This window comes from Sinocyclocheilus grahami, unplaced genomic scaffold (assembly GCF_001515645.1).
Source record: "Sinocyclocheilus grahami isolate Dianchi unplaced genomic scaffold, SAMN03320097.WGS_v1.1 scaffold126.1, whole genome shotgun sequence".
Taxonomy (NCBI): domain Eukaryota; kingdom Metazoa; phylum Chordata; class Actinopteri; order Cypriniformes; family Cyprinidae; genus Sinocyclocheilus; species Sinocyclocheilus grahami.
Genome location: NW_015505305.1, coordinates 2,971,983 through 3,025,698, shown reverse-complemented (window position 1 = coordinate 3,025,698; position 53,716 = coordinate 2,971,983). Strand labels below are relative to the sequence as shown.

Sequence of the window (53,716 nt, the reverse complement as noted above, 5' to 3'; positions counted from 1 at the left end):
AGAAGTGAAAGCATAGTTTTTGTTTGTTTATTTGTTTGTTTGTTTGTTTCAATAAGGAAGCAGTTAAATGTTGACAGTTTTCATGAGTTTTCAGCTGATCATTCCACCAGCAAGGAACAGTGAATGAAAATGTTCTAGAAAGTGATTTTATGCCTCTCTGTGATGGTACCATGAGGTGTCGCTCACTTACAGATTTCAGGTTTCTGGAGGGGATGTAAACTCATAAGAGCGAGTGGAAGTATGAGGGTGCTGAACCCATGGCTGTTCTATATGCAAGCATCATTGTCCTGAAGTTGATGCGAGCCTCAACTGGACACTAGTGAACAGAAATAAAGAGAGGTGTGACGTGGGCCATTTTGGGTTTGTTGAAGACCAGTCGTGCTGCTGCATTCTGAGGTTTTAGTGTCAGTATACGCTCCTTCCAGAACCTTGAGATCAGAAAAACAACACCTTCTCTGTGTGTTATTAAGACCAAATACAAATATATGGGTTATAGAGCTTTTTACAGAGCCGGTCCAAAATTGTGAAATTACCTCCCCTTCGCTATTAGATCTACTAAATCACTACCCGTGTTTAAAGCCATGCTGAAATCACATCTTTTAACCAAGAGATTTTATGAGCAGGTCTTGATTCCTACTTGGTGTATACTATGTGAAAGAAAGAAAGAAAGAAAGAAAGAAAGAAAGAAAGAAAGAAAGAAAGAAAGAAAGAAAGAAAGAAAGAAAGAAAGGTTTTACTGCAGATGATGAAGGTCAGCTGTTCATCAAAGATTATGCCAAATTTTCTGACTGAGCTTGATGGCGTAATTGTTGATGAACCAAGCTGGATGATGAAATTGTGATGTATTACTGAGGGAGGGGAGAAAGGGTGATGATGCCAATCTGTAGATACAGTATGGGGATGATTAGGAGGCCAGTGGCCATATTTGGCCAGGATGCCGGTGTTACACTCTGTTCAAAGAACATTTTTCATGACCACAGACAGTCAGGACATCAGTTTAAGGTCTCATCTGAAGGATGGTGCTTCTTAACAGTAGAGTGTCCCCAAGACTATACTGAGGTGCTAGGAGCCAGACAGACCACCAGGTGAACACCCCCTGCTGGCCTCACTAGCACCTCTTCCAGCAGCAACCTAGTTTTCCCAGGAGGTCTCCCATCCAGGTACTGACCAGGTTCAACCCTGCTATGCTTCAGTGGGAAACCATGTGAGAGCTGCCGAGTGATAGCTGCTGGTAATGGCATCATTATGATGTTGCATTGGCTGCTATGATATGCAACCATTATCCCAGACCACAAAAACCTGACCTAGCTTTCATTTACCTCACTGACTTTTTCTCTTGTTTTAAATTAGAAATTCAGACAAGGCCCACTCATTTTATCTGACATACGAACATTTCTGTTGATCCATGGGATAAACTGCTAGCCATAATGTAAATGCAGTAGTCAGTAGGCTCAACATCTAAATGCAACTAAGCTCTACTGATTTTTACATATAGTACACCAGAGACATGAGCTTGACTTTATGGAAAACACATTGCCCACCAACCTATACTTTAAGCACCCACATTTACTCACAAAACCCACCCTGTGATCTACTCCACCTCCTCTCAAACCATCATGTGTGCATGGAATTTAATGCATCAAGCAAAAGGTACGGGGGTTTCAGCGTGCACAACTGCAGTTCTTCACATGCACACATGCATTGTCTAACTGTTTTTCATATGCAAATACAATATTGGAAAAAAATTGATATTGTACACGAGTCAGACTGCTATAGTTTGAGTGACATATTAGTACAGTGAAAGGGGAAATCCCACAGAACAATGTGGATTAGAGTATCTAAACCCACACAAGGGTTAACAGTGTGTGTGTGTGAGTGTGTGTGTGTGTGTGTGTGTGTGTGTGTGTGTGTGTGAACACTTCACTATGTTCTACCCACTGACACACTCGCAATCACATTTCACGCACACAAAGGTCCAAATTACTTCAGAATGAATTTATATAGACAGGTTTGTGGCTTTCCTAATCAAGTCCAATCAGTATAATCAAACACAGCTGGACTCAAGTGAAGGTGTAGAACCATCTCAAGGATGATCAGAAGAAATGGACAGCACCTGAGTTAAATATATGAGTGTCACAGCAAGAATACTTAGGACCATGTGATATTTCAGTTTTTCTTTTTTTAATAAATCTGCAAAAATGTCAACAATTCTGTGTTTTTCTGTCAATATGGGGTGCTGTGTGCACATTAATGAGGAAAAAAAATTAACTTAAATGATTTTAGCAAATGGCTGCAATATAATAAAGAGTGAAAAATTTAAGGAGGTCTGAATACTTTCCGTACCCACTGTATATTTATTATAAACTATTATTACACAGCTCTGTGGAATACTTGATTCTGATTGGTCAGTCGCGACATTCCGAGGTATGTTATCCCTCGATAACAACCGGTAAAAGCTAATAAAACAGGTTCATCCGGGTAACAGCAGTCGGCGCTGTACTCTTGCTTGAACAATTTTTTCTTGGTGGAAGCTTTGCATTTGTTTAGCTAATAAAATATTCAAACTTGATTCAAAATGGTGTACAATTATTTAATTATGTTATCCTGGTATTGCGGACTCGCTCTCGTTTCATACAAATGCAGCTGCTGCCATTTTGCTACGATTGTTTTGTACGCTGCAATGGATTATAAGAGAACTAACAAACTGGTAAGGTTTTAAAACATTTTCGTCTTAATTCTTTTATTGCCTTAATTATTTTTGTGGTGAAATGTTGTGTAATAAGTGGTTTGACTGCACCGTTTCCCTTAACACTTAAACTCCGCAGACCCGGATACGGGTCCAAAATCGCAAATGTTTATGCTTCATTTACATAGCCTTCTTTATATGGTATCAGCCCATATATGGGTTCATTTGAAAGCTTGGAGTGTCTTCTTTACAAAGAATAAATCTTGGTTTTAGGATTCATAAAGCAGTTAAATTAAGCTTAGAGATGTATTCGTCCCACACACGAATTTCCGCCTAACGATTGCAAATAATTATTTTCGAAGAATGTGTATTTTATATATTTTTCACAAAACACTCAAGTCATATATCACAAGAAAGCTCGCATTCTCATGAATTTGACTCTGTAGATTATTTCATTGTGTGACAATCACAGATCGAATTATCTTCAATAGAATCGCGATGTGAAATTTCTCACCTCTAAGCAAATTTTCGTATGGGTTACATTCCTACTCGTAGCACTGCTTCAGTCACCCGCAAACAGCCACAAATATCTATATACTCTATATTATCTTTTAGATTAGGATCTCTTCTTTCAAACAAGATCCTTTTTTACGTTTCTGCGTGCTTCCATCGGTGAGATATATAGCGTTTTGTCCAGATGCGCACCAGAAAAAACATGCACACTTTCTGCCATAGACACGCTCTCCAAATAATAAACTCTAATGCCAGGCAAGTCGAATCTTTTACAACTCTGATGAGTCTGTCGATTGCAATTGGTCAGGTTTTATGACACACACACACACACACAGCAGACCAGTCAGAGTTGTGAAATTTGACACCTCTGTGTCAACAGCGGGGGAGGGTGGTCGAGGGGGCAGACAGTATCCGGATCCGGGATAGTGCTCCTTGCAGCTTGTGTTGTTGTTTGGGACTTGTAGTTTCGGACTGGTTTGAAAGCAAAACGGCCACATGGAAAAGCAAATGCGGCTCTGAGAATATCAATCTTTGATAATCATATTACAAGTTGTATATGATGAAGAACGTTCAGCGGCGCCGTGGAGAGGAATGAACGCGCGTCTGGTGAGGCTTTATCAGCCTGTTTTCTCCGTTTGTGATCTTTGAATCAGCTGATGAGGTGAAATGCTCTGATTCAGTATATACTGATGTGGATTCTATTTTAGATTGTGATAGACCAGATTTATTTTATAATGTATTCAGTCTTCTGTATCCTGAAAGAATAAAACTGATTGTAGAAAACACAAAATGTGAAATTTGGTCCAATTCACTTATGCCATTTTGTATATTACTACTTAGAAAAACATAAAAATTAAGCACAATTCAATCAATAATCAAGAAAAGTGCTTATGGCACATAGTAAAATAGAATTCTGGGGGTAATGTGTTTTATAAAGCCTGTTTTTGCAAAGGAAACTCAAAATGACACATGTATATGCAAAAAAGGACAATTATACTCGCTTCACTTATAATGCAATAACTCCTGTTTAGAAGCTGTTATTTGAAAGATTTTTTCTGGTACATTTGGCATCTAATGGCATCAAACAAAGTAAATTGCAAAGAGCTGGACCTAATAGAACCTGAATTACATACTTTCAAAAAAATATATATTTTTTAAAAATCAAAAAGCGCCTATGTTTTTTTTTTTGTGTTTATTGTAATATTTGAAAATTACATAATGTTATTTATAAAGAATTACACTCATATTTTGAAGTTCAAATGGTTTTCTTTACAATGAAACCATTTTTTTTTTTCATTTCCTCCATTGTATGTGTGTAGGGTAAACATTTGAATTTGAGTATGTCAAATTTAGGTGAAAATACCAAAAAACGCATCTGAGCTTATGTCCGTCTAGTTTGAATTTGCCGCTTGCTCGCAACTGCTGTCTTCACGGAAGCTTAGCCTTCAAATATTTAAACTCAAATCAATATTTCGCGTCTAATTATTTACTTATGTGGCAAGTAGCCGTGTAATAAGCGGGATAATGTACATCCAGCTGGTTGTTATCTCAGAATAAACCCCTTCAGGCTGATACAAGACCTGACCTGATCCTGATCACCCTGTCGGGGTTTATTCTGAGATAACAACCGGCTGGATGTGCATTATCCCTTACATATTTTATATAATTTCTCTAGCAAAAAAAAATAACATTGTAAACACTGTGAAATTGCTCTTCATGAGTTCTTTCTGACTTGGTAATATTGAGAGTTAGTGTTGGTTTCCTGTAGTCTGCAGGTGTGGTTAGAGTTTAGAAGGGGATGCTTTGACAAAGTCTCTGTGGTCATTCACCGAACTCGGGGGGAAATACGCATTTAACATATGTACAGCCTTTTTCCAAGTACAGAGGAAACTATTTCTAATAATCAAACCGGTTAATTTTTTTTATCATAGGTGAGTGTTTCATCTGGAAATAATCAATGTGATGTTGTTCCTCAAAAAAATTTATATTGAACCAAATAATCTTTTCCAGTGACCAAATACTGTGTTTGGTTTTGAAGGCCATAAACGTATTTACTATTGGGTAACGCTTTATTTTACAGTGTCCTTGTTACACGTTACATATACTTAGTAATAACGGAAAAATTATGCATAATTTCAAGAAACTAACCCTAACCTTACTCCTAACCCAGGGGTAGGCAAGTTGGGTCCTGCAGAGTTCAGCTCCAACCCTAATCAAACACACCTGAACAAGCTAATCAATGTCTTCAGGATTTCTAAGGCTATAGGCAGGTGAGTTTTGTTTTCAGGGTTGGAACTGAACTCTGCAGAACTGCGGCTCTCTAGGACCGAACTTGCCTACCCCTGTCCTAACCCTAAAGTAAGTACATGTTAATTATTATTACTCAGTACTTAAATTACACTGTAACAAGAATACCTTTAAAATAAAGTGTAACCAAATATTGTTTAATATTTAGACTAATTTGCAGAAAGCAAAGATGGTGAGGATAATGAGCGGGCATCTTTTGACGTGCATCTACAGATGTGTCTGACAGACTAGGGAAAGACATTGTGGTGCAACATCATGTGACATTAGCGTGTTCTATGTAAAGATCCTATGAGGCTTGGCAGGGACTGCAAGTGGCCCACAAAACTTTTCCTTCCTCACTAAACCTTAATTTGACTCCAAGACACACTCATCTCTAGAGACACAGCAATAAACAAATAAACACAGATGCACAGATTGTGCTGTCTCTGAATGCAAGCGTATGTCATGTGATTTCCGGGGGGCTAGATTGATTGATTGACTGACTGATAGATAAACCTTTTCACACACCTGACAGGAAATTTCTTTGCAGCAACACCCAAGCATGGACCAGACGATATGCACTCTGACAAGCAATGTAAAAGCTACAGTATGCAAAACAGCAAACTACAGATTGTGGGGTAACATTTGAGGGCGCATGAAGCCATGAAAATGATTGGATTCTACAATGGAGGATGTTTCATTATATATAACTGGCAACAGCCAGATATGATACTTTTTAAAACCCAATCTTGATGCCTAAGCTATAAATGTCATGTGACTAATCACTATGGAGACCCAGGAAAATGGCAGTGACACCGCAAAAGCGCATGTACTGTAATATAATATCATTCTTGCCGTTTATGTTGCTTGAAAATTGTATTATTTAATCAGGATACATTTCTACTTTCTAATGGCCATCAGTGGAGAAACATGCTTTTTACCTGCATAATGGTGTAGTTACGACATCTACCAGCAGGGGCTTGTTGATGGAACAGGAACTGTTGGTCTGGGCCATAATTCACACCTGAATAATGAAACTATTAAAGAATGTTAATAGTCATTGAATTGAAAATGCCCATATGAGAGTTAAAATATAATTATGTAGACCTGTTTATTGCACCTGACTAGTTAGAAACAATCTCCAGGCCTCTTATTCTCAAATCAGACAGGCAGGTTAAAATCAAAGAACATCCTGGTTATTTTGTCTGTTTTTTAAAGATGTTCTGTGAAGCATGATGAACATGAGTCTTCACACCTATATGTACCAGTATGCAGACAGCAACAGGTACAGGTGGTGTGTTAGTTGCCTGAGATGTTGCTTTTGAAGGGGTTGAATAATGTGCAATATGAAGAAGAATATGAAGTGTGAAAATGCAACAGAACCGATATTTACCTAAAAACTCATCAAAAAAAAAAAGTGAGGAAATGCATGAGAAAATATGTTTTCAACATTCAAACAGACATGAGCACTCAGCAGATGGCAGCATGTAACAAAAAAAGAAAAATGAACGAAATAAAGAAAGAAGTCCATCACTAGGGGGCACTACTTGCATCATAAATGTTTATCTACTTACACAAATTATAAATCATGGATTTTAAAATGTACTTCAGACAACAAATTAGGTGTGAAATACTGTATGTTCTTGTCTCAATTAAAATACATGGTGAATAAATATTCACATAAACAGCATCAGTATTACTTTAGTTATTTTAAAATGTTCTGACTTGACTTAGTTTAGCTTAACAGAGATAGTTTCATATTTATTTATTGAAAGAAAGAATTGTGTAAACGTAGCTATGTTTCGTATTATTCCGGGTTACACCCTTACAGAAATTTGCCATGGTAACCATAGGTACCAAAGTGATATTGCTGTGTATTACTTACCAGTTTCACAAAATAAATCAAATTAAATAAATGAAAAAGATTCTGAAAGTGTATAGTGTTGAAAAACATTTACAATTCACTGTACTGTGGTAACTTATTTTGGTGGAAACTGTTACCATAATAAATGTTTGTAAATCAAACCATGACTCAGTTAAACTCCATTTTACTCCCACAAAACAAGTGATGGTGTATATTGATTAGTCATTGGTCTGGTGTTTGCTCTCACACAGTTGTCACAAGGGCACTATCTCAGTCATTATAATGTTTTGACTCAAATGTCCAGTTACACAAATGTGTGTTTCTCTATCAGTGTTTTTTTATATCAAAGTTTAGGAGAAATGTTTTTATCTTCCACAAAGAGAACTCACCTATTGTTTAGTTCAATTGAACCATGTATCTAACAGTACATGAAGACTCAGTAATCAATACCGTATTTGCTGTTCAAGGTTCTCTAAAACATTAAGACTCTCCAAAAAAAACAAAAAACATCCATATTGACTTAAGACTATGGTAGAATCGAGTATTTTTCAAGAGACATACTGCATGTGATGCAGTCTGCAAGTTCACACTTTTCATGTTTGAATATTTCCTTTTTCCTGTTATCAGCGCTCATCTGTGGTTTGGCTAAATGCGAACCGCTAATAAAAAAAAAACATTTTTGCTAAGTTAGCACAGCACAGAAAGGCTAAGGCTACAAGCCAGAGATGTTAAGTGCCTTAATGAAAGCAAAGAACCTCTATTATACCATGTTTACTATGTTATACTATTAATAATATGCCATAATAATAAGTAGTTTAACAGAAGTTTGATTCTGACTAGTAAATTCACTGACACAGCTTTCGACTTTGTTTCCATTGTGCAAAACCACATTTAGAAATATATGAGTTTAAATGTTGTGTGGGCCACCATGATAGTGCACATACCATACACATGTAGTGTTATTAATATCTGTCTCAGTGACGTGAGATTATTTCATCTTGACTTGAGCAACATGCCGAGCTGTGGTTTCTTGCCTTGCTTTGCTATCTTTGCATGCATCACCTATACTACACTTGAGCTTTCCTTAGAAACACTATGACACAAATCAACCCAAGGGTCACTGAGACTTTTTGTTTCATTTTTACAAATCTTTACAAACATTTAAAAACACTTTTTAAAAAATCCACGTGACAGTATCAATCCCGCCCCCAGGACTTGTATGAAGTGAGATCTAGGAAGCAGGTTGACAAGATAACCAATGACCCCTTCAAAACCTTTCTTAATGCTTCATCCAGCTCCTAAAATTATCATTGTGTCAAAAAACTAAATGAATACCTACTGCCTTACAAAGGTAAATAACAATGTCAGCACTGGAACTGAGAAAAACAGCATCAAATGTTTTTGGAATTTTGATTTGAGAGGCACCGATATTAAAATTCTGGCAGATATGATTATTATTCATGTTATGATTTAACATTAGCCAATAAATGACCAAAACTCTATACTATTTTTTTTCTAAATAAAAGAAAAAGAAAAATATATAAATGCTACAAATGAGTTTAGTCATCACTGCATATAATATACAGAATGAAAAATAGATATTCACTTTGAGAGTTGCTATAGATTACATGTATATTTGTACATATACATTTACATTATTAGTATTTTTGGTAATACTTTAGATTAGGGAGCACTATTCACTTTTAACTAGTTGCTTATTAGCATGCATATTACTAGCATATTGGCTGTTTATTAGTACTTATTAAGCACATATTAATGCCTTATTCTGCATGTCCATATTCTAGATTCCTTAACCCTTCCCTATACCTAAACATAACTACAACTACCTTATTTACTATTAATAAGCAGTAAATTAGGATTTTACTGAGGGAAAACTCTTAGTTAATAGTGAATGTGTTCCCTAATATAAAGTGTTACTTTATTTTTAAAAATGAACTTTATACCTCTAAAGGCACATGTAATGGGGTGATGGGAAAAAAATTAGATGAAAGAAAAAATAATATTTTCCTCTATTCCTCTAATATTTGTCTCTTTCTCTTGCAAATTTTTTGTGTGTGCAAAAAATGTGTGATGGAAATAAAGAGGTCGGAGGAAGAAATATTTGCGTTTGTGAGAGAGCACAATAATAATAATAATTTGAAAGGTTATTTAATGTTTAATAAAATCAAATTTCATAGCCTATCAGATGATGACCAATATGGTACCGATATATCATGCATTCCATGTCAAATTCTGATTTATTTGATATTCATTTTCACTCTCCTTTTTTATGAATCTGATCATAGTTGAGGCATTTTGTACTTTCTGTGTATATATTTTAATGTCATCTATCATACATGTATATTGTGTATTGATATATCATCATGTGTACATAATATGGCATGTTTACTGTCACAACCCAGCTAATGCTTTGTAAGTGTAACTTTATAAACCAACAAATGGGATTCTGAATTATTATTATTATTATTTCATTTATTTATTTTGTATTTTTCAGTAGTTAGTTTGAGAATGAGTCTGAGACTGAGACTGAGCAGACAGAACTTTTAAATTCCATGGCCATTAATCACAAGTTCCTCAATCTCCTCTGGGTTTGTAAAGCAGCACAAGAAAAAAAATGCATGTTGGCACTGTGGCTAATCTGTGAGCTGCACAAAGTCAATGGGGGAAAAAATAGCCTCTCATGTTTCGAAACTTGTTGAAGCTGTCATGTTACCAAAATGATGCAGAGGAAAGCTCTAAGGACAGACAATCCATGACTCTGCTGTCTGTGCCTGTGGGGATTTCCTGTCCTGACTGTGACTAAAGCCTCAAACTTGCTTGGACTATAACTGTCCACCACACATTAAAATAACTCCTCTTGGTTGGAATTTATTGCACATATTGCTAATTTTGTATGTGGTATATTCCCTTGCTACATATATATAAAAGGGAAGGAGGGTGTGAGAAGTGACATTCACAGACCAGCATTTATGGTCCAAATAAGGCAATTATGTATACTGAACACTGGTGTTAGTTGTCATATGGGAAGGCTTTTTCTCAGTAACTATAAGGTTTAGAGTCACAAGTCCATTACACAGGGGAAGTTGTGGCCTAATGGTTAGAGAGTCGGACTCGTAACCCAAAGGTTGCGGGTTTGAGTCTCGTACCGGCACGGATTGTATATGGGGGGAGTGAATGTACAGCACTCTCTCCCACCTTCAATACCACGACTGAGGTGCCCTTGAGCAAGGCACCGAACCTCCAATTGCTCGCCGCAGCAAAAATGGCTGCCCATTGCTCCGGGTGTGTGTGTGTTTACTACTGTGTGTGTGCACTTTGGATGGGATAAATGCAGAGCACTAATTTCAAGTATCGGTCACCATACTTGGTCACATCACTTAACAATTTTAAATTAATTTTCAATTATGCAAAAATAAATAAATACATATTTATTTTATGAATGATAGATACCTACACCAATACCTTCAATATTCTGCATTTATTGTATTTTATTTTATGATTTACATTATTAATGATTTAATTATGGTCATACTGTCAAATGTCTTGCTCACTAATGGATCCTGTGCAGTAAATGGGTGCCGTCAGAATGAGAGTTCAAACTGCTTAATTTGTTTCTTGCAAGCACAGCTTTTTGCTTCACAGGATTAACTGATGGACTGGAGTGGTGTGGATTACTTGTGGATTATTGTGATGTTTTATCAGATGTTTGAACTCTCATTCTGATGGCACCCATTCACTGCAGAGGATCTATTGGTGAGCAAGTGATGTAATGCAAAATTTCTCCAAATCTGTTCCGATGAAGAAACAAACTCATCCACATCTTGAATGGCCTGAGGGTGAATACATTTTCAGCAAATTTTCATATTCGAGTTAACTGTTCCTTTAAAGTGGTAATTCAGCACAGATATAGCACTTTCTGTAACAGACTACTAGTTCTGAGTAAACAAAGAAAAAGTCATAAACCCCCAAAAAATATTATTAATTAATATTCTGGTTAGCTAAAAGAATGATTTTGTATATTACCCACCACATTTTTGCATGCACCACTTTTTTCCATTTGAACATTTTGCACGAAGGAAACACGCTGTGGTTTGTTTTCACACAAGCTGCTAACTAAGCAGTTAAATTGCTATTGGTTTCACTTTCTTTCACTTATATCCTAGCTGCATGAATTATTTCATTTAAATGTGTTATTTATGTTAAATCATATAATGTACACTGAACAAAATTATGGAAAAATGGGGGCAAAAACAAAAGTGTTGCATTTATAATTTTGTTCAGTGTAATACAGTTGTCGAGAGTGCTGATCTGTTGTAGCACGGTTACTTAATTCTCAATGTTTTGCCCTGATTAAATCATTCTTACAAAATTAAAGAACAGTGACAGAGCATCATCATCAGATGTTCCATTATTCAGTCCTGTATTTTATACTCCTTTCACATCAATATTGTCCAATGATTTTCTAGATTGTCCAATGATGCTCCTTTCATATGTCCAGATTGTTCAATGACAAATTTCAGAGAAACCCTACACATGACGATACCCTCAAATCATTCCTGTCATCCTCGACTTGTCATATCAAATAATGAGATCATTTAGCTAATCTCTCTGTGAAGCAACAACTCGGATAACTGTAAATGTTCATCTTTAAGAAGTAACCTCAATAGCTCTACAACAGCGTAATGCTGCAGAATGATTAGTAATGGCGTAAGTTATTCCGTTCGCTTTATTCATATGAAGCATGAAGAAAGACAATACTTCCCTTTTTCTGAGGACATAAAAAGCAAAAAGCCACCCAAGAGCAGCAAACCATTTTTGGAGTCTGACAGCACACAGGATCCCTCAGCAAACATGTACCTGTCCACAGCATCTCATCAGCTGATCTGTTTGTTTTCTTTGGTTATATTTCTGAGTGCTTTTACATCAGGAGGTGAGTATCCTTCAACTATTGCACACAAATTGACATTTGCACTTAAAACTTACAGAAAATTATTGAATTTAATTAAAAAATTTTATTTTTCTTATCAAATTGGGGGAAAAAATAGTTTTCAAGCATAAACCTCATGAAATTAGGATTACGCTTAAGCAAAAAAAGAATGGATTGATGGGTTAAGAAAAATATACTTAAGATCAAGTTTGCTTCAAGTAAATTTATCATGTTAAGGATTCTTACATATTTTAATGGAAAAGACACTTTTTTGCGGTCTTACTTTGAACTTCGAGGACATTTGCAGAGTGTTTTTATACAACTGAAGGCCATTTAGAATTCAGAGCTTCTGAAATCAACCTAAAATGGGAAAAACTTTTATTTAAGGATGTTTTTTCTGTCTGCTTGCAGTGATCTCTCATGACCCTAAAAAGCCAACCTGCTGCGATATGGAGACGCTCACGAATATAGAACCATTGAGAAAAATCACAAGTTGTTACATCCTTCCAGCAACACGCAAATGTCTTGCAGCAGTAGTGTAAGTCAGTTGAGTAACATTAAAAGAAATCACCTATATGTGAACTCTCTTTGTTAAAGAGCATTTTAATTTGTCTATATATGCGGTCTAAATGCATTTTCTCCTTTCATCTTTACAGGTTCATTGATAAAGATGATCAGTTGCACTGCATTGATCCAAAAGCTCCATGGCTCAGTAGAAGGATAAAACGACTACAAAAGGTTAGAATTTACAGATTACAATTTTGAAAAAATATTTAGAGTGAGTAAGGAGTAATACAGAACAGCTAAACTGAATAAAACATGACAACCTCTGCAGGGTTTATACCAACACATTGTGTATATTGGCATATATATCATGTAAAGGGCCACTTCCTAACCTGTTTTTCTTCTGTTCTAATTCAACAGAATGGTATAATATGTGACAATAAGACTAAATCTTAAGAGACACACATGGGGACTAAACATATGTGAACTTCACCCAGAACTTGGTCTTCAGCAGCCACACCAGCAAGAATCCTTTTCCATCCCTGTTTGTCAAGCTATACACAATTCTGCTCTAAACCCTAAACACACACGGCTCTTCTACGCTGGAAAAATATGTTGAACATATTGCACAAAGGAAACAATCTGCGGTTCACTTTCACACTTAGCTGCTATGCAGTCTAAGTATGGTTATCCCTTTGTCTTTTTATTTATTTTTCAAATATTGATGTTCTAGTTTTATTTATAATGCTTAATTTATAAATCTTTATTTTCTTTTTAGAATTAAATGTATTAAACATTTGCAAACTGTTTTTTGTTTGTTTAATATATTTAATTTGTTTCTAATTTAACAGAGTATATATTTATTTTCCTATTATGACTTATGTAATATTATTTCTCATTTTTTTCTAACTAATGACAAACATCAGTTAAATTTCTTAAAGTGCTTAAAAAAGTTTATTGGATGCAGTATGTATGTAAACAATGAGAAACATTAATAAACACTTTACTAAATATTGGTCTTTGACTATAAAAAATAATGTGGAATCTGATCACACCCTATGACTGTGTGATGAAACAGCAGTGTCATACGTTCCGTTTCTCTATACAACACTCTAATGATGGGAACTGTGCATCATCTTCCTCCAGACTAATAACTGTCAAACATGTGTAAGAATTTGCTCATTTAGGAAATGTTTAGTCTAAAGCTGTGAGCACTGATCTCAGACAAGTCTGACTTGTAAGCAATCAGCACCATGTTAGAAATGAATAATAAAAAAAGAAGGTGACTGTGAAAATAAATGTTTATCCTTTTGATCTTTTATTCAAGAAAAATCTAACCTTTCATTGAAGTAAAACAAATGAAGGAGGATCTCATTATGAAATAAATGTGTTTCTCCTATTCATGGTGGCCATAGTTATTGGCCCCCTTTTACTGAATACTATTTGCAATCTTCATTTGCCAAGATAACAAGTCTTCTTGTATAATGCCAGATGAGGTTGGAGAATGCCTAACAAGAGTTTGGAGACCATTCTTCCATACAGAATCTCTCCAGGTCCATGTTGATGCTTCTCTTCAGTTCAAACCTCTCATTTTCTATAGGCTTCAGGTCAGGGGACTGGGATGGCCATGGCAGAACCTTCATTTTGTGCTCTGTGACCCATTTTTGTGTTGATTTTAATGTTTGCTTTTGGTTTATTGTCCTTGTTGACTCGTACAGAATGAATAAACTGGCAAAGACTGCTTCTTCATTATATGTGGTTTTATTGACCACGCACACACATCATACGGCCGTGATACATACACTGTAAAATCCAATAGTATACCTTACTTAGATTTAGTTAGTTATCTTTACTTAGTTGTTATACTTACTAGGTTTTATTAAGTTACAGCTACTTTCAAGGCAAATAAAACAATTTACTTACTGTTTTGAGTGACACTTACTTAAAATATTCAAGTAGCCACAAAGGAACCAATGACATTAATAAACCAATGAGAGGCAGCAGTGCACTAATATGTTGCTAATGTGCAACATAACAACAGCAGAAGAAGAAAAGAAAACGAGTCTTAATAGACTTTTCACTCATTTCCTCCATGTCTGCAATTATCTTTCAGTAGTTGCATTCACTCGTTTCCCAAAGTCATCTTGAATGTTGAATTCTCAATACAACTGAAATATTTGAAAGAACATCACATAAGCTAACTTCATAAATTGATGTTGATTTTGCTAAAATGTGTTTTTTTTAATTTCCCATTATAGTGATTAGCAGTCCCTTTGGTTGGGCACTTTGAACTTGGTTTACGTTACTATAATTATCTTCCTGTTGATGTAGTAATGCATTATGAAGTCAGAGTTATTTGATTTCAAAGGAAGAAAAGTAATAAATAGGTTGCTTTTAGAAAGTAACTTATCTTCTGATTAAAGCATTAGTGCATTAATTGTGTGTGTGTTCATTAATCAACTTTATCAAAATCTTTTTCATAAAGACCCTGATATGCTTTTTTTTGGGTTTATATAATTCTTAAATTGTGTGTGCTAACATGCTAAAGTCACACACAGACTTAAACATTCAGCACGTGAACCACAACAATGGTAACAATTCAATTTAATTTATTTTCATTACTTGTAACAATAGCCATTTTATTTGCTCTTTTTGTTGTGCTGCTATTGACACAAGACAGCAAATAAAATTGTCAAATAAAATCAACAACTATAAAACAAAGCAACTGTATAATTTATTCATACCGCAATGCACTCTGGGAGTCAGTGAGTAGCTATACTAAGTCATGAGTAAACCTAAATGAAAGGATCAAGTACCCTCTACAGTTCTTTTTTAGTTACTAGAACTCTCGTGTAAGTAAGCTATACTAACTAAGCATCTGTCAGTACAACACACTATTCCTATTTCACTTTACTTAGTTTTTTCAAGGCAATCGGTTTGCATGCTTTTTTTAAGTAAGCCCAACTAATTAGATTTTACAGTGTACTTAACATACGACTACCACACCGAGAGGGTGGCGGGGCCAGATAGAGAGAGGCCACGCAATCACACATAATTAGTGATGTCACACACATCGATGCACTACAGTCCTGTTGGAGGATCCAACCAATGCTTATAAGATTTCTAGCCGAATCAGTCAGGTTTAGATTTTTTATCTGTTGGCATTTGATAGAATCCATGATACCATGTATCTAAACAGAAAAATGCAGACAACATTAACTATTCAGTAGTATATTTAACTGTAGGTGTGGGGTACTTTTTTTTACCCTTGTGTTTCCCTTAAACCCATCTTGTGTGTGCCAAAAAGCACTTTGGTAACACTTTATTTTGATGGTCCCTTTTGAACATTCTGTTGACAATAAGTAATGTTGCACGTACTGTGCATGTCTACTAACTCTCATCAGAGTATTAGTAGACTGTTTGCTTAACATCTGCTAACTCTTTATTGTCATGGTCTACCAACAGACATTCTACTGACTATAAGTAACTTTGCAAGTACATGTCAACTAATTCTAACCCTGACCCTACCAGTCTATTAATACTCTACTAATACTCTATGAGAGGTAGTAGACATGTAGGTGCAATGTTACTTATAGTCAACAGAATATGTTCAAGTCAAGTCAAGTCTGCTTTATTGTCAATTCTTCCACATGTACAGCACATACACGCAGAGAATTGAAATTGTGTTACTCTCAGACCCTTAGTGCATACAGATAACACTAACAGTAGAACATAAATACAGATAGATACAGATTACATATAAAATACAACTATACAAATATACAAATGTAAAAATATATATATAAAGCAGCAGAAGGCACATGGCAGATAGAGTGCAAACCAGTGAAGTAAACAACAGTGTAGATATAATGATTTGTAGTGCAAAAAATAGCTTATTTAGACTGATTAAAGTGACAGTGTGTGTGTGTATTTGGGAGGGGGGTGCATACAGATAACAGATAACATACAGTGCATACAGATAGTGTATGGTGGGAGAGTCCGTCAGAGGGTCAGAGTTCAGTGGTGCGTGGGGCAAAAGAGGGGAGGGGGGGCAAGGTCGGGAGGGAGTTCAGCTTCCTGACAGCCTGATGGATGAAGCTGTCCTTCAGTCTGCTGGTCCTGGCCTGGAGACTCCGCAGTCTCCTCCCTGATGGCAGCAGACTGAAGAAGCTGTGTGTCGGGGGGGTGAGATCACCTGCAATGCAGAGGGCTTTGGGGGAGACGGGTGTTGTAAATGTCCTGGAGGGAGGGGAGAGAGGCACCAACAATCTTCTCAGCTGCTCTCACTATGCGTAACTGTCTTGCGGCAGGACGCGTTGCAGGCACCATACCACACAGTGATGCAGCTCGACAGAATGCTCTCGATGGTGCCTCTGTAGAAGGTGCACATGATGGGGGCCGGGGCTCTGGCTCTTCTTAGTTTGCGGAGGAAGTAGAGACGCTGCTGTGCTTTTTTGTTAAAGGGACCATCAAAATAAAGTGAAACTAGCACTAGGACCATCAAAATAAAGTGAAACTAGCTAAAATAAAGTGAAACTAGCACTAGGACCATCAAAATAAAGTGAAACTAGCACTTTTTTTAGTTTCATCTGACCATAGAACCATGTCCAGTTTTAAGTTCCAGTAGTGTCTGGCAACTGAATATATGCTGGAGTTTGTTTTTGGATGAGAGCAGAGGATTTGTTTTCTCTTAAAAAAAAACTCCCAAACAGCATGTGGTGAAGTTGATGTGATGGTCTTTATTGATTGATTGATTGGTTGAGGCTTTTTGACTCCAAGACTCAACTAATATCTGCAGTTCTCCAGCTGTGATCCTTAGAGTCTTTGGCCACTCAAACTCTCCTCCTCATTGCGCATTAGGATGATACAGACACACATCTTCTTTCAGGCAGATTTGGAACATCTCCAGTTGATTGGAACGTCTTAATTCTTGCCCTAATGGTGGAAATGGTTATTTTCAATGCTGTATATCTTTTCTTACTGCCACTTTCTATTTAGTGAAGCTCAACAATCTTGTTCTGCACATCAGAACTATATTCTGTTGTGGTGGATGATTAATGGAATTTGGCTTGGTATTAACTCATATTTATACTCCCATGAAACAGGAAGTCATGACTGGACAATTTCATGTTCGTAGTCACCCTGGTGTGCTAATCTGTGGAATGCAAAATAAGATATTTTTGAACAATGGAAAAAATACTGAGACTTTTCTTATTAGCTTTTTAGCTTTGTGTGTGTGTGTGTGTGTGTGTGTGTGTGTGTATGTGAATAATGACCATCTTTTTTGGGTGAACTACTTTTTGCTCTGTCTATATTTCATTCATTTTATTATATATATTTAAAGGTGCCATAAAATGGAAAACTGCATTTACCTTGGAATAGTTGAATAATAACAGTTCTGTACATGGAAATGACATAGCGTGAGCCTCAAACACCATAGACCACTGAAAAATAGGCAGATCAGAACATAACACTGACTGTGACGTTACAGTCGGGATCACTAATAGTTACGCCCCCAATATTTGCAGATACCTGCCCATGTTCTGTGCCAGCCGTCAGCCGAACCTGCACAGCTGAATCATCAGACGTTCTGCATATATTGTGAAGAAACAAGCGAGGATAATAGCGAAAATGGCAGATCATGGAAATAAATTATGTTATGTACCAGGCTGTGCAGGGGATGTGATTTGTAGGGATGGGTTGGTGTTTGTATTCAGAAAGGCATGGAAAACAAATAACGCGCATTCTAATAAAATAACACGAGCCACTAAAGGGACATGGTTAGCTGCTTGCTAGCGGTAGCCTGTTACATTACAGTATATACGATTTCACTTACCACATAAACAAAGTAAGGAGAGATGACTGAGGATGATGGCAAATGATTTACAGATCCTGAGCACCACTGACAAGCATCTGATCTTGTAAAATGTGTCGTAAGTACTGCCGCTGTAGTTTACACAGATCACGTGCTATCACAAATCTTAAAAAAAAAGTAAAAAGCGATCGTGCATTCGAAAGCAGTTTCAATGCCCCGCATATTAATAGCGGCTCCCTGATGCCCACATTTTATATACAGTATAATTACCCAGCGATATAACTGCGAGAGACAGTATTGAAATATATATTTTCCCTGTGTTTCCTTCCTGCTGTGTGAGCTACTGAAATGAGCCACACTGTGAAACAGCCAATACGAGCAGAGCTCAACATTATTATTCATGGCCCTTCCAAATAAGGTAAAAACAGACCATTTCATTCTAGGGACAAATCCTAGGGTTTTAAATGGACATGTAAAACCGTTTCTGGAGATTGTTTGCCCTTACCTAAGCCACATACCTTCTATGTAGATATCAGAGAACAATTAAAAATATTGTATCAATGCATTCTATGGCACCTTTATTATATTAATTTAGTTTTGATATATCCATTTTCAAAATATAATAGACTTGCAGTCGTGGATGTGTTCCAATCTGTCAGTAAAGGATGCCGTCATGAAGAGAAACTGAAACCGTGTCTTGCAGTTCAGAAGAATCTGACAGTATGGAGCATATGAGTGTGACAATATTGTGAAATGGAAAAAGTTGACCCATGCTATCACACCACCAAGCCAAACTCCCCAACAAACCTCTTAGGTGAAGTAACAGTAGGATGTCAGCTCTTCCTTCCTATTTTGATTCATTTGACAACTGGTCAACATTACAAGATATATTTGAATTGCTGAATTAAAAAAAAAAAAAACTATTGATAGACTGACTTGTCCTATTGGCATATTAAAAATAAAACACTTTTTTCAGCATACACTGAATTCATATCAATTAAATGACTGACAGCAAGGTCAGAAATTAAATATAATGCAAGAAGGTTTTGAAACAGAGATTCCCCCATCTATTTTTACATATATTAATTTAGCACATGACATTTACACCTACTGTCACAAATGAGTGATCAAACAGGAAAATTATGAAATCATTCACAAAAATAAATGCAGCTGCAATGGATTGGATGCAGCCCATGCAGTTTAAGTTCCGCTTTATTGACTATTTAAGGCGAACTAGTAAGAATCTTGAATATATTCTCTCTGACACAAGAAGTGAGAGCTGAAGATCGACTGTGACAATGAAGACACGAAGGATCCTCATGAGGAGTTTAGCAGTTGCGGTGGTCATTGCATCTGTGATCTGGACTACAACAGGTAACAGCTTTAACTGTTCATACATTATTCTATCTGATGGAAGGATGCCGAATATTGAGGCTTACTTGGTTCTTCTATCTTAGCGCAACATAAGGTGAAATCATGCTGTACTAAAGTCTCCAAAGCAAAGGTGACCGATCGCATCATCAGTTTCAGAAGGCAAAATGAAAGTCTTCCATGTGTGAAGGCCGTCATGTAAGAATCATAGCCCCTTTCTAAAGAAAACATGACACTATTAGAGATCAACAGCATCTGATGTTACATTTATGCTTTTTCAATGTTTCTCTTTGACAGCTTTAAGACTAAACAGGGAGAGTTCTGCTGTGATCCTAGACAACGATGGGTGAAGAAGAAAGTTGAGCAGTTAGATAAAGCCAAAAAGTATGGTGTAACATCACAGTATTTGTAACAAAATAAAAAGCTTATAAACCGTATTGTGATGCATTTAGTATTGTATTCTTGTATTCACGTTTTTTTTTTTTACAGGAGAGTTTAAAGAAACAAACACCTGACTTCCACGCCACCACCAGCGTCATCTATTAGTGACCAAACTCGAGTGGGAGGATCTACACAAGCAACTGACAGCTCACCAGTCATGAACATCAAAAAATAAACTCATAATGAGAACACATTTCTAAGTAGTTATGCATTTTAAAACTAGATTTAAAGTTTAAGAGATTTTGCAGTTCTATTTTGAAAATTTTTGTAAATTATGCATATTTAAATTGAATATTTAAAATACTATATGATGTCAAATACATGTAGGGCAATTTGACAGTGACAGTTCTTAATTTATTCAGAAACTGAATTACAGTAAAACTGTTTTAGAATAAATGTGGTTTGAAATATTAAGCATATATTTCACATTGAAATATATTTCACTCAATGTGCTGGTTATGAACTTGTGTCATTAACATTAATGTGTCAAGAAGGCTAACGCAAGTCTGAGTGAATTTTAGACTGAGTTGCATAAGAACAAACCTGGAATTTTTTTTCATTTGAAGATGCAAATGAACAACTGCAATCTGAAACTACAAATAAACTGTGATCAGCATCTACTGGTTTTGTTTGTGGTTGATGTTTCTGAATGTGTGCAAGAGGTCCTTCCTCAGACATGAAGACATCTTTTCTCTTTAGCCTCTTTATTCTTTTCTTCATGGCTGGTAGCTGGCTAAGCACTATTAACTGTAATTTGTACTATTGATCATGTACATTTCATCCATAAACAAATGTTACGCACTGTAGCATGAGTAAGTTGGTACAGTATAAACTTGAGTGCTGACAATGAGAAAGTATTTTTTCCACATATTCATGTATGTTTGACTTCTCAGCTTAATTAAGGTCAATACCAAAATATCATCATAAAACACTTTAGATATTAAAAACACAATAGTTAAATCTTCCTTCAACTTCATGCACTTTTATGTCCCAGGGGTTGTCCCACCTTATATGAAGGTGACATTTAAACTGTATGGAAACGTTTAATTATGCCCTCATTTATAAATGATCCTTTTTTTTAAATGTCTTTTATTTAAACATTCAAAGTCTGTAAAATATGGTCCAATGAACATTTTCTGTATTGATTTGTCACAGGTGTTTTCCCAACATTTTGAATTACGCATTGCAGTGTGTTGCGTTTTAGGGTTAAAGAAAATGACAATAAACATTAAATTACCAACCTTGAAATTATCATCCTTGACTCATCCTTTCAATCATCAAAAATGAAAAAATATGAGTAACAAACAAGTGTGTATTTAGGATACACACAATTCTCGCTATATATTAACTATATGTAAGACAAAGCAGCTGGCCAATTCATTCCAAAATTGGTTTAATTTTTACCACCATAATTTATTCCACAAAATGATAATAAAAACACAATACATACTGTAAAATGTTGAAATGAAAATGTGGTTGAAATGTTTTTCAGAAAAAGAAAAAAAAAAACTACAATCCACAGAACCAAAAGTGCTCATAGCTGAAGAAACACCCAGTTAAAAGATGGGATGTAAATATAAAAGTTTTTTTTTTCTAAGATAAAGAACATCCAATTACATCCAAATCAGAAACTCGACACTCCAACTTAAGACGTACGTTTTCAGTTAAAGTTATTAGCCCGTAAACTCATTTAACCACTTAACTCATTTCATGTATTGGGGCCTGTTTTGCATTTTCTTTCTAAGGGGCATATAGTTTCTCATAAATTATGTTGATGGGTAAACTGACTGTATTGTGGGTGAGAGGTGTGAATGCTTCGATGATCACTTGAGGCAATGATTTCAAAAGTGTGGTGGTAAGTTTGTGACGCATTATTTCCTTCTGACTGCTACTGTACATCACTTAAAAGACCTCCGCAGAATAACTTACCTACATAATCAACACCGGCTAACTGACCAACACCCAAATTACCTTTGATTTGATTTGGATATCAAGAGCTATGGCATGGACTTCTAAATTAATTACCGTTGCTGTTCTGATCGCACTCATGGGATGTTTCACTGGCGCACTAGGCAACTGTAAGTAACTAAACATGCAGCACTCGATATTTCAATACCAAAGTCACTGTCACTGTCTCTTCATGTGCTGCTGATAATGAGAAACCTTAAGAAGAGCACTATATTTGCAGGATCTCATACTGCTGTGATCATAAATTTGACTTTTGTCACATGGGGTCTGCAGGCTACTCTTACTGGTTAGAGATTAGAGAGGAAGTGAATATCCTGTCTTCAAAAATACTATATAAAAAGACCTGAGTCTAGTTAGCATCTTCAAAACAGAAGCTAGCTTGCAAACATCTTCCTCGTCTGGTTATCTGAATATTTTACAACATCATGCAGCTCTGCTGGAAATTAGCTCTGATGATGATGGTGCTTATGTGTGTTACTGCACAGCAAGTCAACTGTAAGTTTTATGATTTGCTATTACTGGATTTGCATTTATACAATGCCTTTTGTTTTGATTATTATGGATCCTTTGATTTTTAATTAACTTTTTTTTCAATTTACACTCAGATTTTGCATGTTTTATTCATTTAATTCAAACCAACATGTTTTCAGACTAGTATTGCTGTTTAAAGGCATAATCTACCCAAAAAAATGCTAATTTGATTATCGTTTACTCATCCTCATGTCGTTACTAACTTGTATGACTTTATTTCATCTGTGGAAGACAAAAGAAGATATTTTGAAGAATTCTGGTAGCTAAACAGTTTCCGTTCCCATTGTCTTCCATTATATGGACCAAAAATATAACAACATTCAATGAGAACCGAGAATATCTTAATTTGTGTTTAGCAGAAGAAAGAAAAGAATACAAGTTTGGAAAGACATGAGAGTGAGTAAATGATGACAGAATTTACATTTTTTATGTGGATGATCCTTTTAATGATGGTGAATCCATTACTATATATTGCATTAACGGTACCACAGTTTTGTTTTCTTTGATGAAGCCCTTATCAAGATCACGATCATCTCGTTTTCACACATACACGCAATATAAGTACTGTATGCACACAATGTAAGTAAAGTGGAGATTTCAATCTCTGTCTCTCTTTCAGATCGTCGTCCCACTCGTGTTGGAGTGAGCTGCTGTAAGGATGTGTCGAAAGCAAGAATACCTCCTGCAACTAAACTGATTGGATACAAGCAACAGAATGCTCTGAGTCCATGTGTGGATGCGATAATGTAAGCTCTCTCTACAGTCTTATTTCACAGACGTTAATATGCATGATACTGTGTTCATTTCATTTCATCTGTCCTGCAGATTCTACACAGAGAAGGAAAAGTACTGCTCTGATCCAAAAGCGCGCTGGATTCAAGACCGTCTGAAAGGTACAACCCTAACATTAATATAACAGTTTAATATGATGCTTATGTACTGATGAAAAAACTCATAACATGATCATCTTTCCCCCAGATTTGGATGAGATAATGGACTGAATCAATGGAGGCCTAGAAGATGCTGCAGATCTATCTTTTATATCATTATGTATGATTATTTAAGCAAAAAAAAAAAAAAACATATATTAGATCCTCTAGCTTATGTGAGTGTTAAAAGCTGTTTAATCGCTTTGTTTTATCTGCTTTAAAAATAAAATGCAATTTTTGAAAAATAACCATTCAAGCTGCTTACTTTCACTCAAACATCCAGCCTTTTCTCTGTAACAGTTTGGACTGTATTTAATCATATTTATGCTGAATCATTAAAGAAATAGTTCACACAAAAAAGTGGAAATTCATATAATTCCCAATCCGTATGACTATCTCTCTTATAATAATAATATAATGTTACTTTATAATGTTGTTCTTTTTGAGGCATCAAAGATTTAATCCACCTGTAACTGAATGGAAATAAATAATATTGGGTGAAATATTCCTCTGCCTACTAACTATATTGTGTTACATTAATTGTAAGTCTCCATCTAGTGACGAATATCACCTAATAAATGCACAGAGTAGGTCATAATGCAATTTATCAGCCACATAGAGTGTCAACCCCAGAGTACAACTAAACAAATAATACATTTTATGGGATTCATAAACAAATAAACATATAAACAAATAAACATTAACCATAATAACAAATAACATCCCCCCCCCCCCCAAGACGTTCAAAAACAAAAACAAATACAAATTTGAATATTTGTTTTTTCCTGCTGCTAAGAGGACAGATGCCAACATATATGCTGCAAAGGTTTAGAAATGATTCACGTATAAATGCCGGAATCACTCTCAAATTTGCAGTGATTGACATTCTGATGACCACAGCAATGGACGGGACAAAAATATGATACGTCAAACATGGGAATTAAGCAATATAAATGCAGACTAATAGATTAATAGAAAAACATTCACATTTTCGGTTCAAAATATTTTTGAAATGCTAATGCCATTATTTGTAAAAGTAATGACTTGTAGATCTTGTGAATCTTACTAACAGATATAGGATTTTTTTTTACCTTTAGATAAATGGCTGCCCACTGCTCCGGGTGTGTGTTCACGGTGTGTGTGTGCCCACTGCTCCGGGTGTGTGTTCACGGTGTGTGTGTGTTCACTACTGTGTGTGTGCACTTTGGATGGGTTAAATGCAGAGCACTAATTCCTAGTATGGGTCACCATACTTGGCCACATGTCACTTCACTTTAAAAAGTTTGGACTTTATATTTAAAAATTACCTCACGTTAGCAGCAGGTAGCTAGTTAGCTAGCCAGTTAGCATCAGCTAACAATATTTTTCAAATAGGCTATTATAATTTAGTAATTCATAATTATTGATTATATTGATTATAATTATTTGGTGTAAATGTATAAAAAATTTGCTTTGTCAGACTGGGGCCATTTTACCCCACCTGTGGGGGTAAACACCCCTTGGTACAAATTACATTTTTCATTCTTTGTTTATAATGTATGTAATTGTAACTAAAACTATGATAACTTTTCTGGACACATTTAACTTTTGTTTCACAGAAAAAAAATTACTCAGTCCCTGAACTCTCAGACCATCCAAGATGTAGGTGCCTTCTTTCTTCAGTAGAATATTAAGACGATTTTAGCTGGAACCATGGTCATAGGCTGTGGATTACATGGTAATAATGTTGTAAATAATGCTCAGTTTCATGCACAGACCAATCATTTCACTTCATAAGACTTTACTATATCATAAGGAGCCACAGGTATTAATTTTGTGTTCCTTGATATGCTTTTTGCTGTTCTCAGAAACGGGCAGCTGCTGACTTGCAATTTATAAATCACCAAGACCCACGGTTTCAGCTAAAATTCTTCTTTACTGTTCCACTCAAGAAAAAAAAGTCACCTACATCTGTGATGGTCTGAGGGTGAGTAAATTAACAGAGAACTCTTCCTTTAAGACAGTCACTTGCTTCATTCCTGAATCATCAATTATTCTATCAATTGCTTCATGAATCAGCCATTTGAACAGATTGATTGAAGGAATGATTCTGTGGCAAAGGCAACTTGTCACCACCTACTGGCAGTTTTATTTTAATTTTGTAGTGCAAATATGTATTTTGTTGACACTGATTTAATTTGATTTGCAATTCATTCTTCCTGATTGTCTTTATTATTATACTTGAATTAATTTTTTAATTAAAAAAACTGGAAAAGTTTATAAATATAAATTAAGAATTTGACATAAAAGATGACACATACATTTAATAAAAAATGGCCTTACGAAGATTTTAAAAATTGCCCCTGGAAATCAGTTTAAGGAGTGAAATATAAATGGGAGGGTTACTTTCTGTCATTGACCAGAAAGTGCTCCTAAGAAGAAATGTAATCATAGAGCCATGATTAACTAACGTTAAAGGTACATTATGTAACTCTTTTCCTTTCTACTTAAAAAAACTAAATTGCATGCATTTTGAGCAATTGAATAGCGATAGCAAGCGGGAGTCCTAATTACTCTGGACTCATCATATTTAGGCATTTTCATTCCATTCTTTGCAGCACAGTCTTTCACTTGGTTGATCTTTTCTGCCACTGTGCTGTCAACTCTCAAGGCCTTTAGTCTCTCCATCAGAAGATTCACACACACTGTGGCTCCAAGAGCGTTCGTCTTTTTACACTGCAGGCTCTTTGCCACTGCCTCACATGGCTCAAATAGTGCTTAACAGCAAAGAAGACTGAAGAGAGATTTGCCTTTTAGTGCTTGCTTGTGAAGTCCATGTATTTTGACTCTTGTATCTCCTCTTAATCCTTTGACCTCCTTCAAAGTTTCGAGTGTAGTCAGTATAATAAACAACACATGATAAACAACAGCCCTGAATCATTTTAGTTCACATGCACCATCACGTTGGGCATAAGCCTGTCATAAGCTTTAATCCAGCAAGTACTCTGACAATGTCTTTGTAAATATCAATTTTTTCATGCAAAGTAAATTTTGATGTGGCTTTCCACAAAAAGCCTATCTGTCTGCCCTTGCTCGGATACGATATGTTTTTGCTCTACAGCTTGGCAGCATGCGAAGCAAAACACGCAGTCCATCTTTACATCTATAGCCACCTCTACTTATCAAACCACTGTGACTGAAAAGAACAGGAAAATGTTTCATCTCCAAAACTTTTGCTTGGAAAATCTTAATTATGTGGTTGACAGCGCTGTGTTAATGTTCCTACCCCTCCTGATTTTGTTGCGGTGGTACTGAGATTATCAGAGGGCCCAGGCTCAGGTATTGGGACAGTCCCGCTGCTGTTAACATGGATATCCCGCTCATTTTCTGATCTGTGCTGCTGGGAGTGAGACCATCATCAACAGTTCTTCTGTTATCAGACTCAGATTCTTTTTCAGATTTGCTTTTTTTAGATTCTGGTGAATTTTTAAAGAAATTAGACATTCTTTTTTTGACTAGCCATAGTTAGCTGACTAACATAGTTATAATTGATAATTAATTAATAATTTTTTTCCACAGAAATTGTATTTATTTTATTAAGATGATGATTTTAAAAGTATGAATTGCAATTATGGAAATTATGACGTTTTATTAAAAATAATATTTAAAAGTTTGTCATTTAAAACAAATATTTAAAAATTGTAAATATTGTTTTTACAACAGTTTAGGCCCCCTCTGAGGGCCCTGACGGTTCCCCACTGCTATTTACAGATATGAAAACAGCGCCATCAGGTGGTTTGTAAAAAATAAAACAGCCAAAAACATGCTAGCGACCCCTAGAGGACGCAGTTCGAAGTTCCCATGAAAGGGAAGCTTCGTCGAAGGAAGAGCCACCACACATTCCATAGATAATTTATGTTACGTGCACAAATTAAAGGCTAAAATCTGGGTAGATTTTTACATTAATTTTAATATATTTATTCATGAATTTTTGAAAAGGTCCTTCCAGTAGTGGATGTGTTCCAATCTGTCAGTAAAGGATGCTGTCATTATGACAAACTGAAAAGGCATTTCAGAAGAATCTGATAGTATGGAGCAGCTACAGTAAGTGTGACAGCATTGTGAAAGTCTAGCAAAACTACCCAACAAACCATTTCAGTCAGCTCTTCCTTCCTATGTTGCTACATTTGACAACAAGATATAATATATTTGAATTACTGAATAAAAATCACTCTATTGATAAGTTGAATGGTCCTATTGGCATATTAAAAATAAATAGTTTTAAGCACACACTGAATGTATATCAGTTAAATGACTGACAGCCAGGTTAGAAATTAAATATCATGCAAGAATATTTCCCTATCAAACAGAGATTCCCACATCTACATTTACATTTATTAATTTAGCCCATTTTGACATTTAATTTGAGATTTACACCTACTATCACAAATGAGAAGATCACTCCCAATCTAATCTACACGGAAAGCCAGATGATGAAACAGAGAGATCATCTATAAAAATAAATGTGGCCACAATGGAAAGGATGCAGCCCATGCAGTTAAGTTCCACTTTATTGACTATTTAAAGGGGTCATATGATGCTATTTTATGATAAGCATATAAGTTTTAAAGGCTTTTATTGGCAAAAAATATGAGTCAGTATTTACAGTGACTCTTTTGCTTCATAACCTCTGCAATATGCTCTAGCATGCTGGATATTAGCTTCTGGGCCAACTCCTGATTGATGGCGATTTTTGCCTTAGTTCTCAGAGTTGATCACAATTTGTGGGCTTCTGCTTGTCCACTCGTCTTTTGAGGACTGACCACAGGTTCTCTAGGGATTGAGATCCTTGGAGTTGCCTGGCCACGGATCCAAAATTTAAATGTAATGATATTCGAGCCACTTTATCACTCTTGCTTTGTGACATGGTGCTCCATCATGCTGGAAAATGCACAGATCATCACCAAATTGCTCATGGATCGTTAAAAGAAGTCGCTCTTGCAGGACGTTTTGATACCATTCTTTATCCATGGCAGTGCTTTTGGGCAGAATTATGAGAGTGCCCACTCCCTCCCTTGAAAAGCAACCCCACACATGGGTGGTCTCAGGATGCTTCACTGTTGGCACAACACAGGACTCATGGTAGCGTTCACCTTTTCTTCTCCGAACAATCAATTTTCCAGATGTCCCAAACAGTCGGAAGGGAGCTTCATCAGAGAAAATAACTTTGCACCAGTCTTCTGCTGTCCAATCCTTGTACTTCCTGCAGAATTTCGGTCTGTCCTTGACTTTTTCTTGGAGAAAAGTGGCTTCTTTGCTGCCCTTCTTGACACCAGGTCGTTGTCCAAAAGTTTTGGCCTCACTGTGCGTGCAGATGCTCTCACACCAACCTGCTGCCACGATCCCGCAGCTGACTCCTCAGGAGGAGATGGTCCTGGTGCTTGCTGGACACTCTGGGACGTCCTGAAGACTTCTTCACTGCAGTCGAACCTCTCTCCTTGAAGTTATGATCCTGTAAATGGTTCTTTCAGGTGCAATATTCTTTGTAGCAATTTCCTTGCATGTGAGGCCATTTTGATGTGAAGCGATGATGACTGCATGTGTTTCTTTGGAGGTAACCATTGCTAACAAGAACACAATTATTGGAAGCGCTTCTTCCCTCATTTTATAGCAATCAGTCTGCTCTTACAATCTAATTAGTATGACAGTGATTTTACCTGACTAGTACTCATTCACACTTTCACATGTGCTGCTGATATGATTAGTCAATTAATGTTAGTTGGTCATTTTGTGTCAGGATCAAAAAGTAGTGAAATTTGTTTTTTGTGAAAAGTTCATTTTTTGGCCAATGAAGCTTTTAACAATTATTTAAAAAGCACCTGATCACTCTACACAATAATCTAGAAACAATGTGAATGAACACCACAACAGCTTAAGCTGCAAACTTTTGCAAAACACAAAATTTATGTCACTGCCAAAACTTTTGGCCATAACTGTAATGCCCTTTTAAAGAAATATCATTTAACAATGTATCAAAGACTACCAAGCAGATATAAACCTCATTTACATTCTGAGTGGTGTGACCATATTTCCATCCATTGTTCTCTGAAATTATTAGTCTCTCTGGACCTGCTCTGGTCAGATACCACAGCACATTTCACCTATTAGTGGCTCATTGTGCTAAAGTGCTATATGTGGTTATAAATAATCATCATGACTGGTAGCAGTGAAAAACAGGATGTGGTTAACAGCCACTGAACAGAATATATGTCTAACATAAAACGTTTAGGACATGTTCACCAAATTCATTGCTTCAGATCCCTACAAGAAAATTCATCCAAAAAAGCTTCTTAATTCTTTATTTCAGTTCTGCTTGTATCACTTTATTAGAAGAATGTCTCTGTTCAATGTGTGTGAGATGTCTTGCTTTTTTTAACTGCTGGCTCAAGAGCTACATTTCAATCACAAACAGGAAACAACACTGTTAAAAGGCTGTTGTGAGAGAGGAGCTTTTTCATGCTGTATAATCACAACAAAATACAACATACAGGCCATTGTAAGTATTGTCATTATTCATTTGCACAAGTTAGACATTTTAAGTTTCAGAAAATGTCATACAGCATTGACAAACAGTTAAAGGGTTACTCCACCCCAAAATGAAAATGTTGTCATTAATCACTTACCTTAACTGCGTAAACTCTTCTGCTCTTCACAGAATAGCGTGCGCTGCTTGCGTTCAGCGCATATTCTCCAAAATGGCACTACGTTGATGCGGAAAGACACAGAGGAGATTAATTGTTGAATAAAGTCGTTCTTTTTGTTTTCTTCGCATACAAAAGGTATTCTCGTCGCTTCATAACATTACGGTTGAACCACTGATGGCAGATGGACTATTTTGATGATGTCTTTCATACTTTTCTGGGCCTCGACAGTGTAATTTACTAGGCAGTCAATGGGACAGTCTCAACTTAGCCTCCCGGTTTTCATCCAAAATATCTTAAATTGTGTTCCGAAGATGAACAAAGCTTTTATGGGTTTGGAACGACATGGGGTAAGTGATTAATGACAAAATTTTCATTTTGGGGTGGAGAAACCCTTTATGTGTTCAAAACTCAATTCACAACAATCTAATATAAGCACATCTGAAAAAAAGGGGTCATAAAAAATACTTCTGATTACCACAGAGACACTGACGCTTACAAATTGTATTAAAGACAAAAGATAAAGTTAAGTGTATAAAAGAATTTTGTAATAATGAATTAAGGTATTGGTGTATACAAAACTTCAGCCAGTGTCCAATCACTTTGTCCCATTTTACCCTGGAAATCCAGAAAAAAAAGAGAGAATGTGATAGTTTTATGCGGTAATTACAAACTACTAACAAACAAACTATATTTAATGAGAGATTCTGACCTGAACAATATGAATCCAGTCCTGGTTCAGGTTATTAGTTCTTCCACAACCTTTAAATAAGAAAGGAATTATACCAAAACATATTATTAAACAAAATCTTGGTAGAAATGCTCTAGTAAAATCCACCTTTCCACAGTCCTGTTCCTCTCCAACACACATAGACACTTGACACCAGTAAGAGTAGCAGAAGCAAGCAGACGACAGGCAGCCACGGGATGACACTGATGATCACTGGATCATTACTGCTAGTATCTGTAGCCTGATCGACATCTTCAGTGCTCACTTCTACACACAACAACAACACAGAACAATACAGATTTCTACTTTAGTATTAGTTTTAGGTCAAAAATAACAATTAAATGACAATTAAATAAAAAAATTAATTAGGAATGTATTTAATAGAAGAAAATGAAAACAAAACCTACCTTCATAGTCCAGTTTTGTGCAGTGAGTTTGCTCTAACATGCATTCAGTGCAGCAGTAGAGCATGAGATCAGTGTCAGTGATGTTCATCAGAAGCAGAGAGTGAGTGTTTGTGGATGAACTGAGAGCTCTTATTCGACCTGCATAACTGGGGTGAATATTGGAGGGCTCTGGTTTAGATTCTGGACCATAACCATATTCTAGTCTCAGAATTCTGACAAATGTTTGGTTTCCATTTGTAATGATCCAGGTAATCTCTTTATCATTTTTAATGCTGCAGGGAAGTGTTGTGTTTCCTCCTGGATGAACTTTCACTGATGATCCTTCAGTGGCAATAATTAAGACACTGAAACCTGAAGATGAAACAATACAATTGTTTGATTTATATGGAAAATATGAATCCAAGAAAAACTTACTTGGCAGTGATCATTTGACAATCTGGATCTTGGTGGCATTGGCATTTAATCATGTAGCAGAAATTTTTATCGAAATTTATTTACAAACAAGTAAAATCACAAGTTATTCATCAAACAATATCTATAGCATCACTGAAATTAGAGCATTTGATAACTTGACATACTCACATATAAACTGTTTCAGAATCATTCTCTCTCTCTCTCTCTCTCTCTCTCTCTCGCTCTCTCTCTTTGGGGTTTGTTGCCATTTACATCACAGTTTGTGATTTTTGTCAACTGCTGTAAGGATGAGTCAAAGGCACAAATCCCTTCTTAAAGAATACATAGTCCATGTGTGGATGCTATAATGTAAAATATCTGTACACAGTCTAATCTCATAGACTTTTATACCCATGACATTACTGAATGTGTTCATTTCCTAGATGTTCCTTTAGCTATGTGAACGCTGGTCAGGATGTTTCACTTAACTGCTTCGTTTTCTCTGCTTGAAATTTTCAGAGGAATAGAACAACCATCGAAACCGTGTCCAGTCTTTAATCATATTTAAAACAATTCAATTAAAGAATCCAGTTTCTTTAAACCATTTTGAACATTTGATCAGACTAAAACCCAAAGCGTACTTTGCCATCCGTGACATAATTTTAGTCATTAGCACTGATTTGGTCATTAGTCCTCTGATGTCCATACAGACTGTTTGTGTGCAGCCCAAAATTTCTAGCTAACTATAAATAAAATGTCCTAAATTACAGTGAGGTTACAAAAATGTCAACTAGGTATTCCTAAAAGAGAGTTTTAGGATTTTATTTAATTATTATTACTAATTGTTTAATTTAAACAGTGTTACACTGCTAACTTTACTCCTAATATAACCCAACCCTTACCCCAAAACTCTAACCGTTAATCATAACCTCTAAACTACCATACCTCAGATTTATTGGCAGTAAATGTGTTAATTTTCCAGAACAACATGTAGTTACACATAAATTCATGGTCTTGTAGGTGATTAATGTTAGAACATAGTAGTTCAGGCCACATAATATAAAGTGTGATCAATAATTTTACAGCTAATGATTGTCAGTAAACAGATGGGTTTACTGAGTATACTTCCAAACTAAACTATGCAGATATCCAGATTTGTAGCCCATGCAATTTCCTCTTTCCTTTTCTGGTCATTACTGCTTAAGGTGGACTAGCAAGAACCTTGAGTATATTCTCTCAGATAAATAAAGTGAAAGTTGGAGGTCGGCTGTGAAAATGGAGACACAAAGGATCCTCATGAGGAGTTTGGCTTTTGTGGTCATTACATCTGTGATCTGGACTATATATACACAGGTACTCTCAGATAAATAAAGTGAAAGTTGGAGGTCGGCTGTGAAAATGGAGACACAAAGGATCCTCATGAGGAGTTTGGCTTTTGTGGTCATTACATCTGTGATCTGGACTATATATTCACAGGTAAAGTGCTTCTAACTGTTTGTACAGTATTCTATCTGATGTAACTTTATATATAACACAAATATTGTGGATAACTGTGCTTTCGTTTTGGTCTGTAGCAGATGCTGAAGAGATGAAATCTTGCTGTACTGAAGTCTCCACAGAGCAGTGATGTGAAAAAAGTGATGTCATGTGGCCAAGTATGGTGTCCCATACTTGGAATTTGTGTATTTATCCCATCCAAGTGCACACACACAGCAGTGAGTAGTGGACACACACCCAGAGAGACACACATCTTTTTTTTGCTGTGGCGCCCAGGGAGCAGTTGGGGGTTCAATGCCTTGCTCAATGGCACCTCAGTCGTGGTTTTGAAAGTGTAAGAGAACGCTGTACATTCACTCCCCCCACCTACAATCCCTGCCATAATAATTGATCATCTTCAGTACTCACTTCTACACACAACAACAACACAGAAAAATAGATTTCTACTTTAGCATTAGTGTTGATTCATATGAAGCAAAATAAAGATAGTGTAACATTTTTCCTCTTGTTTTAGCTCAAAAATAACAATTAAATGGCATTTAAATAAAAAAATTAATTAGGAATGAATTTAATAGAAGAATATGACAAAACGACCATTGTCCAGCTTTGTGCAGTGAGTTTGCTGAATCCTATAGTCAATGCAGCAGTAGAGCATGAGATCAGTGTCAGTGATGTTCATCAGAAGCAGAGAGTGAGTGTTTGTGGATGAACTGAGAGCTCTTATTCGACCTGCATAACTGGGGTGAATATCGGAGGGCTTATTGGTTTAGAGTCTGGACCATAACCATATTCTAGTCTCAGAATTCTAACAAATGTTTGGTTTCCGTTTGTAATGATCCAGGTAATCTCTTGATCATCTTTAATGCTACAGGGAAGTGTTGTGTTTCCTCCTGGATGAACTTTAACTGAGGCTCCTTCAATGAGAATCATCAATACAACAGTGAAACCTAAACAAAGTAATACAACAAAAAAACATTGCAACGTAAATTTGCAAACGATGCATATATTTGAACATGACCATCTACTCTAATCTATTATAATATTAATATCATAAAATATACACTGTAAACAATGCACTTCATGTGGTAACATTCAAATTAAAAATATTATTTAATTTGACTGAATCAGCCTGACTAGATTACACTCTTAAAAATAAAGGTGCTTCACGATGCCATAGAATAACCTTTTTGTCTAAATGGTTCCATAAAGAACCTTCAACATCTGAAGAACCTTTCTGTTTGACAAAATGTTCTTTGTGGCGAAAGAAGGTTCTTCAGATTATAAAAAGGTAAGAAAGAGATGGTTCTTTAAAGAACCTTTGACTGAATGGTTCTTTGTGGAACCAAAAATGGTTCTTCTATGGCATCGCTTGAAGAACCTTTTGAAGCACCTTTATTTTTAAGAGTGTACATTAACAAAACTCAGGTTAGATCAAGTAGAAATAACTTCTTACCATAACAAATTGTATCCCTATACAGCATACTTACATATTAAAACGTTGATCATTGTTTTTTCTTGATGTTTCTTTTTCCATCTCAAATGGATACTAGGGCCAGGGGATGCTGTGGCTGCCCTGCTACTGCTGTCTAGAGGAAGTGTTTCGTTGAGGCGGTGCTCAGCAGAGTTCAGCAAAAAGTTCATTGCTTCACGTTACCTATGTTATCAAATTCTGATTTATTAAAAGCTAAATAAAACAATACAATAGAATTTAAACTGTGCAAACTTGATCAGTTATTTACATACTAATTTAATTATGAACTGTATTTTTTGAATCTGTATTTATTATGAACTGTAGATGTCAGAACTGTAATATTTTAAGCTAAAATGTCAAATGTGGCATCTAGCTCAACAGTAGCTGTCACAATACTGCACGTGTTGTAGCAGGACTTTCATACAGGACACTGGTTTTGATGACACAACTTGTGTTTAACAATTCCAGCAGGGGCGCTGAGTAAACTGACATGCGGATATGTACAGTAATAAGTTTACGTTATATATTACTCCTGTGAGGGCCAAAAGAGGGAGACAGAGAACAGAGTATAAGGTCATAGACAAGCATTTTCCTAAACTGAGAGAGAAAAGTGGAGGCTCCTTGTGAGCATCTTGCTGTCCTCCATTGCTTTTCTTCCTTAGATCAGCAGCTTAAAAAATATGTTCCAAAAACAGAACGATAACTATTTCTTCTGGCTTGAGTAAGTCTCGTCTCCTGAATTTTTATACCATTCATGTCTGCCTCTCGTGCCTTGAAGAATAATTGAGATAGCTAATTACACAACAGTGGCCATAAGCCAGGAATTTAATAAATAAATAAAATGTCCTTGTTGTGTCATTAATCTATGTGGTGAAATAGAGGGTTGTTTTTCTTAGCACTGTAGAATTACAAACCATCACTTATGGATTATTACATCCTCAAATCCAATATAATCTTTCAATTTCATTGCTCTAGTTCATGTGCGTGCACCAAAGATCCTAATCCATGTTGAGTGCACAGTGTTGAGCATTTAAGGAACATCAACAGCCCATTTACTCTGTACCACATGGATATTTTGGACCTGTCCCTGGAGACGGAGCTCAGTGTTCTTTTTTCCTGGTCAGAAAATTCATTTTTCAACATGTGTAAACCCTCCATCTGCTGCCTGCCTGGCTTAAACACTGCTCAGTCCATCTGAGCCAGTGGAAATGTTTGACTCCATCACCTCACTGTAGCAGTGCCACAAACATCTGACACATACATAAATTCAGCATCACCTGGTGTTGTTCTGATATTTCTCCCTCCAAAGGCATCAAGACTGGGTAACAGTTCTGATATATACATTAAAAACATGGCGTTATCTTGATACATAACCAAAACACACAGTATTAACATGGTAAATATCCCCAAAAAACATGGCATTACCTTGATTCATATTCAAAAACTATGGTCAATAGCACATGTACAATAAAAGAAAAGAAAAAAAGCAATATAACCAAGAAACCAAGTCAAAAATACATTATATTGCCTTGGTACGGGTCCAAAAATATGGTAATACTTTGCTTTGCTTCCATAAATGTATCTCAGATAACTCAGATATTCTCTTGTAAATTAAAAAGTAATGCGTTACTTTACTAGTTACTTGAAAAAAGTAATCTGATTACGTAACTCGCAAAGCGTACTTTGCCATCCGTGACATAATTTTAGTCATTAGCACTGATTTGGTCATTAGTCCTCTGATGTCCATACAGACTGTTTGTGTGCAGCCCAAAATTTCTAGCTAACTATAAATAAAATGTCCTAAATTACAGTGAGGTTACAAAAATGTCAACTAGGTATTCCTAAAAGAGAGTTTTAGGATTTTATTTAATTATTATTACTAATTGTTTAATTTAAACAGTGTTACACTGCTAACTTTACTCCTAATATAACCCAACCCTTACCCCAAAACTCTAACCGTTAATCATAACCTCTAAACTACCATACCTCAGATTTATTGGCAGTAAATGTGTTAATTTTCCAGAACAACATGTAGTTACACATAAATTCATGGTCTTGTAGGTGATTAATGTTAGAACATAGTAGTTCAGGCCACATAATATAAAGTGTGATCAATAATTTTACAGCTAATGATTGTCAGTAAACAGATGGGTTTACTGAGTATACTTCCAAACTAAACTATGCAGATATCCAGATTTGTAGCCCATGCAATTTCCTCTTTCCTTTTCTGGTCATTACTGCTTAAGGTGGACTAGCAAGAACCTTGAGTATATTCTCTCAGATAAATAAAGTGAAAGTTGGAGGTCGGCTGTGAAAATGGAGACACAAAGGATCCTCATGAGGAGTTTGGCTTTTGTGGTCATTACATCTGTGATCTGGACTATATATACACAGGTAAAGTGCTTCTAACTGTTTGTACAGTATTCTATCTGATGTAACTTTGCTAAATATTGTGGATAACTGTGCTTTCGTTTTGGTCTGTAGCAGATGCTGAAGAGATGAAATCTTGCTGTACTGAAGTCTCCACAGAGCAGTGACGTGAAAAAAGTGATGTCGTGTGGCCAAGTATGGTGTCCCATACTTGGAATTTGTGTATTTATCCCATCCAAGTGCACACACACAGCAGTGAGTAGTGGACACACACCCAGAGAGACACACACCTTTTTTTTGCTGTGGCGCCCAGGGAGCAGTTGGGGGTTCAATGCCTTGCTCAATGGCACCTCAGTCGTGGTTTTGAAAGTGTAAGAGAATGCTGTACATTCACTCCCCCTACCTACAATCCCTGCCATAATAATTGATCATCTTCAGTACTCACCTCTACACACAACAACAACACAGAAAAATAGATTTCTACTTTAGCATTAGTGTTGATTCATATGAAGCAAAATAAAGATAGTGTAACATTTTTCCTCTTGTTTTAGCTCAAAAATAACAATTAAATGGCATTTAAATTAAAAAATAAATTAGGAATGAATTTAATAGAAGAATATGAAAAAACGACCTTCATTGTCCAGCTTTGTGCAGTGAGTTTGCTGAATCCTATAGTCAATGCAGCAGTAGAGCATGAGATCAGTGTCAGTGATGTTCATCAGAAGCAGAGAGTGAGTGTTTGTGGATGAACTGAGAGCTCTTATTCGACCTGCATAACTGGGGTGAATATTGGAGGGCTCTGGTTTACAGTCTGGACCATAACCATATTCTAGTCTCAAATTTAGAGACTAGAATAACTACTTTACTAGTTACTTGAAAAAAGTAATCTGATTACGTAACTCGCGTTACTTGTAATGCGTTACCCCCAACACTGATCATAGTATTACCATTGGATACTATCATGGTACCCAACCCAGCATTTTTGTATGGGTAAACAAATGCCATATCTCCAGTTATAAATATGAACATGTTTGCTGAAAATGTTTGTTGGTTTTGGATTTGACTTTTTTGGGGCATCAATATCAACATATACACTCCTGACTGACCTGGGCACGTACGTCCACTCAGAAAAGAACAAGCTCTCAGTGAGAGGTTTCTGTTACAGCAGGAGATATCGATGAGGCCAGAGGAGAACGGGACAGTTAATGGTGTACACTCGTCCTGACTGATGAACACAAGGAACTTCTCACTGTGCGGTGACATTGACAAACAGAGGACTAACTGATAAGTACAGCTGTTCCTAATGGACAACATATTTTCAAAGACTCCCAGACACTGTGTGTGTGAACAGGGGTCAGTGACTGGTCATAGCATCCCAAATGGCCATTTCTATCCCTCTAAAGCACATACCACCCAGCTACAAATACCAGTAAGTAAGTTAGTCAGTGTACATTTGAAATGCCGGTCTATTTCCATCCGATGCTGGGATTCTGAAAGCAGATTCGCAGTTCCCAAGAGTATAGTGTGTGGAGGTTTCCACTTCGCTGGCTTTTGAGCACACGGTTCTAGCCACTCACTGGTCACCACATCCACAGGCCTCTTGTCACAGGATTGGATACATGTCATTTCGGCCTAATACCCATGTCAAATGATTTAGCTGAGGCACAGAGGTCAACAGCACTGATAAGTCAGGATGAATCATGATGGATCATTGCCAAAGTGAAGCATCTGGAGATTTTTCGGGTGAAGGGATACGGCACAGGTGGTAAATAGCAAGTCAGACATTTGAGGTTGTCTAATGTAGGCAAATAAATTTTAGTTTATTAATTTTCTTGAAGTTGTGACAAGAATACATTAGCACAACTTTTTTTTTAAATCCCTTGACAAAATTGTGGCTCTCAACTTGCTTATTTTGCATTTTCTGAAGAAAATATGGGTTGTGCATGCACAATGCAGTTGCTAAGGTATTCTGAGTGTTTTAACTGGGTGTTCCAGTCCATCAATTAAAGAGTTAGTTCACCCCAAAATGAAAATTCTGTCATTAATTACCCTCATGTTGTTCCAAACCCGCAAGACCTTCGTTCATCTTCAGAACACAAAATAAGATATTTTTGATGAAATGTGAGAGCTCTCAGACCCTGCATAGACAGCAACGCAACTGTAATGTTCCCAGGTCCAGAAACGTATAAGGACATCGGTAAAACAGTCCATGTGACATCAGTGGCTTAACTTAAATTTTGCGAAGCTATGAGAATACTTTTTTTGCGCAAACTGATGTCACATGGACTGTTTTACCGATATCCTTACTACGTTTCTGGACCTGGGAACATTACAGTTGCGTTGCTGTCTATGCAGGGTCTGAGAGCTCTCACATTTCATCAAAAATATCTTATTTTGTGTTCTGAAGATGAACAAGGTCTTACGGGTTTGGAACGACATGAGAGTAATTAATGACAGAATTTTCATTTTTGGGTGAACTATGCCTTTAACATTTTGTGAAGCAAAAACCTGCATGTTTGTACTGAATCCATTGTACAAATCCATCATTCCTTTATTTTTAACTTCAAAAAATTGGTTCTGGCTAAAATATGAGTCCTCTGTCCATAATATTGCTTTATCCCGTGAAAAAGTCATTATGGCTGAATCAGGACAGAAATATGCAAAGATACTAGTACTGTTTACAAGCAGAAAAAGTCCAAAACAGTTCTAAACAAATATATCAGTGGATTTTGATGTGAGAGGACAACAGAGACTCATGGACTAATATTTAAACTAGTTTAAAGTTAAAACACCTCAATGACGGATTTGTTTCTTACAAACATGCAGCTTTTCGCTTCACAAGACTTTAACTGATGGACTGGAGTGGTGTGGATTACGTGTGGACTATTGTGATGTTTTTATCAGCGCTGATGGCACTCTTTCACTGCAGAGGATCCATTGGTGAGCAAGGGATGTCATGCTAAATTTCTCCAAATCTGTTCTGATGAAGAACCAAACTCATCTACATCTTGGATGCCCTGAGGGCAAGTGAATTAAAAAACGTGAAAATTAGAAATCATGGGTTAAAAAAAATGGAAGTATATAATTACTAAAACTTAAACTACAATTAAAATAAACAACTGAACATATAAAAAATAAAAGCTAATTAAATATTAATAAATAATACTAATACAACACTGGTGTGATTGGGCAAAAATGAGTTAATTGCATGAATTTGTATATTAACAAATGCAACTAATGAGCATGGGACAAGAAGACTGGAACATCTCTGCCATGGCAGTGTGCCGTCCTTTATTCCCCAGACTGGACACCATCATGTCCATGAAAGCTGGCCCAAAGGCCTCATCTTCATCCAAACTGTTACACTGAAAGCTACGAAACTCCATAATCAGGCTGCGTGAATTACCGTGAAATTTCATTTGACATTCTGTCAGCTCAATTGTTTTTATGGAGTTGATTAGGGTGACCATACGTGCCATTTCCTGGCCAGGATTTCTATATTGCCTAAAATATCTAGGTTTTGGCTTTGTTTTGCGTGTGCAGACCGATCGGTGTATGACATTAAAATACCTCGAGAGCATTTTGAAAGCATAAGGAACCGTCTGTATGGTATTTTGGTGTCATACACTGATCGGTCTGCACACGCAAACAAAGCCAAAACCTAGATATTTTAGGCAATATAGAAATCCTGGCCAGGGCGCGTCCTGGGAAAATGGCATGTATGGTCACCCTAGAGTTGATGGCACATGTAAACGTTGCATAAGGAAACAGGGCTTTGTAAATGAATTGTAAGAACTGTGAATGTGGAGGCCATCAGCATGAAAATGAGAGTTGTTATTCTCTCTGTTACTTTTTGCTGTGTGCCTCCAAGGAGAAGCATGTTCACTCCTTTTTGAGGATACAGGAAGGTGATAAGACAACAGACAGCAATAGAACAGGAAAAGAGTAAAAACAACATCATCTGCGTGTGATATCCTCTGTGTTGATGGTGAAGCTCATCTGTTGATCAGCAAGGGAGAAGTGTAATCGTATTTCACTGGTCCGTTTTTAACATCTCATTTATTGTTCCCAAGATCCAGGATCATAAAAACAAACCCTACCAATGTTATCTACATTGCACTAGCAAATTATTTTGGTGTATTAAATAATTTCAATTAGCGCATTAACTGAATATGTGCTGAAAATTCAATTCAAATAAAATCGGCTACAATTAGTGGTGCCAAAAAAGAATCACTACAGTTGTAAATAAAGATTATTGGAAAACGTTTTACAAAAAAATATAATTTTAGTCTTTCTACTTCAAGTTTTGCATTTGATTCACTGTTACTTGCTGTGTTTCTTTGCAATAATTGTGAAATTTAGCCATTTCTGAGTGAAAATTGTTTCTACACATTTTTTGTAGATGCACAAACTTACTAAAAACAGTTCAAAAACAACTTTCACATTTAATGAAAAATCTCAATACAGTTTACAAGAAACATTCAGCCAAAATGTAAGAACCGCAAAAACTTAGCAATTTTCCAATTAAGCATTGCAGATAAAAGAGAAGTGCACAACATTATGGCCTGTTTGTACATATTTTTTACATCATAAATGCATCTGTCAAACACACCAGATTCTTCACAGACCATGACGTCTTTCAGATTGAAGGCATACTTTCTTACACAATAAACTCGGAAACCCTCACTCAATATTTAATTCAGACAACCCACAAATCCTTTCTGCCAGCTCCAATTAAAGCTCCATCTTTTCTTCTCCCTTTGACCATCTGATAATGATGCTGAATGCCCCAGCCCGTGGCATCTGTGTCACTTTAAATGAATGCAACCTCGCACGTGGTGTCCTGGGGACCTCTCGCTCTTCAGGCCTGGCTGTAAGAGATCTGATCTCCTCTCCAATCCATTGTGAAGTCTCTGGACTGCAGTTCCCAGAATCTGTTCGCAACAATAACGCAGAGCACAGCTCACACTGAAATGTCACTTTCATACGCCCTCACACTCACTGTTGTGTCAGTTCATTTGACCTAAATCTGCATCCAACTGTCTACTGGATTAATTATCTGTTTTTCAGTTGAATGGAAAGAGCACAGACCGCAGGATTCATTGCAGTGTACAATTCCCAAACCCCCCTGACAATGTGAGGCAGAGCAACACAGAAGCAAAAATAATCAGAAACACCTTCTATTAAAATAACTGATCAGTGGATCAGTAGAAATAAAAGAGTTTGTGGAGTAATATCAGCGAGTCGTGGTTTGGTTTATCACTGGACACATCTTTTTGTGGGCGAACTAAATATTTATGCCACATATTTGTCATTTCATTCATAAGACTATACTGAATCTCCTCAGACAATAATGAATTACATTCACGTGCTAGAATATACATATCTTATATAATCTTGTATCTCAGTTCACATTTTCTCATACTGTGGCTTTTCTTCAAGGTATATAAGAAGGGGAAAAAATCCAAGGGGTAGTATAATGACAAAATTACATTATGAAATGCTGTAGATGCAAGAACAGTTCAATATCAGTGCAAGAATGTTTGCTTTTTCTTACAATCACCATTTTTCGTTTAAATGCACGACTGACTTTTCAGTTTCAACATGTATCTGAAGTAAGACATACTCTCCTGAAATGAGTCCCTGGCTAATGTGGACACCTCCAGCTATAATGTCCTCTTTAGAAAACCTCACATTTGAGTTTGGCATAGAGGTGACCCACTTCTTGCATTCATTCAAGACATGCCCTTGGTGAGGTGGCTGAGTTTTCATGTGTTGATAGCATGGTGCTGTGTCTCCATGAACGTCTAAGAAAAGTGCTGTGGGCCTCAAGTAGCATTTACATAACACTATTATATAATCTGACCCTAATGCAATGAAAGAGTTTAAAAAGAGCAATGTATATATAATCAGCATCTGCAAAAATGGAATTGTAGTTTTTAATGCCACCAATACTATCCCACAGAGGTTTGGTGTGCTATTTTGGTGGTTTATAGCAAAATTGGCTATGAAACGAGATTTTGCATTGTATACTGACAAAACAGTGTCAAAAGAACAGTGCCTCAGAGAAGCTGAATCCTCATCGTGTCTCCTGCATGTCAATCTCATGCTTCAGAAAGCTTTGTCCTCTTCAGCTTAAAGCTTTTGAAGTTGTTAGCTGAGGGGCAGTGAAGTAAAAGCATGATTCACATAGCGCCGCTTCTGGATGTCTCACACCACGGTGGTCTCAGTCTGTAGGAAAGACTGGGCTCTGGAGTTCCGATGGGCCATGTTTTCTGTGCCGTTCCTGGATATGGACGAACTGTGCAGACGGTAGTCGCGACCAATGTAACGCTTTAAACGCAAACTCCGCCACTTCCTCTTGAGTTCACTCTGGACCTGCAAAGCAGCCAAATATAGCATCTGTTAGCATGGTCTTTAGCATTAGCATAGCCACACACAGGGTGGCAAAGTCAACATGAAATCAAGATTTCATTGAACCAATTTATGCTCAAAATATGTTTCTAGTTTTATTGTAATTGATTCAGGGCATTATTATTGCAAACATAACAAATGTTTGTAATCTTTCATCAGAATTTAATTAAACTTGCTCTGCCTCTTGTTTTCATGCCTTTCCCATCAACCACTTTTCATACAGAGGCAACTTTTGCAAGACCCAAACAATTCATCCTACATGTTTATCTCTCATAAAGAAGTAAAATGGGTTGTGAATGTTTCATGTTGATTTGAACTAGCATTTGAACTGAACTTGATTTGAACTGAGGCAGCATTTTAAGGCATCATATGCACAGAAATGAAGAGTGCTGTAACTTTATCATACTGCCTTTTAAAATACCTTGTTTTGACCAAATTCAAAGGAAGCACTGTATGTACCATTAATAAAGATGCCAATGCCAGAATGCATTGAGACAAGCTCAGTTAAAAAACAAATCAATGATGAATTGAACTGAAAACAAAAAGTTGATTATAAATAAAAATGTCATCTGATACTCAAAAGCACTGTCAAAAGTTCAGTGTAATGAAAATTTTTATATAACCCAATGTGTGGTTGTATTTTTGTAATTTTTTTGTACTATTTGTGTTGCTGCTTACGTAAAGTTTTTCAAATTGCTCACTTATGAGATTCAATAACAGTTAGGATACAGTCTTAGAAGTCAGCTGCCTATGCAGGCAGTAAGCAGTTCAGGTTTTGGAATAGAGCTAAAGTGAGATGCATCAAAGGTCAATAAAATTGCAGACTAACCTCACTATTCAAAAAACAGTACAAAATTGCAACCACCAAGCCCTGTGAATGGAACACAAAGAGTTAATATGGTACAACACTGATAAAGCATCATATATCGTTCCAAAGTTTGGGGTCGGTAAGATTTTTTAATGTTATTCTTAAAAAAAAAAACAGTAATATTGTGAAATATTATTATAATTTAAAATAAATTAAAATCACATTATAGTATTATAATTTAAATTGACTGTTTCTCTCAACTGTTTCTATTTTAATATATATTAAAATGTAATTTATTCCTGTGTTGGCAAAGTTGAATTTTCAGCCATTACTCCAGTCTTCAGTGTAATATTTTTGTAGAAAGCGTGATACCTTAATTTTTTTTTTTTTTTTGTAAAGTTTTTTCTTTGATAAGTAGAAAATTCAAAAGAACAGTATTTATTTGGAATAGATTTTTTTGTAACAATGTATGTATTTAATGTCACTTCTGATGAATTTAATGCATCAAAAAAAAAATCTCCAAACTATGGAACGGTATAGTGAATGCTTAAGTAGATATATATAATCACTAGTGACACATTTAGGCATATTCCTCACCTGAAAAGATCCCAGACCAAGGTCAAAGAATATTTTATAGTTTTCCATCTCTCCATTTTCATCTATGATGTAAACGAAAACAACATAGTTGATGCCAAAGAGAGGGATCAAGAGAAGTGTGGATTTGGCCAACCTCCTAAAAACAGAAAAAGGAGTAACAGGATTTCCAACGTGCCACTCTCAGCAGAACAAAAACTCATGGCATAAATATTTCACCCCCATTTCAATGCATACACATTTAGCAGTGCACAATAGATAGTGGAAGACCTGGATAAAATGGAAAGCAGCCATCCATTTCCAACCATTTTTCTGAAATTCATGCTAGAATGCAACTCTTGGTAGATTTAAAAGGGAGATCTCAGCTATGACCGTAATAGCATGTAAGAGGTTCAACCATGGTGGCCGATGCCCTGTTTGCAGAATAGAATATTAGTTGGCATCCATTTGCGATACCTGTACTGGGACTGATCGTTTCCTCCGACATCAGGACACCTCAGTTTCTGAACCAGGATTCGAATGATGCTGATGAACAGAATAAAGCTTAACTGTAGAACACAGAAAGGAACAGAAAAATATTTTTTATCATTCCTCTTTTATACAATGACATTATCCAGACTAAACATTACCACTCTTCACTGGATCTGACACAAGAACTTCTCAAAACATTCTGTAAGACTTGAACCAAATTACAGGACTATTGCACACACTGTAACACAATGTCTTAAAGGAACAGTTCAACAAAAAATGAAAATTGTCACTATTTATTTAAAAAAGAAGCCACCTGTTTCTGTTCCTCATAATTAATCCCACCATAAAAACTTAAACCAAAACAAACAGAACATCTTGGTCAAAGGTTCATCTACCAGTGGCATTCTGGGTAGCAGAGAAATGTAGTTACACAGTAGCATGGTGTGCAGAGTTCTGTGAGAGTTATTTAAACACACCAGAACTGAGCACGTTTGCCAGAAATTGTATGATGTTTTATTTTTACGATTGCATTCCTAGGCTCTGGAGGGCTGAAGAACAGAAACATTTTGACCTGGATGCATTCGGGCAAAGCTTTCAAACACAGCCATCATGCTGTCCAAAGACACTTACAGGTGAGGGTTTACAAAATGGAAATGGCACAGCGGACACAAGAGAGAGTCCTGGCACGTGTGCTGAGAGAGGCGCTTGTGACAGAGTGTTTGCTCGCGCTTCCTAACATGCTTGCACTCACGTCCCATCCAGGACATGGAAACTGTTCGTGAGACTCAGCACATCCCCGCGTCTGCTAAGCTGGCAGAATCCCTCCCTGCCTGACATAATGCATACAGTATGGGGCTGGTCTCAGTGTTTAGAAGTGCTGGTGTGAGGTTATACTCACAATAACAGATGCCATGATTGGCCAGTTAATCACCCGCCAGGGAATCGGAGCATCATTTCTCTCCCAGCATCTGTTATGAGGAGGAGATATCAAAGAGTTACAAGTGCTTTCATAACAGCGGTAGCAAATGAGAATGCATTTCATCTTCTTTTGCCTCATTTTTATTTCTCAGTTTTAAATATCCGCTATTAAGAGTCTCATGTGAGTTCTGTCACTGTCTGATTATGCTGTGCTCAACTGCTCACCCTGTGTCCTCAAGGTAAATCCTACACACAATCCATGGAATCACAAACACGGTGGGGAATCCTGTAGGAAGGACAGGAATGATCATATATCAAGAGACTTAGTGGTCACATTCATTTATGTACAATCAATGTAAATATAGGCAACAGACAAACAGTCAGACAGACAGACAGACAGTCAGAGAGACAGACAGACAGACAGATAGATAGATAGATAGATAGCTGATAGACAGACAGACAGACAGCTAGACAGCTAGATAGATCGATAGATAGATGGAAAGAGACAGATAGATAGATAGATAGATAGATAGATAGATAGATAGATAGATAGATAGATAGATAGATAGATAGATAGATAGATAGACAGACAAAGTTAGATGGATAGACAGACAAACATATAGACAGACAGATGGACAGCTATATAAAGATAGACAGACAGATAATGTGATGTTAGGACACAGCATCTTTGCTCAGACACCTGCTGAGAAATTGTTACTTTTATTGTCTACAATAGTTTCCTGGTGGGATATGGGTCACTATCTCTAAACAGAGGTAAAGCCGGAGAGGAAATGCTGGTAAACAGAACATGATTAAAGAGGCCATGTTAGTCGTCACTGTCATGATGAAAGAGAAGCTTAATGAGGTGTTGATATGATGAGTCTAGCAAGCCACACCCAAGCCTCTCCTCTAGAAATGAATGAAGATCCTGCTCTCCTTTCTCTCGCCTGGAAACTCCAGGGACACAACAATCTACAAAGACATACTAATACATTATGTAAGACAAACAGACTGAACAAGACCGATGGCACGTCATCTTGCTCCCGACGCTGTTTTTCATCTGAGTAGTGAGCGACATCTATTCAGAAGTGTTTGAATGAATTAAGGAAAAGACATTCAGTGCTACACCGTGAAGAGGTGTGTGTTCTCAAATTATTTTCTATGCACGCATGTGTTTGTGTCAGATAAGATGAAAGCTAAAGCATCACATGCAGTGGGAAGTAGAAAATCTCTAGGCTTTAGACTCAAATAATCCTTTATTTACTCAAATACCTGCTTATATGTGAAAACACTGACATGAATAGCTTTAAAAGACTGAAAAGTTGGTTTTGGAAAATGGAAACAGCTTAAAAAGGTCAGTGTTTCTAATGAAGACTTACCCCAGCCAATGAGGAGATAGATAATGAAGTGTCTGTTCTCAGAGAAGATGACCATCAGTAGAGTATGGAGGTACAGCCCTTCCACCAGCAACCAGTAGAAGTTTGCCATGATGAAGTAGTTGAAGATGATCAGGCTGGCCTTGCAACCAATCTAAACACAAGCATAGAGAACTTCAATGTGCACTACTTATCTCTGAAACGCCAAAGACTGTGACAAACAAACATGAGTACAAATTTGGGGGTTTAGGGTCTGTAGTGACAGAAATAACCACCTTTTAAAACTGATGAAGTGTATAATGTGTTTAGTTGACTATGCATGTTTTAAGAAACTGGCTTAGCTCAGTTCAGACCCTTAAAGGTGAAGTGTGTAATTTTTTGGATGTTAGAATACTGTCTCATATCCCAGTTTAATGTGCAGACAGCTGAAAGTAAACCATTTGAAGGTGGACTTCCTGAAAAGTATTAGCTCTTTCAAACATTGCTATGTTTGTTTGAAGCATCTGGTAGGACAACTTCTGGTTTAACCAATGCTGTGAGGAATGGGAATGGGATTATCTGTTTGATCAAACAATGGAAGACTAAATTACATAGTGTTGCGAAACAATTACTATTTTTATTTGTTTTTAAGTCACTAATTGTGCAGAAATTATACAATAACATGTTTTAAAAGTTTGGAGTAGTAATAATTTTTAATGTTTGTGAAAGATGCCTCTTATGTTAACTCAGACATTTATTGGATCAGAAATACAGTTCAACATTACTGTGAAATATTATTGCATTAATCGAGTTTACATCTCATAATTAAAAATTTATTTCTCGCAATTCTGTTTTTGTCACGGAATAAAAAATAAAAAAGGTAATTGCGAGTTCATTTCTTACAATTCTGACTTCTCATATAAACAATTGCTTCATATTTTTGTGGAAACCTTGATATGTTATTTTGGTTTCTTTGACAAATAGAAAGTTCAGAAGAACAGCATTTATTTGATATAAAAATCTTTTGCAACATTATAAATGTCTTTACTGTCCCTTTTGATTCATTTAATCCACCCCTTTCTGAATAAAAGTATTAAAGGGGTCATATGATGCTTTTTTAAAGATCATTATTTTGTGTATTTGGTGTAACAGAATATGCTGACATGCTTTAATGTTCAAAAAACACATAATTTTTCAAATACTGTACACTATTGTAGGTCCTCTATGCCCCGCCTCTCTCAAACACTTCATTTTCTACAAAGTCCCTCCTTCCGACAAGTGCAGTCTGCTCTGATTGGCCAGCTGACCCAGTGCATTGTGATTGGCCGAACACCGCAAGCACTCGTCGGAAATGTAACGCCCCTTACCATAATCGCGAGCTTCATCTTACAAAATAAATGTAAAGACAGTAAATAATGTCATTAGTTTTAACATCAGTTCAAGCCCGAAAAAAGAGAAAGGAAAACTTGAAATCGCATCATATGACCCCTTTAATTTCTTAAAAAAATTAATAATGTACATTTCAACATTAATTTATATGAATTTACTTGTGGATCTTCAGAATGGATGGATTGACTAACCAGTGATGGCTGCTTTGTACATTCTACATTCTCGTGGGAAAATAGAATGGCATCTTTGACCAGCACAGCGATGGCCCTCAGTATGAACGAGAAGAACAGGTTCAGATGGATGTAGTTCCTGGTGCAGTGGAGTTTTCTGTTGGAGCGAGACAGAGCTGTAAATAAACATGGCCTCTTTCTATTTTAATTGTGCTTATGGTTAGTTTGTGAGAAAAATGCAGTGTCTTGAGCACTGTTCCATTCATCACATCTCCAGAAAACTTCCTAAATTATTAATTTCATTCCAGATAGATAAACACTATTGGGTTAAAACCAAGCACCAAGCATAATGTTTAAATAAACATGGCCTCTTTCTATTTTAATTGTGCTTATGGTTAGTTTGTGAGAAAAATGCAGTGTCTTGAGCACTGTTCCATTCATCACATCTCCAGAAAACTTCCTAAATTATTAATTTCATTCCAGATAGATAAACAATGTCCTCAATGTCAAAAAGTTTAAAATATAGTTGTTCAGAAACGTGCCAAATTCAACTCCTCAACGATTACAATATAAGGCAAGCTCATCCATCCATACAAAGTGTAGTGTAATATAAAACAGACACACTACTGGAACTATTTAAGGCTCCGTTTCAGACCTGAACAGACAGAGGATTGTGCTGCCGGTGATGAGCGCGATGAGAGAGAGGCTGTGTCCGAGCGTGTAAAGGGTCTTCATCACCGTGTAGAAAACAAGCTGGACAGAGAGAGAAATACATTTTGAGGAACGCTTTGTATTTACAATATTTTATTTTTAGTGGGTTAAGACACCCCACATAAAATTCAGCTATTCCCTCTACGAGATCTACACCATTAAGCATTTCTCTATTGCTCCACTAACAAAAAATAAATAAATAATGCACAACTAATGCTTCTTTTCTTTTCTTTATGCAATTTTCAATGAGTAAATAAAAATAAAAAGTAAATAAAGTAAATTTAAAAAATAAGTTGTATGATTTGGCAAAACTGGTATTTGGTAAAACTCTGTCTAATTCACTATGGCAAAAATCACTCAATAACATGTCTAAATTTGACTAGTCCAATCGTGTTGCACATTCCTCAGAACATTTAAATTCTGTTATCACCAGCCCACGCATATGATTCATAAAAATCATACCTTTTTTTCTAGTGGAACAAAATGTCAAAGCTGACATTTCCATACAACAGAAATGCATGGTTAAAACTGACATTTCAGCTGCAATTTTATTTGGTTTATTTAAAAACAAAAGTATACTATATACTTAGGTCTCATTTCATTTACATAAAAATTATAAAATTAAATAGGGTATATGAAATAATTTCAAGTTAATCTAAATCTATATCCCAGACTATCCCAATTTACATATACTGTATACAAAATAAGTAGTAAAAAAGTAAGTAGTTAAAAAAAATCCCCCTTTGGTCATGTTTTATCAGGTACCAGAGTAAAACCATGCTTTTTTTGAACAACTACAATGGCTATAGCAAAGACAACCGCCATGGTATTCTTTGAATAACCTCAAAGTGCCACAGACACTGCTGGTACAACTACAGCACTTTTTCCAAAATAGACATTCAACAAAAAAAGACACACACCCAACCACAAAACCATGCATAGTCTACATAATGCTTATATCCCTAACATCTTTCATTCAGTCAAAGAAATACATAATATACTGGGTTTGTTTAATCACAGATTTAGCCCACAACTTGTTTGAAATCCTTTTCTCTTTATCACCTTTACAAATCAGTGGTTTTAAAGATATATATTTTCCAATTAAAACAATACATCAATGCAATAAAGTTTTTGTGTACAATCACTACTTTGAAAAAAATGTCAGTAGCACTTTTCCTATATTAAACTAACACACAGCACATATAAAACATCTTTTAAAAATCCATTTACATTTACACCACTCAGCACTACAAGCAATGCATCTATCCTCTGTGCCATGTTTTAAATCTGATGAAATAATGTAGACAAGCTAAATGTGAATTCTCTCACAGATCAAGGATGACAGGGTAACTAATAAGCATGGAAATGGCTTGTTGGCCAGGCGGCTGTTTGATGGTGGAAGAGCATGACTCAATCCCCTATAAACAGCATTCTTTCAGTCTGACTTACAACCTGGCACACTGGAGCCACAGACCCACTCAACAACATCATCACCAGGAACATTCCTCCTGCGCTTCTTTAAACATAAAGCTCACTAAATTTAGCGTGAGATGGATATTTTACAACTTTTGGTTTATCTGTTCGTTTAGAGTGTTTTTGTCCGGGTGTGTGCATGTCAATGTGTCTTTGATTTTCGATTTTGTTTCATTATGACATGATACATGATACGTGATTGTATGACACTAAATGACAAAAATTATGTATAGTGTATATTTTATGATTTTTTAAATATATATTAATTTATTATGAATATATAAATGCCTAAACATTAATACATTTATTTTTGTAGTGTAAAGTATTAGGTACTGTATGCCAGTCACAGTATACTCTACTGATCACAAGCTTGAGGTCAAAATATTACTAAAATATACTACTAATATTAGTGAAAAAAATACAAAAATGTTAGTCATTTAAAAAAAAAAGTTAATTATTTTTGTTCAGCAAAGACACATTAAACTGACTAAAAGAGACTGTTAAAGAAATTTATAAGGTTACAAAAGATTTTTGATATCATTCTGTAATAGAAATGACATTACTGTAATAAAATGGCTTACTCTGTTGTCTTACTAGGGCTAATTTCATTAGTTAGCATTTTATGTAAAACAAATACACATGAAATTCACACTTTTTTAAAAGACTACTGAAAAAAATATTGACAAATTACTGACAAAAAAAATAAGAAGACAAAGAAGAAGAAAAAATACTTTATTTTTCTTGATTTTCGTCAGATATATGTCTCATATTTCATTTCATGCTCTGCACTGACACTGTTGTCTTTTTGATAAACAAGTAAACTGATTTTTGAAAAAAACTTCATAAAGGGCAAAACATTTGTTTATGGTCACAATTAGGGAAAGTCATAATTTATATAAAGGACTTCCCCAATAAATATCGAAATAGTTAATACTTAAATTTATTGACATTTTTGGGAACAAGGATAAAAGCCTAAAATCTACAAATAAAAGGAATTTGAAAAGTAGGGAAAAAAGGAAGGCTAATGTATAAAAACAAAAACAAACAAAAAGATTGAACATTCATGTGACAAAAAGAAACTAGTTTAAATCTGACAAACAATCAAAAACATACCCGAAGTTGGGAAAAAAAACAAATCAATACAGAAGTAAAACTGGAGATTGACATTTTTTTTGTCTAGTCTCTCTACTCAGTGCTACACTGTAAAAAATTACCGTGAATTTAACGGTAAAAGACTAAAAATGCTACAGTAAAAACCTGTTAAATGGTTAACGGTAAATTCCACTACTATATACGGTGAAAAACGTCTCCAGTTACTTATGTAACCATGGTTCCCTGAGTAGGGAACGAGACACTGCGTCCTCTAGGGGTCGCTATGGGGAATGCCTCGTCGTAACCCGTGTCTGAAGCATACATTGAAAAAACACCAACTCGTTGGCCGGCGACAGCCATGACGTCACTACCGGTGCGACTATAGTAAAAATAGGCGCCGGGAGCACACATCATTCACTTCTTCGTCTAAAGCTTGCATCCGCAGCATGGCAAGAAACCTAGAGGATGCGGTGTCTTGTTCCCTACTCAGGGGACCATGGTTACATAAGTAACCTGAGACGTTCCCTTTCATGGGAACTTTGAACTGCGTCCTCTAGGGGTCGCTATGGGGAACGGTATACCCACGCCACCATGCTGAGGGGAGTGCATGCCAGAACCATGGTGAGCACTAAGTACCAACTCTACCATATTGCTATGGGAGTTGCCCCTGGGACGTTAGACGGCTGTCAGTGACGTTATTCCCTATGGCCAAAGGCCTAGGCTACATACCCCAAAATACTTACCTGTTAGGGCCAGACTCCTGGGCTCGGGGTAGAGCTCAAGGCTTGGAATCAGGAATAGATTCCTTTAAGGGAATACGACCAAGAGCCTAGAATCATACTAGTCTTGGCCTGTCACACAGGGGCTACCGCACGTTTCTCTTTGTATGTGCTGAAGGAACTGTCTCAACAGACCCC

At 36.3% G+C, this 53,716-nt stretch overlaps 4 protein-coding genes across 5 annotated transcripts in view; 2 read left to right on the top strand and 2 right to left on the bottom strand.

Moving 5' to 3' along the window:
• Positions 1 to 19,914: 19,914 nt before the first annotated feature.
• Positions 19,915 to 20,520, top strand: LOC107590353 (C-C motif chemokine 21-like). The gene is made up of 4 exons (XM_016279061.1): positions 19,915 to 19,990; positions 20,074 to 20,185; positions 20,285 to 20,371; positions 20,477 to 20,520. Exons 1-4 carry the CDS (start codon positions 19,915 to 19,917, stop codon positions 20,484 to 20,486), a joined length of 285 nt encoding a protein of 94 aa, XP_016134547.1. The 3' UTR covers positions 20,487 to 20,520.
• A 1,815-nt stretch (positions 20,521 to 22,335) lies between these two features.
• Positions 22,336 to 24,025, top strand: LOC107590352 (C-C motif chemokine 8-like). 2 transcript variants are annotated; one of them, XM_016279059.1, is made up of 4 exons: positions 22,336 to 22,506; positions 23,547 to 23,673; positions 23,753 to 23,820; positions 23,906 to 24,025. In XM_016279059.1, the coding sequence occupies exons 1-4, from the start codon at positions 22,428 to 22,430 to the stop codon at positions 23,926 to 23,928; spliced, it is 297 nt and encodes a 98-aa protein (XP_016134545.1). In that variant the 5' UTR covers positions 22,336 to 22,427; the 3' UTR covers positions 23,929 to 24,025. The 2 variants fall into 2 exon arrangements, with proteins under 2 accessions (XP_016134545.1, XP_016134546.1); XM_016279060.1 differs by lacking the exon at positions 22,336 to 22,506 and adding an exon at positions 22,760 to 22,891.
• A 2,212-nt stretch (positions 24,026 to 26,237) lies between these two features.
• LOC107590303 (uncharacterized) lies at positions 26,238 to 32,502 on the bottom strand. The gene is made up of 7 exons (XM_016279011.1): positions 32,478 to 32,502; positions 31,674 to 32,024; positions 31,375 to 31,533; positions 31,249 to 31,298; positions 31,139 to 31,154; positions 26,410 to 26,612; positions 26,238 to 26,267 (listed from the first exon to the last, which is right to left on the bottom strand). The coding sequence occupies exons 1-7, from the start codon at positions 32,500 to 32,502 to the stop codon at positions 26,238 to 26,240; spliced, it is 834 nt and encodes a 277-aa protein (XP_016134497.1).
• A 9,460-nt stretch (positions 32,503 to 41,962) lies between these two features.
• The window catches only part of vipr2 (vasoactive intestinal peptide receptor 2), a 34,713-nt gene continuing 22,959 nt past the window's right edge, over positions 41,963 to 53,716 (bottom strand). Inside the window, exons 5-13 of the mRNA XM_016278937.1 lie at positions 50,179 to 50,276; positions 49,545 to 49,680; positions 47,989 to 48,139; positions 46,835 to 46,895; positions 46,590 to 46,659; positions 45,677 to 45,768; positions 45,224 to 45,359; positions 44,648 to 44,689; positions 41,963 to 43,782 (exon numbers count right to left, since the gene is read on the bottom strand). Of these exons, the coding sequence (XP_016134423.1) occupies positions 43,615 to 43,782; positions 44,648 to 44,689; positions 45,224 to 45,359; positions 45,677 to 45,768; positions 46,590 to 46,659; positions 46,835 to 46,895; positions 47,989 to 48,139; positions 49,545 to 49,680; positions 50,179 to 50,276 (954 nt within the window). The 3' untranslated portion in view covers positions 41,963 to 43,614. The remainder of the gene's footprint in view (positions 43,783 to 44,647; positions 44,690 to 45,223; positions 45,360 to 45,676; positions 45,769 to 46,589; positions 46,660 to 46,834; positions 46,896 to 47,988; positions 48,140 to 49,544; positions 49,681 to 50,178; positions 50,277 to 53,716) is intronic.

Bases quoted from the DNA above. Each gene is read 5' to 3' on its own strand.
- LOC107590353 (XM_016279061.1), top strand. From the start codon at position 19,915: ATGAAGACACGAAGGATCCTCATGAGGAGTTTAGCAGTTGCGGTGGTC. The intron at 19,991-20,073 runs GTAACAGCTTTA...CTTCTATCTTAG, and splicing joins TGTGATCTGGACTACAACAG to CGCAACATAAGGTGAAATCA. The intron at 20,186-20,284 runs GTAAGAATCATA...TCTCTTTGACAG, and splicing joins CCATGTGTGAAGGCCGTCAT to CTTTAAGACTAAACAGGGAG.
- LOC107590352 (XM_016279059.1), top strand. From the start codon at position 22,428: ATGGCATGGACTTCTAAATTAATTACCGTTGCTGTTCTGATCGCACTC. The intron at 22,507-23,546 runs GTAAGTAACTAA...TCTCTCTTTCAG, and splicing joins CACTGGCGCACTAGGCAACT to ATCGTCGTCCCACTCGTGTT. The intron at 23,821-23,905 runs GTACAACCCTAA...TCTTTCCCCCAG, and splicing joins GATTCAAGACCGTCTGAAAG to ATTTGGATGAGATAATGGAC.
- LOC107590303 (XM_016279011.1), bottom strand. From the start codon at position 32,502: ATGAACACATTCAGTAATGTCATGG. The intron at 31,534-31,673 runs GTAGGTTTTGTT...TGTTGTGTGTAG, and splicing joins CACAAAACTGGACTATGAAG to AAGTGAGCACTGAAGATGTC. The intron at 26,268-26,409 runs GTAATTAGGACT...ATTTCTTCTTAG, and splicing joins CTAAATATGATGAGTCCAGA to GAGCACTTTCTGGTCAATGA.